The sequence below is a fragment of the Eptesicus fuscus genome, chromosome 20, assembly GCF_027574615.1.
Source record: "Eptesicus fuscus isolate TK198812 chromosome 20, DD_ASM_mEF_20220401, whole genome shotgun sequence".
Taxonomy (NCBI): Eukaryota; Metazoa; Chordata; class Mammalia; order Chiroptera; family Vespertilionidae; genus Eptesicus; species Eptesicus fuscus.
Genome location: NC_072492.1, coordinates 40,458,817 through 40,528,519, shown reverse-complemented (window position 1 = coordinate 40,528,519; position 69,703 = coordinate 40,458,817). Strand labels below are relative to the sequence as shown.

At 56.6% G+C, this 69,703-nt stretch overlaps 1 protein-coding gene and 1 pseudogene across 1 annotated transcript; both read left to right on the top strand.

The window, feature by feature from the left end:
• Nucleotides 1-26,752: 26,752 nt before the first annotated feature.
• On the top strand, nucleotides 26,753-28,110 carry LOC103297170 (phosphatidylinositol 3-kinase regulatory subunit beta-like; annotated as a pseudogene).
• A 21,675-nt stretch (nucleotides 28,111-49,785) lies between these two features.
• NGFR (nerve growth factor receptor) lies at nucleotides 49,786-67,704 on the top strand. Its single transcript, XM_008153730.3, has 6 exons — nucleotides 49,786-49,848; nucleotides 57,478-57,619; nucleotides 61,097-61,456; nucleotides 64,874-65,126; nucleotides 66,410-66,570; nucleotides 67,194-67,704. Exons 1-6 carry the CDS (start codon nucleotides 49,786-49,788, stop codon nucleotides 67,493-67,495), a joined length of 1,281 nt encoding a protein of 426 aa, XP_008151952.2. The 3' UTR covers nucleotides 67,496-67,704.
• Nucleotides 67,705-69,703: the final 1,999 nt, after the last annotated feature.

The following is a 69,703-nucleotide window of genomic DNA, read 5'->3' as shown; positions in this document are numbered from 1 at the left end:
AAAAATATATTTTATTAACTTTTTACAGAGAGGAAGGGAGAGGGATAGAGAGTTAGAAACATCGATGAGAGAGAAACATCGATCAGCTGCCTCCTGCACACCCTCTACGGGGTATGTGCCCGCAACCAAGGTACATGCCCTTGACCGGAACGAACCTGGGACCCTTGAGTCAGCAGGCCGATGCTCTATCCACTGAGCCAAACCGGTTAGGGCCACCTGCTTGTTTTTTAAAATATATATATTTTTAATTGATTTCAGAGAGGAAGGGATAGGGAGAGAGAGAAACATCAATGATGAGAGAGAATCATTGATTGGCTGCCTCCTGCACACCCCCTACTGGGGATCAAGCCTGCAACCCGGGCATGTGCCCTTGACCAGAATTGAACTCGGGACCCTCAGTCCCCAGGCCGACGCTCTATCCACTGAGCCAAACCGGCCGGGGCTATTTGCTTATTTTTAATCCTCGCTAGCCTATCCGTCAGGCGTAGGGAAGAGCTCAGCACAAGGCAGGCAAATGCGGAAGATGCCCCGATTACTGGCCCACTTCCTGGGACGGGCCTTGGGCAGGGAGGTAGAGAAGAGCCAGGTGTCCCATGTCCTGGTCCTTCCGGGCAGCCCCTCAGCCTCCCCACCTCTGAGAACATTAGGCCTTTGAGACATGCCCCCAGCCTGGCCCCGACCCCCCACCCCCAGCCTGACAATGGGGGCTTCAGAGGGGATGGGTGGCAGGACACAGCCCCCTCTGTGCACAGAAGCCCATCACCAAGCTGGTGAGCCTCAGAGGACACATTCCTCACGGGGCAGGGAAGGACGGGGGGAGGGGGCTGTGCGCTGGTCCCTCGGCCTTGCCCTGACCCGAGGAGGGCTGTCACGGGGGGCCGGGACAAAGGTCCCCTCTTCCCGCTCTCCCCCCCGCCCCCCGCCCGGGGAATGGTGCCAACAAGGCTCTGTCCCAGGGCCAAGGAGGAAGGCATGAGGCTGAGATGTAGGGGTCACCTCCAGGTTTTCATAGAGCACCCATTGCATTGTGGGTATAGGTAGAGATCCGGGCAGGCAGCCATCCAGGGGAGAGTCTGCCGGAGCTTGTGAGGGTCCCACAGCCCCAGGGACCCTTGCCTCCTTCCTCAGCCCTCTGGACCATCTCCTGGACACCATCTCCCTTGTTCTCAGTTCTCCTCTCCTTCAGGAGGTCTTCTCGGAGCAATCTGGGAGAGGGGATGGCTTCGCTCCACGCCACTCCGTTTGAATAAAAGAATTCCACACCTTGTCACAACTCTCCCCTCATCAAGGTCAGTGGCCAAATAGCCATGGCTCTTGCTCTGGCAGGATGAAGAGAGGCCTGAACCAGGAGTCCACCTTCCCCTAATAGCTGTCTCCCCTTGAGCTTTAGCTCACTAGCTAACACGAACTGGGCTGTTACTGGGGGCCAGGTCTTGACATGCCTACAAACCCGCATTAACTCCTCTAACAGTCCTGGGCAGCAGGTACCATTCCTAGCCCCAACATATAAAACCAAGGTGTAGAGAGATTAAACAGCTGGCTCAAAGACTCCCAGAGGTGACGTGACGTGCCCAAGGTCACACAGGTAGGAAGTGGCAGAGCCAGGATTGGACCCCGCATTCGACCCCCAACATTCATGCAACTGAAGCAGCAGCCTGGGAATGATGGCCTAATGCCTGTGTCAGGCCACCTGTGCCGGGACCATAGTTCCTGGACTCCTGCACAGGATGTTGCGGATGAAGGCAATGAGGAGGATAGAAAGAGGAGGCTGACACCGAGGAGGAAGGTGTTGATGAAGAGGCAGGTGATTCTAGGCAATTCCCACTGAGGAGACATTACGTTGTTCAGCCATTCATTCCATCATCCATCTAACGGGCTCTACCGAGGGCGGTGGTAAAGACCATGAGCTCTGGAGCCTGACAGACTGAGTCCAAATCCCATCTGCCACGGCTCACTGTGTGACCTTGAGCAAGTGGCTTCACCTCTCTGAGCCTGAGATTCCGCATCAATAAAATAGGGATGGCAAAAGTATCTATCTTGTAGGGTTGTTGTGGATAATACATAGAAAGTGGTTTGTATGGTGCGTAACATGGAATGAACACTCAATAAATGTTAGCTATTGTTCTTCTACTCCTTGCCAGGTGCGGGGCTAAGGTGCCAGAGTTACAGAAATGAATGCGACGGCCTCTCTCCTGGAGGGGACTAGTGGAAAAGATAGACATGGACAGACAAGGTAATAGGTGTGTTGGGAGAGGGACCTGTATAAACAGCCACAGGAACACTTACTGTGCCTGGAGGGTTACGGAAAGCTTCCTGGAGGAGGTGACCTGATCTGGGACTTGAAGGATAAATAGGAGCCTGTCAGGGAGATGGGCAAAGAAGAGGTGAAAGCCATTCCAGCTAGGGAACAGCATATGCAAAGTGCTCTACTGCGAAGGAAGAATCACCAAGGGAGCAGTGTGTGCCCTGCGGCCAGCAGGGACTGGGTGTGGCTCTAGCGTTGGGTGTGGAGTGGGGGACAGTGGCAAGAGGTGAGGCTCTGTACAGGGCCAAGGTTTCTGAGGTCCTGCAGGGCCCTGATGCTCCTCTAAGGACTTTATATTTTGTCTTATAGCCGAGGGGTGGGCGGGGGTGGGGTGGGCAGTGAAGGGTTTTAAATAAAGGCAAGACATGAATTACATACACGACGCTCTCAGTGAAATGGATTCTGAGAATTTAGGTTGGACGTGAGACAGAATTTTTGATGACTGGGGACCCTTGGGATTTCTCAGAGGGGAAATAGGGAGCCTTTTGTTGATGTTGAAGGAGCAAGTGGACAGTTCTTTGGTGGATATGAGCGCTGAGCACTAAAAGTTGGGTGTTTAGTCATAGGACTCAAGACACATTCTTGAACCTCTCTTCGCATGGCCTGTGGGTAATGGAGAGCCTTCCTGCCTTGGGATGTGGGATGTGGGATGTGTGTGCACTAGTACATGTGTGAGTGTGAAGACACATGGAAGAGTGAAGGAAGACCCTGTATACCACAGTGAGGCCATGTGTGGACCTGGGAGTGGGGGACCCTCTCAAGAATCCTCTCCTAAGAAGAAAGCAGAGACAGGGAGGGTGAGCATAAGAGCCCCTTGCTGCTCCAGCCTGGCTGAAACCCTTTGCTACCCAGACAACTTGGAAGCACACATCTGGAGTCTTAGCCAGTACAGTGGAAGGTTCTAGAATAGTGACTCTCAAATTTCAGCCTGATTTGGAATCCCCTGGGGATCTTGTTAAAAATGCAGATTCTGACCAGCAGGCTGGGGCGAGGCCCAAGAATTTGCATTTCTAACCGGCCTTTCTTCCCCCTCCAAGGGGCTGATGTAGGAACCACCCTTTGAGTGACAAGGATCTAGAACAGTGGTTTGCCATCCTGGCTGCCCATTACAGTCGCCTGGGGAGATTTTTAAAAGGAAATAAAGGATGCCAGGGGCTCACCCCAGACCAATGAAATCAGAATGTTAGGAGAGGGCCTGGGCATCCATAGTTTTAAAGCTCCCTAGATGATTACGATTGATTACGATGCATGAAAGAAAAACTGGTCCAGAATGTCCCCATTCAGACTGGGGCAGGGGGCTCAGAACTCACTTCCCAGAGGATAATCTAGAAATAGAATGCAAGTCCCACAGAGGCCTAGCCTATGGCCCTGTGAACAGTATTCCTGGTAACCCCAAAAGGGCAACTGAGGGGTATCCATATCAGGAAGAGGAAGGGGCAGGAAGGGCAGCTGTCTCTCAACTCTGTCCCCACCAGCTCCTTGCAAAGTGGCTTTGTCCAGTGTTTGAGGCACGAGGCTAAATATAGCCTGGGCTGGGGGCTGAATTCAGGCTATTGAGGGGCCAGGCTCTCGGCTGCTCTGCCCAAGGCCCGGGCCACAGAGAGCTGGAGAAGAGGAGGCTCAGAAAGAAGGGCATAGGGTAGGGATCAGGTGTGTGGGCCCTCGCATGGGTTGGGGAAGGCACAACCAAAAAACTTGTATGCATAACCCATGGATATAGACAACAGGGTGGTGAAGGCCTGGGGTGATGGGAGGGGGTGGGCCAGAAGAGGTCAATGGGGGAGAAAGGGGGCATATGTAATACTTTCAACAATAAAGATTTTTTTTAAATGGGGGTGCAATGTGGGGGAAAAAGGAGAGATCGTCCTCACTTTGTGCTATGGATTGAATTGCATCCCCCTTGGAAATTCATATATTGAAGCCCTAACCCATAATGTGACTGTATTTGGAGATATGTATATTTGGCTTATAAGAAGGTCATCAAGGTGAAGTGAGGTCATCGGGGTGGGGTCCTGATCCTATAGGATTAGTGTCTTTATTTTAAAAAGGCACTAGACAGCGCATCCCCTCTCTGCCCCCCTGCACACGTGCACCAAAGGAAAGGCCATCTGCAAACCAGGAAGAGAGGTCTTGCCAGAAACCAAAATGGTTGTTGGAAACCTGAATTTGGACTTCTGGCCCCCAGAACTGTGAGAAATACATTTCTGTTGTTTAAGCCACCCAGTCTGTGCTGTTTTGTTATCGGCAGCCCGAGTCGACTAAGACATCTTGAAAGCATAACCCAGCTGCTCACCCCCTTACTGTGCTTTCATCTCTGTCTCCCAGAATTAACTTCTCTTCCAGCAATTTTCAAAGGAGAGTCCTTCCCTTCCCTAAAGGATGCTCCCTCTGGTCTTCCACTCAATGCGCACGAGGAAGTGCTTGCAATTTAGCCACCATCCCTAGAGCTGCAACTAGATACATGGGAAAGAATGGTGCTCAAACCTCCAGCCCACAAAAACACAATTCTCCTCTCATACCCAGCCACTCAGGCAGGCAGGCACCCCTGTGGCACACCCGGCAGCGCGGGTGCTCAGCCTGCCACGGTACCAGACCCCACCCCGAGGAGTGTGGGCTCTGTGGCTTGTCCCCACCGGCTTGGAGTGTTTAAGCGGTGAGTTTGCACAGCAGCGAGGCCAGAGGCACATTAAGGATTAACTTCCTGGCTGCAGCCAGCCTGGCTCAGCCTTCCTGTTAGAAGATTCTGTGGGCAGCCTCTGCCCAGAGACACGGCTCTGCAAAACCACAGCCCCCTCCCAGGCCTGCCCCCCCCCCCCCCCCCCACCAAAGCCCCCTCTGGCGCCCAGGCAGGAGCTGTTCCTGCACCTCTTGCCAAGGCCCATCCAGATGTCTTCAAGCAGCTGGCCAGAGCCTAGAGGGTCTCAGGTCGGGGGGAGGTCTGCAGAGCTGCCTCAGCCCTTAGCGCTGAGCTTAGCAAAGTCTATTGGCCTGATTATCTTACGGAGAGCACACCCCACCCTATGCAGTTCCCAGTCTGGATTTGGGGGTTTGGGGAGACAGCTCAGGATTTCCAGAGCCCCCAAGTCTAGAGACGACTATCTCTACCACTCTGGGGCCCCAGGCTGATGGGGGAGACACAGCTCCTGCAATCAGGCCTCCCAATCTGACCAGGGAGTGTAGACACCCCAGAGATGGGTGACGTGAAGGCGGAACATCAGGGTTGGGAGAGACAGGCAGGGGATGGCTTGGCTGGGCTGGGACCAGTGCTGTGGAGGTGCCGAGAGATCCCGGCAGAGGAGAGGGGGTGGTGACAGGGTCACTGCTGTCTTTAAGTCACCAGGAGAGCCCCAAAGGCAGGAGTTGTGCTGTCTCGCTCGCAAAGGGCAGGGCCCTCCGCCTTCCGTGAGCCTGCCAGGACCGCTCCCGTCCTCGCTACCCCAAACTGACAGGGGGGCATCCAGGCCATCTTGGGGTCCAGCCTGTCTCCGAGTAGTGACCCCTCCGACTGGGCCCGGGGTGGTGCCTGTATCGCCTCACTCTGCTCCTCTGAAGCATCTGCCTCTCGGCCCCAAGTTCGCAAGAAAAGCAGCCCCGGGGGTGGGGTGGGGGTGGGCAGTCAGCGCGCGGAGGGGAGAGGGAGCCATTAGGGAGCTGAGTTGCTGCAGGACTAGAGGATTCTAATCGATGGGCTCATGTTATATTTATCAGCCACAGTACTTAGGCGCTGCCCTGAGCAGGACTAATGGCCTCCCCATTGGAGACGCCATTACAGGAAGTGTAGGGGGAGGGCCGGGGCCCTGAGAGGAGATGGGGACCTGGCAAGGCCTACCTCTCCTGACGACTGCCTCCCCCCACCCCCCCAGCCCCCTCCACAGGCCCGCTGTCCTGCAGGCTGCAGTCATGGAATGTGCTGCAGACTCCTCACTGAGTGGGGGGAATCACCCAGAATCCTCATCCAGATGCCACCCAGTCACCCCTCTGCCTGCCCTCCTTAGCAGTCTTTTCTTGTACCTTTTCCGCTCTTCTTGACTGAAGCCACGCCCTTTCCACCTTCTCTGGTCTGAATGACAGCCGTGTGAGCCAACCAAGTGGCTCAGCCTTTCCAGAGCCAGCAGTGGTTGCCATGGTGATCTTTCAGGGTGGCGGGTGGAGGGGGGTCTGGATACATCCTGTAACAGCCTTAATTGCTCATTTATTTAGGGCAATTAGTCCCTGGTGACCCTCCGTTCCTTGACCCCAGCAATGACTATTCTCAGCTCACACAACATTCCACCAAGATGGGGTTGGGGCTGGTCCAGAATTAATGGGGTGGGGGGAGGCAGGCTGCTCCCAAAGTCTGAGAAGCTCCCAAAGTCGGGGGATCCATATTTAGAGGTTGAGGATCCATATTTAGAGTTTGGGTGTCCTGTCACTGGCCCCTGCTCCCAGCATGCTCTGGGTGCTCTCTGGCTGTCCATTCATCCCTGCGGGTGAACACACCCCTCCTCTCTCCCAACGTTGGTGGCCTGTGGATGGCTGCACGTCACCAATGGCACCACTGTCCTCATAGCCCGCATCATGGTTGGCTCCTGCATAGCTTGGCCCCCACCCCCTCCCCACAGGCAGCTGGTCCCAGAGCTGAAGGTCTCAGGGGGGCCCTTCCTGCCCTGCCATTGTCCCATCGGGGGACCACAAGGCCCCCTCATCCTGGGCCTCAGATCTGCCCTCCTGCACCCTGCTGCCTAGGACTGCTTAGTCCAGACAACTAGAAGAATCCCATTGCACAGATGGAGGAAACTGAGGCCCAGAGAGAGGAAACCAAGCCAGGGCTCCTAGGGGAGTAAGAGGCAGAGCCAGGAGCCAGTGCCCTGATCCAAGCCCAGTGCTCGGTGACATCTCCTCCAAGCTCCATGGAGACCACCGCTCTGGCCTGCCCCTCCTGTCCCTCTTACCCACCTGCAGTCCACCTGCCCGCAGCGCCTCCTGAAGGCCTCCCATCTCAGCTCCTCAGAAACTCTGGTTCAGACTCGGCTCCTGCTCTTCCAGGCCATAGCCATGTTCCTTGTCCCCTCCATTCCCAGCATTCCCTTTGTGCTCCAGAGTCTCCTCTGATAGTGGGGTGCTGCTGGGACCAGGTGATTCCCTATGACTGTACCTGTGGGGACTTGCAGTTCACCCCTCTTTCCCAAAGACTTCTTTTAAACATATATATATACTAGCTTTCCCGTTGCAGGAAAAATCCTGCAATAGGATTTCCTGCTGCACTCTACCCCACCCCCGCTCTGCCTTTATCACCCGCCTCACCTTCTCCTCCAGCCCACCGCGTTTCCCTTCGCCCCCGGCCCTGCCTCCGCTCCGCCTTTATCACCTGCCTCACCTTCTCCTCCAGCCCACAGAGTTTCCCTTCGCCCCCGGCCCCGCCTCCGCCCCGCCCTCCCCCCCCTCGCTTGCTTGCTTCTTCGAAGCTTTACTCCCTTCTGCAGCTGTTGGCTTCTTTGGACGCTGTCTTGATATGCAAATTAGCCGCCATCTTTGTTGGGGCAATTTGCATACTCGTCCTGATTGGTTGGTGGGTGTGGCTTGGCTGGTGGGCGTGGCTTAGGTGTAGCGAAGGTGCGGTCAATTTGCATATTTGTCTATTATTAGATTAGATATGTACATTTATATATATATTGATTTCAGAGAGGAAGCGAGAGGGAGAGAGAGATAGAAATATCAATGACGAGAGATAATCATTGATTGGCTGCCTCCTGCATGCCCTCCAATGGGGATGGAGCCTGCAACCCGGGCATGTGCCCTGACCGGGAATCGAACCGTGACCTCCTGGTTCACAGGTCGATGCTCAACCACTGAGCCACGCCAGTCGGGCTCCCGAAGGCTTCTTGGTTGAAAGTGGAGTCAAGCTTCTGGGGCCTCTAGGATCAGCCCCCTTAGTTTTCCTTTGGGGTTTGGAACCGTCTTTGTAGGCCACGCTGCACAGAGCCTGGAGATCCTCCTGAGGAAGGGTTGCCCTCTAAGCTGGGAGCTTTTTCTCGGCCCCTTTCCCTGAGTGTACCCATCCGGAACCTTCCTCACCTCCACAAGGGCAGCTGCACCAGCCTCCCTCCTTGTCAGCACTCCTCCCTGGGGAAGTCTTTCATGGGGGAGGGTGGTGTCCAGGGGTTTGGGGACAGGGGGTGGGGGGAGGGTGCCTAGACTCAGCCTTGGTGTCTCCCTGGCTCTGGGACAAAGAGAGCCATGTTGGGGGTGACCTCACCCTTTGGGCATTCTCCTGCTGGACAAAGGTCCTAATTGTTTCCCAGCTTGGAAGCAGGAGGTGGGAGGATGACACTCCGATTCTGGGACCCTCTTTAGAGACCCTGCACTGCTGGCCGCAGCAGCCTCCGCGTGTGGGCGGGTGAGCCAGGCCCTGCAGAGGGAGGCTGGCCCAAGCTGGATGGCAGGGGCAAAGCTTGGAAAATCCCTTAAGTCCTTCCTAGGGCCTAACCTCAGTCTTGGGAGGGACGCTGAAGCCCACTGCTCTGAAGTTAAGAAGCAGATGCTCCTGCTTTTCCTGTTTCCAGGGAGGGCGGGAAAGGGGAGTGCTGTCTTCTCTGCCTCAGGAAAGCGTGATTTCCAAAGTTTGTTCCCAACCGTTAGGGAGCCTTCAGGTGAAATCTTCCTAGAAGTCTGATCAGCAAAGGTGGCAGCTGATTTGGTTGAGGTGGTAGGAATGGGGGTGGGTGGGGTGGTAGGCAGAGACTTCCTCAAACCCCTTTCCCCATCCCTCATCCCCACCCCATGGCAGCGTAGTTTGAAAACCACTGCTTTAAGGCTGTTTTGCTTCGTGCTGTCCCCCAAGCATCCAGGGGCCAGTCCCCTGCAGGTGCTTAAAATCTAGTTGATGAATGAATGAATGAATGAATGAGTGAATGTCTCCACCCCTCACTTATGTGCTATGAGGTTCACTTAGGGGCCTGGGCTGGGCCTTCTCCTACTTCCCCTCTGCTCTAGACACAGTCAGGATCCTGGGATGTCCATCCCCAGTTCAGGGGCTCCCTCTCAATTAATGCCAGAGCCATCCAACGTCCCCTGGTGGGAAGGGCCACAGCAAAGGACATCAGCAGTGTGTGCTGACGTAGCAAGCAGAGTGGGGGCATGTGTGCGGGGGTGGGCTGGACATTGGTTATTGCATGTAATCTCCCCGCAGCCCGGAAGACATAGATTGAGTCCCCGAGGCAGAGCCTGGAGCAGTGCAGAGCAACAAGGACCTCTCCCCCGACTCCCACTTGCTCCTACAGGAGTCGGGGACCCCGGATTCTAGCCTGGGCTCTCCCAGGGAGTGCCGCCCATGGACCCGTGGGCAGGTCACTTCCCTTCTGTGGGCCTTTGTTTCCCCCCTGTAACCGATGGAGCAGGACGCATGAGACATTCAGGCTCCCGCGTCCTGCGCTGTGCTCCCGGGGGGAGGCGGGGGTGAGGGCAGGCGCTGAAGGGGAAGCTACAGAGAAAGGAAGAGACAAGACGCCTGCCCAGGAAAAGGTTCACCAGGAAGTTATGGAAGAGAAGGATGGTGAGACGGAGCCTGGACCATCCTGCCGTGCCCCCTCTCGTGTCCTTGGCCACATCGTCGGGCTCTTGGTTTAGCTTTTCTCCCGGGGCTAGGCAAGGCTTCAGTCCTCTTTGGCTCCCTGCTTCATGGTCTCTTATTGCCTTGCCCATCCATGTTCCATACTCCTGCTTCTCCCTGAAAACGAGCCCCCCCCCCCCCAACACACTCATTTTTTCCTCATCCATCTCTCCCTGTGCTTCCAGGACCCCATCCTCCAGGAAGCCCTCCCTGATCTCCACTTCATGCCACTACCCCCTGGCCTGGGTGTGTAGCCCCCTGAGCTGACTTCAGTCAAGGTCCTCCTCAAGTGTTGTCATCATCCTTTCGCTTAGAAGCTCCTTGAAGATAGGGTCCCTGTCTTTTGATCCCAGAATGACCACCGTCTGGCTCAGAGCAGGGCCTTGTGGGAGGGAGGACACTAGCGACGCAGAGGGAAGCACGCAGTTTGGGACTGGGTGAGGCTGACCTTGTGTGCACTTGGCCCAGCAAACACTCCAGGCCGTCAGATTCTTCCCTGGGCACATGTGCCTCCAGACAGCTGGGTGCAGACACATGCACACACACACACACACCACACACCCGCCAGCCAGCACCCTCTCTCTCACTGCAGCCCCTAAAGGGGTGGGATGGAATGTGGGGGAGGCAGTGGAGGCGACTGCCCTCCAGATGTTGTTGGAAATTCAACACGTCCCCTCCACTCCTCCCTCTCCCACTTCCTGCTCCATTTCCCCTAAATATTTACTGATTTTTATTTACATTCTTTGCCCGAGGTGCCCAGCCCCTGTCAGGTCCCATTTACTTGCTCCTGGTCCCTCCTGCCAGCTCCCCTCCTCCTCTCTCCAATCTGGAGCCAGGAGTTGTGTGTGGTTGGCAGCAACCTCCTCCAGGCCCGTGGGGTGTTGGGGGCAGTGAAGCCAGTGGCCTGGTAGCTCTGGGCAGGGCTGCGGTGGTGGTGGTGATGGGGGGGGGACCTCGGGGACAGGGCAGCTTGCTCACACACTCCCGCCTGCCCCCAATCTGGGAACACTTTAGCCACCCCCCTCGTTTCACAGGGACTTCTGGAAGGGACTGATGGATGCCAGATGCCAGGAACACCATCACCCAGAGAGGACTCAAGAGGGAAGGAGGGAGAGCTGGGGCAGACTTGACAACAAGTGGGTCAGTTCTGCTCCTGGCATGCTGGGTGGCTACTCATGATCTGGACACCCCCACCTGCTCCTCCTCTTTACCCCCAGGTGACCAAGGAGCCTGAAAAAATGATTTCTCCACTCCATTCTCGCCCACTTACACCCTCTACTGCTCTTAGTTGTTCAACCAATCTTTACTGAGCACCTACTATGTGCCAGACACTGTCCCTGGTGCTGATGATATATCAGTAAACCAACGACAAATTATTCTTGTCCTGTGGAGCTTGCTTTCTCATGGGAGAGAATAAGTACCTTTTGGAGTAGGTTAGAAGCTTGTAAGAGCTATGGGGAGGGGGGAAGCAAGGTAGAGTATGGGGAGTGCCAGGGGTGGGGCTGGGGAAGGAGTGTGATTTTATTTCTATTACTATTTGTTTAAATATTTTTATTGATTTCAGGAAGGGAGAGGGAGAGATAGAAACATCAACGATGAGAGAGAATCATGGATTGGCTGCCTCCAGCACACCACCCCCTGACTGGGGATCGAGCCCACAGCCGGGCATGTGCCCTGAGCAGGAATCGAACCGTGGCCTCCTGGTTCACAGGTCAACGCTCAACCGCTGAGCCATGCCAGCCGGTCATGTGATTTTAAATGACATCATGAGGGCAGGTTTCATTGAGAAAGCGGCACTTGAGCAAAGCTTGCAGGAGGTGTGGGGTGAGCTGTGGGACTGTGTAAGGAAATGGTTCCAGGAGGAACAGCCTCAGGAACATGTGTTTGAGGACCGGGGAGGAGGCCAGTGCGGCTGAACGGTGGGAGTCAGGGTGAGTGGAGATGGGAGAGGAGGGCAGGTCTTTGGATTTTCTCAGAGTGAGGTGGGGAGCGTCTGGAAGATTCTGAGCAGAGAACCTTGCCGCAGGGTGAGTCCTGCCTCCCTTGCACTCTTCCCTTCGCCTTGGTCACACCACCTTTCTTTGCCTGCTGCCTCCTACTTCTCAGCTACCCTCCCAGCTGCTTGTGGCTTCTAGGAAGCTCCTCTACTCCAGGGAGCCCTCCAGGATTGCACAGAGGAGCCTGCCTGGTTCTGTTTGGACAGTAGATGTCCTTTGTTTTCTTTCTTCCCTTCCCCTGGGAGAGATGCTATAAAGGGGGGCGGAGGGGGAGATTGTATGCTTCCTGGGTCAACCCAAGGACCAGAGAGGGCGAATCACTTTTCCAGGGTGTCTCCCCAAATGGCCAGCATTCTGCCTCTCCCAAGCCTTTCTCCTGTCACCCTGAGTTTTTCCTGGATGCTGTCTTCCCTTTCCTTCCTCTGCATCCTTTTCCTTCCTTCCAGGTCTCTCCACTTCAAGGAATGACCAAAGCCTCCCATGTCTCTGTTTGGGGGTGGGGCTAGGGAGGTCCACTTCAAAGGTAGAGATAGACAAGCATTGGGCTCCCCAGGCCAATAACTAGACCGCTGGGAGGGAGCAGCAGAGGCGGGGGCTGTGCCGGGATTCAGTACTGGCATCCTCCTCGGCACCCGGTCCCTGGAGGACCGCTTGTTATGTAGCAAACTCTGTTGTCAAAGAGCGAGTAATTGCTGGCCAAGGAGAGAGCGGGAGGTGTCCTCATGCAGTAGGGCATGGGATGGTGGTTCTCCCAACAGCCCTTGGGAGTTAACCCCGGGGCTCGAAGGTCCTGGTCCTGGCTTGGTTAAGGCCTCACACGGTGACTTTCCCTCAGGTGCAGCGCTCCTTTGGGCCTCATTCATTCAAGCAGAAAGTATTTATTGAGAGTTTACTGCGTGCCAGGCACTGTGCTATGGAGCCTGCGGTGTAGTGGGGAGTAAACATCAGCTAAATGGTCCCACGAATGCAGTCAGAATGGCAACCACGGTCAGTGCAAAGCAAAGGTAGAACATGCTGCTCTGAGAGTATCCACGCAGCACCTCACCAGCCAGGGAGCCAGGTGGCTTCCTTAAGCTGCAACCTGAGGAGGTGGAAGAAAAGAACGTATGCAGATGTGGCTGGAGTGCAAAGGGCAAGGGGAACGAGTAGAGTGAGAGGTGGGTAGCGACTGACCATAGGGGGTCTTCTAGGTCATTTTTATTTATTTTTAACTAGAAGCCTGGTGCATGAAAATTCATGCACTGGAGGGGGGGTCCCCTCAGCCTAGCCTGCCCCCTCTCACAGTCCAGGAGCCCTCGGGTGGGAGGCGATCCAGTGATCAGGGTAAGGTGATGCCCCATCACACCTCTACTGCCAGCAGCGCAAGCCTCGGCTGGCCCTGGTTACCTGAGCCTCGGGCGGCCCTGGGAAGCTGGGCAGCCGCCATCCAAGGCTTGCCTGTGCCTCGGGCCAGCCCTGGGCAGCTGGGGGGCTGAGGGGACTGGGGGTTCCAGATGCAGATGCGTGGAGTGGCTAGACCCACCTGGGGGTGGGCCCAGCTGTGCCACGTGCCTGCTGCCCCGGCAGGGCTGAGGGGACTGGGCACTACCATCTTGTGGCTGTGGGCGCTGCCATCTTTGAGAGTGGGGCAGTCAATTAACATGTTCCCTCCTTATTGGCTGTGGATGCTGCCATCTTTGTGGTGGCATGAGGGTCAATTAGCATATTCCCTCTTTATTAGATAGGATTATACTTTTATTGATCTCAGAGAGGGAGAGAGAGAGAGATAGAAACATCAATGATGAGAGAATCGTTGATCAGCTGCCTCCTGCACGCCCCCTACTGGGGATCGAGCCCGAAAACCGGGCATGTGCCCTGACCAGGAATCGAACCTTGACCTCCTGGTGCATAAGTCGATGCTCAACCGCTGAGCCCCTCTGGCTGGGCCAGGTCATTTTAAAACCTTGATCTACGAGCAAAGGCGGACAGCTAAGCGTTTTTGGGTTGTGTTGGGGTGGCGGTGACGTGATCACCTCAGGTTGGCTGCAGACCAGGGGTGATGAGAGAGGCGGTGGGAAACCTGTTGGGAGGGGATGGCAGTGGTCCAGGTGAAAGTTGATGCTGCCTTGAACTAGGACTTGGCAGGGGCTCAGTAAGGGGAGGAGGGTGGTGTCAAGGACGACTCCTGGATTCCCGCCGTAGGGTTTCCCACCTGTAAAGAGGAAAAAAGCAGCTCTCCTTTCTCCCGCAATAAGCTCGTGGAGAGACATTCTCCTCCGGGAAGGCACTGGGGTGAACGGTGAGGAGAGCATACGAGCACTCCCCAATCAGAGAGCTGCTCCTCGGGTCTACCCCAAATCCGCGAGGCTGTCCGAACCCCTGCAGAACCTGGAGAGTAAGAATAGGCACCTGGAACTGCAGTGCGCCCGCTGCCAACAGGGCTAGAGGGGTGCCGGTAAGAAGCAGGGGCCGGGATGAAAGAGGAGACAGGATCCAGGTGGAGGGCCATGTGCCGCGAGCCGGGAGAGAGGCTATAAACACTTGCTGAGCAGTCAGGATCTGGCGGAGGTGAGGGGTGGTCTCTGAAGCTGGTGCTGGCCCAGGAGGCAGGAGAGCCCAGGTGGAGGGGGCTTCAAAGGAGATTCCGTACTCCGTACCCGCAGAGGAGATGCTTTCCAGAAACCTCCACAGTCTCCTGGGCATCGGCCTGCCTCCTGGAGCCCCCGTGTGTGAAGGAGATTGAGCATGCCCAGAGGGTGCAGGTACAGGAGCTGGGCAGACACCCAGGGAGCGTGCTGCCGGGTGGGGAATGATCTGAGAAGTGTTTCTGGAGGAGGAGGAGGGGGAGGGGCTGAGGGAGGGGGTGAAAGGAGAAGGAGGGGAAGGGGAGCATTCAGAAGGGGTTTGGGAACGGCAGGATTTGTCGGTCCTCTCGCTGGCCCAGCTGGGATGTGCTCCTTGAAGCTGACAGCGAGTTGGGTGTTGGGTGATATTTCCCACCCCCACCGCCCCATGCAGCACCTCCTCCAGGGTCCCATCTTGCCGTCAGTGTCTAGGCCCCCAGTCAATGATGGTGGGCTCAGCACTCTGCCCCTCACCACTCGTTCCTCTCCTCCCGCTCCAGTTGCCAGCCCCACTGGCTTCGGAAGATCTGTGCGCTTGGCCCCTGCTCCTCCCCAACTCCAGGGTGACCCCACAGTGAGCACCTACTTGGCCGGTGGTGCAGGGTCTGCTGTGCCTTTGGCTCACTCACTGGCATTTGGGGAAGAACCGGATCATCCTGGTCTTCCCTGAGCACTGCTCCACTCAGAGGGGGCCCCCGGGAAGGGACCACCCTCTGTCTGTTAGGTGTGGAAGTTCAAGGGCAGGAAGGATTTCCTGGGCTGCAAAGGGGAACAGCCGAGAGGCTGGAATTCGAGGAGTCAGTTCACAGGCACCCCGTCCTGTGGAAGGCCCAGGGAGGAGAGCCTGGTGGGGGAGGGTCCCAGTCTCAGAGGACTAGGGACCACAGTGACACACAGGCGAACAAAGGCTGTCAGCGCCACGCAGCCAGACCGAACATCTGCACCGCACGGCGAAAGCAGCCGCTGGCCCAGGGCAGGCCGTCAGTGGATTCCTGTGGAGAGGAGAGAGACTGTGGTTTCCAGCTCAGTTTTCCACTTGGTTTTCCTGAACGTCTAGTTCCCTGTCTACAAAATGGAGTCGTAACCTCTGTACTTCCTATCTTGTCAGACTGTCACGGGGAGCAAATGGAAGGATGATAGCAAGAGTGCTGTGTACACACAGTACCCAGGCCCCGGCCCAGGACAGCGCTGTGGCAGCTGGCCCTCTTCCCAGACGGACTTCAGGCTTTACAGGTCAGTTCACGTCTTCCCATGTATGTTCCATGGGGCTGGTGTGGGCTGTTTATGTACATTTCTTGCAAAAACGATCGTATGTGAAGGAATAAGTTTAGGAAAGCTGTGTCAAACATGCTCACCTGGCTGCACGCCAACCTTGCAGGACTTCTCAGAGCCTTCATTTTGCTCAAGTGGAATGTGAATCTCCAAGGGGTGGGAAGCTTCATTAAAAGAGCGTTTTTCAAACGTATTTGGCCCCCAAACCATTTCTTCAGGGGCATCTCTTGGGGCTGATGTGCCCCAGGGCACACTTTGGGAATTATTGCTGTAGCTATGGAGTCCCTGACGCATTGAAGCAGGGTCAGGGGATCTAACTGGTGTTTAGGAAGACGGTTGGGTGGACGGAGGAGTCAAGACAGAGGCAGAGAAAGCACTTAGGAGGCTGCATCGACAGCTGCAAAAGAGGAGCCGAGCCCCGTGCCAGCCAGGCACCGTGCCGACCACGATCTCTGCCCTCAGTGAGCTTGCAGTCAGGAGGGAGGCTCCTCCAAGGCTCAAGATGCTAAGTGATGCAACTGAACCACATCTCTGAGCCAAGAAGACCCCTGATGACTTACTCAACTGGCAGCCCCCGGCTTTGGTTGGCTTCCTCTCCTTTCTCTTTTCAAGAATCAATAAATAACTTGAGATTAAGTCAGGTGGTGCTTTGTTGCTGTTTCACCCTTACGATCGTTCACCCCCAAAAGTAACATGGGGTCAGCCTGCCACCTCACTGGGACATGGAAACTCAAGTCGGACAGACACTGGGGCGGTGGGGGCTTGCCCGAGGTGGGAATGGCTGGGGACAAAGGAGACATATGTAAAACTTTAGACAAAAAAAAAAAAAAAAGAAACTCAAGTCAGAAACACGGTTCTGAATGGCCATGCCTCATTGAATTTTAATCTATTGTGTTGTCACCCGCCCAGGCCCTTGGCACTGAGGACGGCTTAGATTCACTTAGCGCTGGGGACAAGAAGCAGGAATACAGGCACCCTCCCCTCCCCCGGCCTCTGCCCTGTTCCACGCCCACTCTGTCGCTCTAGTTGGGGTCTTTGCCTTCTTCTCCTGGGGCAGGACAGAGGGCCTGCGGGTTCTGTGTCCCCACACAGCCCCGAGTCCTTGTCAGGTGCCGTCTGCCGGCAGAGCCAAAGGGTAAAAGAGGGCACTGCTTCTCACTCAAAGGTATTTCAGGGGAAAGTTTGCCAGTTTAATTGGAAGGGGAAGTATTCTCCCATAGAGCAGCATGGATGTGTTGCAGAGTAGAATACAAAACTGGCTACACGTTTAGACACAGAACTGGAGAATCCATCGTGGGGCAGCCACGGAAGGAAGAGCTGGAGGAAGCAAAGCAGAGGCCTGTGCTGGGGACCTGTGCTGAGGCGCTGAGAGAGAAAGCAGGTGTGTGCTGGGGGCAGCCAGGAGGGAGGGGCGTGAGGAGATGAAGGACGAGCTGTATTGAATGAGGCCTGCGGGAGGTGGGGGCGAAGGAGATGCATCCCCTGCTCCTTCCGTCTGCTGCCCCCACCTCAGCCCTTCAGAGGCTTCACTGCGATCTGAAGCAGGAGAGGCAGATGTTTCCAGATGAGGCCAGATGCTGAGATACGGGGAGGGGGCTGGCCCCTTAGGGCTTGGAGGGGTAGGGGGATAAAGGAAGGACAGGAAATGAGCGAGGAAGGAGAGTGATCTCTAGCCAGGGCCTTTATAGACAGGGTCTTGGCTGATTCTCACAGCAACTGGGGAGGCAGGCATCGGGCCCATTTTTACAGATGAGTCAACTGAGACTCAGCACTGTCCTCTCGGCTTCTGAGACCGCCCACCTTCCTGCCTCACCTCCTTACCACCTCTTCCACATTCCCCATGGACAACCTCCCGCACCTTCCCTGTGGGCTCCTCTTCCCTCTCCCGGTCGCTCCACAGACTTGTCCTCATTTTCCTTGGCCTTGCTCCTCTGGCCTCTCCTTGCCTCCTCCACCAGGAAGCCCACCCAAGGCTCACTCAGCTCTCTCTTGCTGGACTGTCTGTCCCTTCAATCTGTCAGCTGAGGTGTGTGTTCCACCTGCCCCCTGTCAAAGGGGGAGCCTCTTATGAGCTCAGACTGCTCCTCCTGAGATCACCTAACTACTGCTCACTCCCAGATCTGCGGAGAAGGGCCGGGCTGGGCGCCTGGCATGGGAAAAAGTACAAAGGCAGCCGCCCAGGGCCCAGATGAGGTGTGAGTCTTGGCTGCATCCCCAGCCCTATAAAGAGAGATGTTAACAACCTCTTAGGGAGCTGGCGAGGGGCGATCAAAGGGGTGGGCTGGGGGCTCACTGCCCAGGGAATGGCTCCTTCCAGGTTCAGGGTCAACACTAGCACCTCCTTTCTGCCCCACCGAACGGAGTAGTATTTCATCCTGGGAGGCTGCTGATTAAAGGAGAGTGGTTTATTGCAGCTCCCTACTCCTCCTTCCGGCCCTCTCCCCAGCAGGGGTCTCCCCTGCCCCCGACAGGATCCCCTTGGTCTCTGCCTTCACCACCAGGGTCCTCCTCTCCCCCCCTCCCCCAGGACACCCCGTGGCTGCTCTTTTTTTTCTTCCTGTGGAGAGAGGGTTGGGGTCCTATCGGCTGGGAAACGAGGAGGGGGAAAGGGTGGGAGGTCCAGATTACCTTACAACAACCTGTGCTCCCTTAGCCTAATTGCAAAAATCAAAATCAGTGGGCTCTGCCAGCTGGCTGGTTCAAAACCAGGATCTCGGAGAGGCTGGAAGTGGGGAGCAGGGAAGCAGAGGGGGCTTTGAAGCGCGCTGAGAAAAGCCAGGCAGATGTGGAAAGAACATAGGACCTGCGGGAGGTGCCTGGGTGGGTCAGAGGGTAAACACGTGGGGGTGTGCGCTGAGGCTGGCAGACCCTTGGTGGGACCAGGTACTGTGCCAGGCCCATGACCCTCAGAGATGGTCAAGAACAGCCATTATTTTATAGACGGGGAAACAGAGGCTCAAAGACAAACAGGAATTTGTTCAAGGTCACACAACCGCAAGTCAGTGGCAGAGCCAGGATTAGAACCCAGGTCTAGATTCAGGGTGGGAGGGGAGGGAGTGCAACAATGAGGTGCTCTTTAATTTGCATATGGTGATTATTCTGTTGCACTCCAAACTCTCCCTGCCCCCCCCCCCCAATTCTGATAGCAGGCTGCTCCCCTTGCCCTGCTCCTTCCCTGAGCTCTGACCCTCCTGGACCCCGTTCAGTCTATAGAACCCCTGGACTAGCCCTGGAAGAGGATGCAGAAAGGATACCAAGCACCATCCCACTCATTCCTCGGGAGTCTCCACCCCCCAGGCTTTCCCCTGGCTCCTGTCTCTGGCCAGACCATTGATTTTCACAATTAGCTGAATTGCAAGAGCTTAGAGCCATCAGTGTGTGCCCGCCCTGGTCCCTCATTCTCCCAGGAGCCACCTCCCAGACAGCTGCTTGTCTGCCCTGAACAGCCCACCCCACCCCCCAAGATATAACTCTTGCTTTTCATTCACATAAAATGCCAACTGTCCAGGGCCCTCGACAAGCCTTGGAATCATAACTCAATAGAGGCACATATCAGAGCTGGAAGGGACTTTAAAAGTGTCATCTGTCCTCTACCCATACCCCCACTTAACATGAGGACACCGCGGCCACAGAAGAGAAGTGACTTGTTCAAGGTCGCACACTTCCATTCAGAATCGGAAGTCCCTGGCTCCCATCTGTGTTTTTTGGTCCATGGGGTTCTGCAGGCCCATGTGGTTGTGCCGGTCAGGTCCTTGCTGCTCCTGATCAGGTACAGAGACCATGGCCAACCCCCAGGATTGCCTTCCAGCACGACTCCTTTAATTGGATGGTTTCAACTTGGGACGGAAGCCAGGAGAAAGGAAGCTGGAGAATAGAGAAAGAGGAGGGAGAGGACAGGCTACCCATCTATCAAACCTTTATTGAACATCTCTGACGTGCCAGACCCTGTCAGGGAAGCTGAGTTGAGTAAGCCATGACCCCGGCCTCTCAGGCAAGGGGGGTGGGCCGTCACCCACTAACTGCACTATACTGGGTGTGGAAGTGCTAGGCCAGCAGTTTGAGCAAAGTGCTGTGGGAGCACAGAGGAGGGGCAATTCATCCTTCCTGGGCAGGGCAGGGGAAGTTTCACTGAGGAGGTGACATTGAACTGGTTTTAGAAAGAGGAGTACAGTTGACCAGGCAGAGATGGGAAACGGGCCATTTCTGGCCGAGGCACAGCAGGATGGAAGGCTGAGAGGCATGCGCACCTTGGTACCTGCTGGGCAAGGTGAGCAATCCCAGGTGGCCAACAGCTCGCTGGGTGTTCAGAGGAAAGTGGACAGAGATGGGTGTAGAAAGGCATGCTGGGACCACTGGTGGAGGCCTTTTGATGCTTTATCTTGAACGTGATGGGGAGCCAAGAGGAAGTGAAGGATTAGATTGTATTTGAGGAAGCACACTGCAGCGGCAACATGGAAGAGGAGTTGAGGGGGTCGGGGGGTCTTGGAGGACCACTGGGAGAGACCTAGAGTCATCCAGGTGAGAGTCCCAGGGTCTGGGCCACACCACAGCTATGAAGCTGGGGATTAGGGGTCCAACGAGGGGGCCATGTCACAGACAGACTGGGCCAGATTCCACACCCGCGTGTCTGGTTGGGTGTGGAGGAAGAAGGAGAGCTGGCTCGGGCAGCCAGTGGCTAACGGTACCTTTTTCAGGGAAGAGGAGTGGGCTGGGCTGGTAAGGGATGATGAGTTCAGATTTCAACATGGTGAGTCAGAGGCCCCTATAGGACAACTAGGCAGTTGGGTAAACGAGGCTAAGTTCAGGCCAGAAGCAGAGTCACGGGCTCAGAGAGAAGCTGCTTAAGCACTGAGGTCAGTCAGACCTGGGTTCACATTAGATTTCCATGTTCTTGTTCCCGGACCTTGGGCAAGTCCCTCACCCTCTCCAAATCTAACTAATAATCTCACCTATAAAATGGAGAAAGTGACAGTGAGGGTCAACTATTGCAGGAGACTGCGGTATCCCAGGAACCACTCATCACTGACGGGGCCACTGGCCAGCACTGGAGCTGTCCAGGTGAGAGAGGCCAGGGCCACACCACTGGCCAGCAGTTGTCACATGGCATCCACAGTGCCGGCCGCTTTGTGTCTCCCTCCACCTTCTCTGACTCCCTCTTGCAATCTCTGGTTCCCTTCCTCACCCGCCATTGCTCCACAGGGACTCAGTCCTAACCACCGACCAGTCACAGAGTCCAGCTTTGTGGCTTTAACCTGCCACAAATGACATGAACGCAGAGACCCTCAACGGCTCAGGGAGGTGGCTCTAGGCACTGGCTGGGCTGACAGGGGAGGCCGTTCGCTACCTGGCTGAGCTGGGTCTTTGACAAGCCCCTGTGGGCTGCATCTTCCCCTGGTGGTAGGGGCTGACTTGGCTGGGTTCAGGGCTCATCTGTCATACCACCTGCTAACCCAAGTCTAGCCCTCTGTCCCTGGAGGATGGAGGAAAGGGCGAGGCTACAGGGCACCTAGCAGGTGCTTTCTCAGGTTAAACCAGTCCTGCAGGGTAGGGTGGGGAGGCCTGCCTGGGGGAGGGAGGGGGCTTCCAATGCCCTCACTCCATGCAAATGTATGCAAATGACTTCACTGTCATCCTGTCCATTCCAGCTTCCAAGGTGGGAGGGTCTTCTTAGCAGTTCTGAGGGTGAGGGGAAGAGGAGGCTGTCCCGAGGGAGGAAGGACCCCCGACCTTGCCCCCACCCCTGGCCAGGACCCCCCTTGGGTGGGGGGAGGTGCGAGCCGGCCCAACTAATGGGCTCATGATTCATCGCTGGGCTCTTGTCTGCGCTAATTGGCTCTGCCGGCCGCTTGATTCATGGCAGGGAGCCGGGCTCTGGGGGACCCCCGTGTCCCTCCCCCCGCCTCCCACCCAGGATGGCTTGGTGAGGCTTTTAGATCTAGGATCCGTTCCAAGGGACTGCTGCCCGGCATCCATCACTGCTGACAGACTGGGGCTCCGGGAGGGGCGGGGACGCTGCTCTGAGCTGCCATCTGAGGCTTCCGCCCCCCCCCCCGCCCCCCCCCCGCCCTGCTAGCCACGGAGGGGCATCCAAAGGCAGTGGGACCCTCAGGTCTTAGGGAGCAACACAGAGAGCATCTAGGTAGGTGTGAGTGGTGAGGGGTGGCTTCCTAGAGAAAATGGACAGAGCAATGGGGACAGGAGGAAAGGCTTGGACGAAAGCTTGGAAGCAAATGAGGGTCTGGCTCAAGGGCAACAGAGACCTGAGGCTGGTGAGTGACAGCGGAGCGCTGCAGCATGGCTCTCGGAAGTTTTGTCTTAAGTTTCACAGGACAGGACAAAAGAGACTGAGAAACTGCTGTGTGACCTGTGGGAAGTCACTTAACCAGTCTGAGCTTCCACATCTGAGGCCCTTCAACAGAAGGCTATCACCCCCAGGGGTAGACACTCTTGGGGACCTTCCTCTGACAGTGTCTTGTCCAGGCATCCAAGGCTCCCAGGAGCCTGCCATTCATGACACTCCACAATGTCAAAGAGTGCCTGCCCTTAGCTGCACCCCCAGGTGCAGGGATTGGTGGGGCTCCACTCGGTGGACAGGGACAGTCCCTGCCCCTTCCTTTCTAGAGCATCACACCACACAGAGAGATTCTCGAGCTCTCCACAGCCCCTAAAGTCTGTACACCACACCTGGGCTGAAGCAGTGTATGAGGTCACCCCGCTTCCCGCCAGGCTGGATGGAGGGCAGCTGTCCACCCGGCTGTTGGAAACGGGGCAGAGGCTGGTCAGGACGGGAAGCTGGAAGGGGCCTGGTTGGAGCTCTAGAAATACCTCCTGTGGAATCCATGAATGAACAACTGTCCTGTGGCCTCTGCAGAGGGAAGCCTGGGCTTGTGGCAGGAGATGAATGGAGAAGAGTCCACAACGGGGCACCACCAGCCTCTCTCGGCTGCTCCGGCCAACGCGTCATCTCCACTCCTCCCTCTGAGCCTCGGCCACATCCAGTCGTCAGCAGGGCCTGCTGGCTCTCATTCTAAACCAAACCGGCATCGGGCTCTCCTCTCTGTCTCCACTGCCGCCAGTGGCTGTCGGTCGGACACGGCGCGAGCCTCCCTTCCCCGCCTGCACTCTGGCACCTGTAATCCACTCTCCAGACAGCAGCCGGATCTTTTAAAGACATAAATCCTATCTCGGCACTCCCCTAGCAAAACCTTCTCGGGACTTTCCATCACATTAGGCAGAAAATTCAACCTCCTTGCCTTACTGTACAAGGCCTCTGACTACCTCTCTGATCCCACCTCCAGCCACTCTTGTCCCCACTCACTCTGGCCTTCTTACTCTGACTCAAACTCTACCAAGCCTCAGGGCCTTTGCACCAGCTGTTCCTCGGTCTAGAATGCTTTCCCCCCAGTTCTACACACGGCTGGCTCCTTCTTGGCCTTCAGGTGTCAACTCAAACGTCACCTCCTCCAAGAGGCCCTCCCTGACCACTCCATCTGTTGCAGCCCGCAGGCACTCTCTATAACACCAATCTATTTTATTGTCTTCAAACCACCTGATAATATAAAATTCTCATTTATTTATTTTAAAATCTCCACACACACACACACACACACCTCCCCCGCCGCCCAGAGTCCTGTCTCCTGAGGCTTCCCTGCACTGGCTATTGTTTTTCAGGGGTGTTGGGTCTCTCCCAGAATTCTGAGGGTTGAATCAAGGGCTCAAAAGGCAGGCCTTGGCACCAGCTTTTCTTCATGGAACACTTTTCTTCTTTTTGCTTGAAATGCTTGTTTCTCCATGCCCTTTCCCCGAAGTTGGCACTGATCCTCTCCCATGGCCAGTCCAGCCTCTTCAGAGCTACCTTCTCTGTCCCTCTCCCCTCCTCCCCTAAGCAGGAAATTTAGGGCCAGAGCTATGGTGGTGGTGGTGGGGAGTCATCAAGTCAGAGGGTGGTTCCCCCCACCTCCCTGCCTCAAAGTGGCTTTGTAATGAAACAGGTGGCTTGTGGGCACCTGAAGCTGGTGGGGAGAGGCATCCCAGCAGGGTCCAGGAATCCAGCGCCCTCCATACCACCATACCCTTCCCCTGCACCCAGGGAGGAGCAGCACAAGTAGGCTATGTCAGGAGGGAGGCTCTCCCTCCCAGCTGGGGGTGGCCACACCCTGCAGGGACACTGCCCACTAGGCCCGGAAGTCCTTCTAACCTAGTATCCATCCACACTGCTGCAATATGAGCTCTCAAGTGACCCGAGTGACCTCAGTCCTCCCAGAGGGTTTATTTTCCTTCCGCCCTCCACTACAGAGGAAATTGTGCATCGGGGCAGGAGAGAGGAGGCCAAGTTCATGTCCTCAGTGCTTAGAGGCCAGGGCTGGCAGGGAAAGGCTCTGATCTGTAATTCATAATCAGCCCGACTAGAGAAACAAATCCCCATTTTCCAGATGGAAAAACTGAGGCCCAGAGGTTTGGTTCTGCCTGTCTAAAGCCAGGTTACACCTGCTGTTCCTGTCTGTCTCCTCCCCCTGGGGACCCTACCCCCTACCCCCCGCCCACACACACACATACCAAGAGGATTCCCTGAAATTTCTGAGCATCCTCTGCTTCTTCTTCTCTTCCCCTTAGGAGGGCTGGGCTTCCTGAAGGCATGCGATGACCTTTGACCCTGATGGTGGCCATTGCCAGGTCTGCCCAGTGCCCACACCTGAAAGAGGCTGCTTGCCTTCTGCAGCCTACTCACTGGGCACTTTGTTCCTTCTCTGAACCTCAGTTTCTCCATTTGCACAGGGAGCCCAGGGGTCTCTCCAACTCTGCAGCTCTTTGTTCTGTGCGGTTCATCTAGCTGAGGAGCCGGGGGAGGGGGCCGCACACAGGTGGAGAGTGCCCACAAAGAGGAGAGGAAGGAGCCGGGAGTACCATCCTGAGACCTATCACCTTGGCCTCTCTCTCATCGTCCTCATTGTGTTTCTTTGCTAACGCCCTTCTTCCCCGGGCCAAGGCTGCTAACCAGGGAAAAGAAAACCGGGGAGAAGGCAATGGGAGAACCCCCCTCCCCCCCCTGTATGAGACCTCTCCATCCCTCCTTAGCCATCGCTCCACCCACTGTCAGCTGAGGAACGAGATGCTGCCCACTCTGGGGGGCTACCACTCCCTGGGAGACACTGGCCCTTAGGGTTAGAGTCTAACGGGGGAGGCACCCCTCCCCCCTGCACTCAGGCCCTTTTGAAAACCGAGGTCTCCCTGGACTGAGGCAGCTCTTCCCCGAAGGCTGTGACATCAAGATAGGAAGACTGATGTTGCTCCAAAACCAGGAGAGACTTGGCAGCCGCCCCAGCTCCTGGGGGCTCAGAGAGGGTGAGACAGGGGTCTGAGACCACCCTGGGAGTGAGCCACCACGGCGGTGGGAGGGAGGATAAGCCCGTTCTTGGGGGCACTGAGAAAGGGGCAAGAACCCCAACAGGTTGAATTTCCGAAAAACACACCCAGATCGAGCATATTTTCCCAGCCACCCCGAGTGTGGTTTTAAATGGAAAACACAGCCCATGAGGGCAGAAGCATGTTTAGATGAAGAGAGCCCCTCCCTCCCACACCCGCCTGGAAGCTTTCTTTCTGCTGAGCAAACATGTGATTACATTTACTTCTCAGGCCTGGGAGGCCCATTGTCACCCCGCCCCTCCACCCAGCTGGAGGCACAGACCTAGGTTTCACCACCAGTGGGTTCATCTCCCAAAAGCTGGGGGAGGGGGGTGGCAAGTTGCGGGGCTCAGAGCGGGGAAATCAGGGGTCAAGCCTCTGCTTCGAGGGACTGTGAGCCTCAGTTTTCCCCATCCATGAAATGGAGGTAGCCAGTCTCCAACGTGGTGTCCGTGAACCTCGTGTTTTCATGTTCTGAGTCCCCTCCCACTCGAACAGGGTCAGTCGTGTAACCAACAGAATATCGCAGAAATGACAGAGTGTGACTTTCAAGGTCCGGCCATAAAAAGGCAAGGCTTCCTCCTTGTTGTCTCCTAGATCGCCTGCTTGAGGGGAAGCCAGCCGCCATGTTGTAAGGACGCTCAAGCAGCCCTCCGGAGAGGCCCATGTGCTAAGGCCTCCAGCCACCAGCCGGCACAGCCCAGGTGAGCGTGCCATCTTGCAGCTCTAGGAAAGCCTTCCATGACTGCAGCCCCAAGTGACACCGGACTGTGACCTCTCGAGAGACCTTCAGACAGAACTACTCAGCTCGGCTGCTCCCGGATCCCTAAGCCACAGAAACTACATGAGATAATATACGGTTGAAATTGTCTTAGACCTCTAAGTTTTAGGATAATCTGTATGCAGCCATCTATATAAATATATATAAAAAGGCAGCTACCAGAACGACCAGAGACCAGAACACCACGGCCCCTTGCCCAGGCTGGCCCCGCACCCCAAGGAGCAAGTAGGGGCGCCCATAGGTACCGCAATAGGGTGCGAGTTTGATGGGGGAAAGTCAAATAGAGGGGAAGGTCTTAAGGGTCTGCGGGGATGGGGCGGTCGCCCGGAGTAGGTTTGGAGTGTGCTGGGGAAGGAAGAGGAAGATCCGATTGGAAAAGGCTCAGCACAGTACCTTCCTCATGGCGGACTGAATGGGCGGTTGCTTCATGAGTGCGCTTGGGACCCACATTTTCACGACATGTTCATGGCAGCGGCCGTCCTCCCGAAACTTCACTGATTCCAAGTAGTAAACAGCCATCAACGCCAAAGAACAGAAAAACCCTCTCCAACCAGAGGCTCTGGGCTTGCAACGCGACTGGAGGAAACACCACTGAAGGCGGAGCTAGAAGCACCGGAAGTGTGCGGCCAGGGGATTGTGGGATTGCGGAGGACGCCAGGGCGCCCAGGCCAGAACGTGAGCCTGCTATTGCGCATGTGCATAGTCAGCCCTACAGTCCTCAGTCTCGCAGTATTTGGACGTGACTTCTGGCGGGAAATTATTTCTCTTGAGGTTTGCTGTTCCCTTGCGGCGAGGAGGATGAGAATGAAAGGTTTCCTTTGGTTTGAAGCGGAGGACAAGAGCCGCGAGGACGACCAGCTCTACGCGGAGTACACACGCATCTCCCAGGAACTGCAGGTGAAGCACACACCATCGAAGCCTTCAATGAAACCATCACGGTCTTCCAAGCGCAGGGCCAGACTCCAGAGAAGTGCAGCCAGGAGTACCTGGAGCGCTTCCGGCGTGAGGGCAGTGGAAAAGAGATGCAGAGGATCCTGCTGAACTCAGAACGGCTCACGTCTCACATCGCCCAGATCCACACGCTCGAAGCTGGAGCAGGAGCTGCGGACACAGGCCTTGGACAACCGGGAGATCGATAAGCACATGCACAGCCTGAAGCCAGACCTCATGCAGCTGCGCAAGATCCGAGACCAGTGCCTGGTATGGCTCACCCAGAAAGGCGCCCGGCAGAAGAAAACCAACGAGTGGTTGGGAATAAAAAATGAGCCTGGCCCTAACCGGTTTGGCTCAGTGGATAGAGCGTCGGCCTGCGGACTGAAGGGTGCCAGGTTCGATTCCGGTCAAGGGCATGTACCTTGGTTGCGGACACATCCCCAGTAGGGGGTGTGCAAGAGGCAGCTGATCGATGTTTCTCTCTCATTGATGTTTCTACCTCTTTATCCCTCTCCCTTCCTCTCTGTAAAAAATCAATAAAATATGTTAAAAACAACAACAACAAAAAATGAGCCTGAAGACCAGTGTGCACTGATGGAGGATGAGGATGGCCTCCCCTACCATGAGGAAGGAACCTGGTATGTGGGCAAGATCAACCGCACGCAGGCCGAGGAAATGCTGAATGGCAAGCGGGATGGTACTTTCCTCACCCGTGAGAGCAGCCAGCGGGGCTGCTGTGCCTGCTCTGTGGTGGTGGTGGCGATACCAAGCACTGGGTCATCTACCCCAGGGCCACTGGCTGGGTCATCTACCCCAGGGCCACTGGCTGTGTCATCTACCCCAGGGCCACTGGCTGTGTCATCTACCCCAGGGCCACTGGCTGGGTCATCTACCCCAGGGCCACTGGCTTGGGTTTTGCGGAGCCCTACAGCCCGTACGGGTCTCTGAAGGAGCTGGTGCTGTATGACCAGCACACCTTCCTCGTGCAACACAACGCTGCACTTACCGTCACACCGGCACGTGTGAGCCCCGGCCCCAGCCCCCACCTCCCCCCACAGCCCGCTGACTCATGCAGAACAGGACTCCATCTTTCTGTCTGTCTGTCTCTCTTCTTTGTGAATCTTTCTCTGTCTCAATCTTTCTCTTGCTTTCTCTGAGTCTCTCTCTTCCTCTCACTCTTTCTATCCCCATCTCTTAGTCTCTGTCTCTTTTAGTCTCTGTGCCTCTAAGTCTCTGTTAGAGGAGCATATACCTCCTCCACCCCATGCCCCCTTCCCCATGGGCACTGCCCTCTCCTGGCTCTGGCTGCCCCCACCAGTTCCTACAGTTCCCCCAAGCTCCCCCGCCTGTGCCTGCCATGTTTACAAAGGCCCCTGGGGTGCTCAGACCCAGGCTGGTGCCCTGATTTTTAAGCCATAGACCTGGGCTCAGGGCAGAAAGAAGGCAGGAAGGAACTTCGCTGGGCCACTTCCAAGAACCTCAGCTGTGACATTTGGGGCTGGGCGGGTCCGGGCAGGTCCCATCCCACAGACCCAACTTCTCCTCCAAACCCTAAAGTGAAATCCACACCGGTTACTCCCACCTGGAGCTGCTGCCCAGAAACCCTTCTCTCCCAAAAGCAAAATTATTAAAAATAACCTCAAGAGCTGGGCCCTATGTGACCCCAGGCTTCCCAGGAACCGAGGCTGCTGCAGGTACTGCTGGGCCAGCAGAGATGCACCGTTGCCCACGGCACCTCCACTCGATGCAGCATCAAGGCTTCTCCTTGATCATGTTGGGCTCTGATTTTGTTTCCTTGACTGTAAACCCATTTTCTCCTCTTTTGGGACAAGAACCACGGTTTTCTCTGCTGCCATGGACCCCCCTCCTGCCTGCCCAGCTAGGCTGGCAGGTGGGTTTTGTATGGTACATTGATACTGATGTGGACATAAAACATTGAACTAAAAAAAAAAAAAAAAAAAGGAGAATGGGATAGTGACGAATAAGAAACTTTGGAGACAGTGAAGGGCAGTTTGTCCAGACTGTTGAGAGCTAAGAATTAGAGTTTAATTGGGATAGAAATCCTGCTAACAGCACCTGATGCCTGAAATCTGAGCACTCTACTTTTAGGTTTTCCAGTCTCTAGTTTGGAGACTGCCTATTAAAACAGACCGGGCTGAAGGACACCCCCACCCCACCCCCCTCGCCCCCTGTGCACAAATTTCATGCACTGGGCTCTAGTAGATATATAATAAACATACCCCAGCAGTCCTTTACCCTCTGGCTTGGACCACACCAGCAGCTGCCCTCCTCAACTACCAGCCTTGGGCCCCTCTCCTCTCAATGCTAGAGCCAGCCTCCTTTAGCTTTTCTCACCTGTTAGTGTTTTCCACCCTTCCCTGAGCCTAACAACCATCTGGGACCCTTGTTAAAAGCACTCGGTCCAAGATCTACGTCACCCCGGCGAGTCTTACGACCCAGCAAATCTCGAAAACACTAACCTATGTGGAAGCTTCTTACTCAGCTCCTAGCTCACAGCAGTCATTCAATACCTATTAATTTTTTCAAAAGTCCTGTTCCTACCATTATCTCCTCAGGGACACCCCACACATGCCAGGTAGCAGGTTCTGTGCTAAGCATTAGCCTATTTGATTCTCTCTCCTCTGAGGTGGAAGCTGTGAGGGTGGGATTCGAATCCAGCTCCTCCCCCCTCCAATGCCCACTTTACAGCCCGTCCTTCCCCACGTCCCCACACTGTGCCCCATGTAAAGCCACCATGACCCACTGTGTCCGGGTCCCTCAGGACTGCCTTCCGACCGTCTCTCGCTGTCATTCCAGCTCATCCCACTTTGTTGCAATTCAGGCCAGCTCCCAGTTCTGCCACCTCCCTTGGCATGGCACGGTGAGCTCTCCCTGACTCCCAACCCCTGCCTTCACCAAAGTTCACACCAGCTTCCCCCTCCTTCGTATCCCAACCAAATCCTATGGCTCCCTCTGCCAGGAAGCCTCCTGAGCTGCTCCCCTCACTCTCCCCCTGTTTCTCCGTTCCTGGGTCTAAACTGGGGCTCAGGGTACATCTATCTGGACACCCCCTCACCTCCACCTTCCCCAGTCTAAAGGGCCGGGGACTCTGCACAGGGCTTCCCCTGTTCAGAGCAGTTTGGGCCAATCCCTTGATTTCTCTGAGCTGCAGGTTCCTCATTCCTACACTGGGCACCGAAAACCTGCCTCCCATGGGCTGTGATGAAGGTTAGATAAGACTGTGACTTTGAAAAGCGCCTGACGATGGTGCAGTGCTGTGTAAACGCGAAGGGTTAGTAGATCTGAGCTTTTTCCAACACTGCCCCTGCCCACCCCACCACACACAGGCTCCCACACCCTTGCTGCAGTCCAGGGGCTTCATTCATTCTCCCTCAATGTCCCCAGACTTTTTTTTTTTAAATGAATCTTTATTGTTCAGATTACAATTGTTTCTCCTTTTTCCCCACATATCTCCCCACCACCCAGTTCCTACCCCCCCCTCTTCCCTTACCTCCCCCCCCCTGCTGTCCTTATCCATAGGTGTATGATTTTTGTCCAGTCTCTTCCCATACTCCCCACACAGACACCCCTTTCCCCCTGAGAATTATCAATCCACTCCCATTCTATGCCTGATTCTATTAAGTTCACCAGTTTATTCTGTTCCTCAGATTTTTAATTCACTTGACTTTTAGATTCACTTGTTGATAGATATGTATTTGTTGTTCATAATTTTTATCTTTCTTCTTCTTTTTCCTCTTTTTAAAGAATACCTTTCAGCATTTCATATAATGCTGGTTTGGTGGTGATGAACTCCTTCAGCTTTTTCTTATCTGTGAAGCTCTTTATCTGCCCTTCAATTCTGAATGATAACTTTGCTGGGTAGAGTAGTCTTGGTTGTAGGTTCCTGCTATTCATCACTTTGAATATTTCTTGCCACTCCCGTCTGGCCTGCATGGTTTCTGTTGAGAAATTAGCTGATAATCGTATGGGAGCTCCCTTGTAGGTAACTAACTGTTTTTCTCTTGCTGCTTGTAAGATTCTCTCTTTGTCTTTTGCTCTTGGCATTTTAATTATGATGTGTCTTGGTGTGGTCCTCTTTGGATTCCTTTTGTTTGGGGTTCTGTGCGCTTCCTGGACTTGTAAGTCTATTTCTTTCATCAGGTGGGGGAAGTTTTCGTTCATTATTTCTTCAAATAGGTTTTCAGCATCTTGCTCTCTCTCTTCTTCTGGTACCCCCATAATTCTGATGTTGGTACGCTTGAAGTTGTCCCAGAGGCTTCTTACACTATCTTCAACTTTCTGAATTCTCTTCTCTTCATGCTTCTCTGGAGGAGTGTCCTTGGTCTCTTTGTATTCCAAATCTTTGAGTTGATTCTTGCAATCCTCTAGTCTGCTTTTGGGTCTCTGTATAATATTTTTTATCTCAGTCAGTGTATGTTTAATTTCTAGTTGGTCCTCATGGAATTTATCGGCCTTTTCCATGAAATTCTTGAAAAACCTTATAACCGTGGTTTTGAACTCTATGTCCAGTCGCTTGTTCTCCTCCATTTCTTTGGTTTGTGATCTGTTTCCTTGCCTTCTCATATTCTCTGCTTCCCTAAGTTGGTAGGGTAGTTTTGTGTACTAGGTGTCCTATTGGTTCAACGGGTCAGCCTCCCAGTTACTTGAGGTGGACACTCTTGGTGTACCCTTGTGTACTGTGTGTCCCCCAGCAGGAGCTACAGCAAGGGCTAGTTTTCTCCTCCTTTGCTTGGGCGGTTTTGGAGCAGTCTGACTGGAGCTGCAGTTGGTTAAGCTCCAGAACAGGCCATTTATATGCAAAAGCCGCTGTGTGGAGCCTGGGCGGGTTTGTAGAATGTGCGGGGCGGGGCCTCAGGGCGGGGCGGGGCCTCAGGGCGTCACTAGGCTGGGGCGTGGCCAACGGCGATGGCTGCCGTCAGCCGTCTCTGCCTTTCCATGTTTCCAAGTCCCTGCGCCCCGCGCTCCAGCGCAGTAAACAATGATTGCTGGGCGCACCACTGCAAAAAAGTCACTCTCACTTTCCGACCCGATGGCCGAGAGTCCAGCTTCTCCCCGTAGGTGCCTGGGTCCCCCAGTGTCCCCAGAAACTGGATTTCAGAGTGATCGGGAGCTTGTCTCCCTGCGGGTTGAAGAAAAGCCGCGCACCCAGCCGCCCGCTGCCGGCCCGATTCGCGTGCCTCCGTACCTCAGCTTTTCAGCGATTGTGCTTCTTTCTCTTCTTAGCTGTAAATCTTCCACTCAGCCAGCTTTCCCGTGGTTCTGGGTGGTAGACGTTTTTGTCTTTTAGTTGTATTTTTGAAATTGTTGTGTGAGGCAGCAGATTAGTTGTTTAACTATGCCGCCATCTTGGTTCCTCTCGAAAATACTTCTTGTATGTCCCCAGACTTTGTTAAGTGCTGCTCCACTACCCGGCAGGCTCCTCCCCCTCCTCTCTGCCTGGCTGGCTTCTGTTCACCCTTCTCAGCTCAGCTCGTGTCACTGCCTCCACGAAGCCCTTTCATGGCAGGTATACTGCCTTCCATCCACGCCACAGGTGCCTTTATCATCCTTGTCACTATACTTACGTTGCTTACAGAGCTGCCTCCCCAGCGGGCCATCTTTTCACCGCGTTATGTGTTATATGCATGCAGCAGGCACTCCATATATGCTCTGCATTCCCTGCTACACATGCCAGCCCTACTTAATAGCAGTTTGCTGATTTTCCTTGCTATCCACAAACTTCCTCTTCCAAATACGTCTTTTTTTTTTTTAATTCTCACCGGAGGATATTTTTTCCATTGATTTTTAGAGAGAGTGGAAGGGAGGGGGAGAGAGAGGGAGAGAGGAGACAGAGAGAGAAAACATAGATGTTGTCACATCGATAGGTTGCCTCCCACACTCGCCTGAAAGGGGGATGGGGATCAATTGGATCTGCAACCCAGCTACCTGCCCTGGACCAGGAATCAAACTGTGACCCTCCCATGAGCAGGCTGAGGCTCTAACCACTGAGCAACGCCGGCCAGGGCTCCCAAATAAGTCTTTAGGACTCACTCCCTGTCTCCCTAAAAACAAACAAACAAAAAACCTCCATTAATTACCTGCCCGCTGCAAAAAGAACCAAGATGAGGCGTGACTGTGGTCTGGCGCTCAGCCTCTCTCCTAGGGCCTAAGGCAGACACAAAGGCAGGGGGAGGGGTGCAGGCGGGTAGGAGGCTCTAGCACCCCACCCCCCACCAAGGGGAATTGGCTTTGGCTCCACTGCTGTGGGGATGGGGTGGGGGAGTGGGGGGGGGGGTCAGTGTTTGGTTTTCTGGCATTTCATTTATGCCTTGGAAGTTGGCTTGGACTGTCAGGGGATCAGGGAGGGGAGCCAGGCTGGTGGCAGGGGGTGTCTCCGTGAGCAGTCGCTGCCATCCCATTGGCTTCCTCCCTGCGTCGAAGCCAAGATCAAACATCAAATACGGCCCGGCTGGTGCCTGGGCTAATGGAGCTGGGCAAGCATCTTCCAGATGTGTGCAGCTGTTTGCTCCCACTCCCCCTCCAGAGTCTTGAGCTGGGAGACTCATGTCAGCTGCTCTGTGGGTCTCAGGTCCCCAGGTTTCAGGGCTGGGGAGGCTGGTTTCCCCTTCTCCCACCGTGACCCCAGTTCACCACTGATGGAGACTCGCCTTCCTCCCATCCTCTCCTTCTATACAAGGATTCTTTTCGTGTACCACCAACTGGGAAGTCCTTCTTGCTGCACAGCCTGCATCCTCCCTACTGTAAGAGACTGTCTCCTGGGGCCCGAGGATGGCGGAGGAGGAGGAACTCAGGCAGAGAGGCAGGAAAGAGAAAAGCTTGGGATGATCCGACAGGGGGAAATGTGGGGAGATAATGAAATATGTGAAGCTCAAGTTAATTTGAAAATGGGAGCGCTCCACTTCCAGGCACTCAGCCGTAGGAGAGCATATCAGCCTCTTAGCCGCCCAAGTCCCTCTTCCCAAATGCTATAAGCTTCTAATAAGGAAGCGATACAATTGAATTTATTACAAACTTAATTGTTTACAGAAATTTAACCAGCTGCATACATGGACTGGGAGGAATGGCCTACTGGGAATATGGGAAAGCTGGAGAAAGAGATGAGGGAAAGGGAAGGAAATGGGGAACAAAAGAGAGATGGGAAGAAGAGGAGGGAAAAGGGTAAGAGATACAGGAGGAGGGGACACAACAAAGAAGAGAACAAGGAGGGAAGGTGTCTAGAGAAGGAGTGAGTCAGTCACGTGAGAGAGAATGAATGGATCTGCCCGGCCGGTGTCGCTCAGTGGTTGAGTGTCAACCATGAACCAGGAGGTCACAGTTCCATTCCCGGTCAGGCATATGTCCAGGTTGCGTGCTCAGTACCCAGTAGGGGGCATGCAGGAGGCAGCCAATCAATGATTCTCTCTCATCATTGATATTTCTATCTCTCTCTCCCTCTCCTTTCCTCTCTGAAATATATATATATATATATATATATATATATATATATATATATACACACACACACACACACATATATATATATATATTAAAAGAATGAATGGATCCATTAGCCCCTGGAAGCACCCAGGCTTGAGAGGGAGGGGCTACGATGACACCTTTCTCAGCTCCAAGTAGAGGCAGGTGGAACAATGGGCGGGGCTTGGGGAAGCTTGTGGTGCCAATGTGTGGAATGCTTCTGTCGGGTGGCTTGTTGGACTGATCGGCAGTGGGCTGGCTCCTTTGGCAGAGCCCGCCCCCCCCCCCCGCCCCCCGCTAGGTCTAGAAGCCTGCAGGCCCCTCTGCTCTACATCACATCACATCGTCCTTCTCCTTGGCTGTCGCTGCCTCACCCCAGCACACATGAACATACGGAGATGCACTCACTCACATTCACTCCACAAACAGGAGCCAGGAGCAGGTGTCGGGCACTGGGGAGTCACCAATATGGCACCCGTCGTCAAAGACTTGCAGTCTAAGAGGCAGAGACAGGGACAGATTCGGACATCGTCTGGGACGATAGGACAATAGGAGGAACTGCAGAGCCGGGTGTGTTGTAGGCAGCTAGTGACTGTTTGTTGAAGGAATAAAGTGAACATACTGCTGGATAGCAGAGCGGAGAACGGAGCCCGCTGTCTGTGGGCGCTGGCCAGGGGCACGGAGGGCAGCATTTGGACAAAGCTCAGGCGACTCTGCGCTCCTGGAAGGCGGGCTGTGCCTCAGTCATCCTCGGATTCCACCACCCGGCTCCTGGCACAGAGCCGAGCGCTGTGAGTGTTTGCTAAGTGGAATGATGCATTGTCAGGAGCATTTAGGTTGTCAGTCCAGAAAACTATCTCAACTGGCTTAAGCAAAAAAAGAGAATTTATGGTTCAACATAACTGACGGTTCCTGGAGTAGGATTAGGGTCAAGGACCAGGCAAAGCTAGACACCAGTGCTAAATGTTGACACTGAGCACCCCTCTTTCTTAAAAAAAATTAAAATTTATTTCAGAGAGGAAGGGAGAGAGAGGGAAAGAGAAACATCAATGATGAGAGACAATTATTAATTTATTTTTAAAAAATATATTTTGTTGATTTTTTACAGAGAGGAAGAGAGAGGGATAGAGAGTTAGAAACATCGACCAGCTGCCTCTTGCACACCCCCTACTGGGGATGTGCCCACAACCAAGGTACATGCCCTCGACCGGAATCGAACCTGGGGCCCGTGAGTCCACAAGCCGATGCTCTATCCACTGAGCCAAACCGGTTTCGGCGAGAGACAATTATTGATCGGCTGCCTCCTGCACGCCCAACAATGTGGATTGGGCATGTGGCCTGACCAGGAATCAAACTATGGCCTCCTGGTTCATACGTCTGGAGAAGGAGTGGCTTAACCACTGAGCCACGCCAGCCAGGCGCCACTGGGCACTTCTTGATTCTGCTTTTCCTCTTGTGTCAGCTTTATTCTCAGCCAGGCTCTCCCCAAGGGAAGGGAAGAAGGCTTACAATATTCCAGCTTGGCACCCCGACATGAAGAAAGCTCTTCCCTCCCTATAGTCCTAAAGGAAGCCCAGCGCTAACTCTCATTGGGTGGATTTAGTGATATGTCCGTCCTGGAGCCAATCACATGGCGTAGGGTACTGTATATACTAATTCACTAGGTTTTGGTCACATCATGACCATTCCTGGAGTGGGCAGAGGGATGAGTAAAAGTAAGCTTCTCCCCACAAAAGCATTGGGAAGAGGAAGTTTCACATAAGCTAAAAGGGGCAAAGTGATGCTGGGCAACAGATATCCATCACAAATGAATACATGGATAACTGAACAAATGAACTGGGCCTTGAAGGGTGAATAGGAGTTCACCAGGCAGAGGAAAAGAGAGACAGTCACCTTATATGTATGTGCACACACACAGAGTCTGGTTTCACATTCTGTTTTATATTTGTTCCTGGCTGCCCATCCATGTCTGTCCCCATCTGTCTGTCTGGATCATCCTGGAAACCCCAGAGGGCAGGGACAGTGTCTGCCACACTCCATCTGGGCACTGCCCAGGCCTGTCCATTTAGATATTCAATCAAGGCTGTTTAGGCCCTGCAGCAGCCTTCCCCGGCAAGCAGGGTGCTCTCTCCTCCTGCAGCAGATCTGGGCGAGGCCAGGCCACTGTCCAGTCCTGGAGGGGGTGGGGGGAGCAGTGAGGAACCAGAGAAGGCGATGAGGGGAACCCCCTGCCCACATTCTCTTCTGTTCATGTGGGGATTCCTCCCTGCCTTTTTTTTTTTTAGGCATCAGAAAGTCCTTAACAAGTCATTTGTGAATTGTAAACATAATAACCCAACATTAAAGGAGGGTTTTTAAAAAGCAACCACGTACAATTGCTCCCTTCTGGTCCTTGAGCACATGGCGTATTGCATTTAGATAGAATTGCAATTCCACTTTTTTCTCCTTATTACTCTCCCCATGCTGCCCCTTGCTTCCTAATTATAGCTTTTAATGGCTACATCAAGTTCACAGAGGGGCACGCTTGCTTTGACGTCCCTAATCCTCTACAGGTGGAGTCTAGGCTGCTGTTGGTTCGTTGCTCCTTCATTCATTCACTTCTTGCTCCATGCACTCATTCCCCCACAGGCCTGCAGGAGGCTAGGAGGACCCCAGATAGATAACAGACACAATCACGCCCTTCCCCAAGGGGCTGAGCACCCAGACAGAGAGAGAAGGCAATCACTGACCATGCCACAGTGTCCTGTGACAGGGGGTAGCAGTGTGCCTGAGGTCCAAGTGGTCCACATGGCGGGCTTCCTGGAGGAGGTGATTCCTGTGCCGAGTTGTGAATGGCGAGTAGGAGGGAATGAGGCTGGAGAAACAGACTGGGGGGATGAGCATCCCCGGCTTCGGTTTTTCTCTTTGGCTGAGTTCATGGCCCTCTCTGCTACCATGTCTTCGTTTGCTCGTTTGAGCATTCGTTCCTGCCTGCCCCCCTCAGTGCAGGCACAAAGCTGGGTGCCCTGGAGCCCAACAGGGACGTTCTGTGGGGCCCCAGGGGGGCAGTTGACAGCCCTCTCTCTCAGACTCTGGTGGTATATGCTACCAGTGGGGGAGGGGGGATAAGGAGCCCAGGGAGAGAGGGAGAGGAGAGCAGAGATGCACAGAGACAGAGAGATGGGCAGGAGGGGAGAAGGAGTGAGTGAGAGGGGAGATACTTTTTACTTAGGAAGAATGGCGCCTTCCTGCTCCCTGAGATCCAGAGTTGGGCTGAGATTGAGGGTCATGTCATAAGCCCCCCCAATAAGTTTGCCTCTACACCCCTCTTGCTGGTCCACTGGAGGAGGGGCCCCCAAGGAGGACTGGGATGGGAGAGGGACCTCAAAAGGCAGAGGAAGGAGAGAAAAGCCGCGGGGAAATTACACGTTTCCGAAGCCCAAGCCGCCTGGGCCCTGGTAATGAGAACCAGAGAAGGGGCTAATGGAGATCAGATTGCCTGGGGGCTGGCTCCCAGCAGCCCCCTCCCCAGCTCCCAGAAAAGGGAGGCCCAGGGACAGGATGTCAGTGGGAGAAGGCCACGCTCCCCACCTGGTCCATCCCTTCACCTCGGCTGGAGGAGGAGGGCCAGGTGGACGGATGGGAACAGGAGGCCGGAGAGGCTGCCGGAGGTGATGAGAGAATGAGTCAGCCCCCCCGAGGCCCTGAGTTCCACAGGCAGCCACTCAGTTAGTAGGTCAGCAACCCGCCCCTGCCTGGGACCCTCTGCCTGCGAAAGGCCTGGCGGGTGCCCAGAGGGAAAAGGACCTGGGCTGCCCCAGCCCCAGGGAACTCCCAGCCTGATGGAAGCTCCGGGATGGGGCGGAGGCCACAGCCCTGCTCTAGGGGACCCCAGTCTGGCTCTCACAAAGGCGTTAGTAAGGAAGGTAACACTAGCATTGCTACAAGGATTAGCGCTTCTACTAGTACTGCTAGTAGTAACAGCCATCTCGAGTGGAGCGCTCATTCTGTACCAGACCTCGGGCTAAGATTTCTGTACGTGTTTAACCTTGTTTAACCTCCATGACAACCTCCGGAGGATGAACGGGCTGACGTCACAACCATTGGGACGACGGGTAAGAGTTCAGAGGGCAGAGATCAGCTTCCCAAGTTCATGGCACTGAGGGATCCCACCCAGCACTGGCCTCCCAGGCCTCAGCGCCAGCTCGCCCTGTGACCTGGACCCAAGGGGCCGAGGCCCACTGAGCCAGAGCCACCTCTCTCGGCTCCCCTCCTGCCCATCTCTCTGTCTGTGTGCGTCTCTGCTCTCCTCTCCCTCTCTCATCCTTCCTCTCGAGCTCAGCCCCTCTTTCTCCTTCTCTCTGTGCCTCTGCTTCCGTCTCCTTTCGCCCTTTCTGCCTCTCCCTTCTCGCTTCTCCTCTGACTCAATCTCTGTCCCCTCCTCCCCTGTCCTCCACCCACGTCAAGCCGGGCACTTGGTCCAGAAAGACGATGAGCAGATCCCATGGGAGGTCTGCTCCCTCTTGGCCCCGGTCCCTTCCCCCAAGGGCAGGGAGCCAGGAGCCAGGAGCCAGGGCCTGCCTGCTGGGGGCTGTGGGCACTTGGGTGGGGCACACAGGCCACATGACTTCTCAAAGGATGTCAACAGCTCTGGGAGAGGAGACACGGGAGGATCTTGACACGAGGCAGCTGGGCACGAGGCGGGATGGCGCTGGAGCAGCCCCTGGGTCTCTGGCTAAGGGTCGTGGTACAAGGTGGGGTGTAAATGCCCCTCCCACCCCTTTCCCTCCCTGTCACTCTTTTCCCTTGCCGCCCCTTTCCTTTCTTATCTGTCTCCCGCCTTCCTTCTCCCTCATTTTTCTCCTTTCTCCTTCTCTTTCTTTCTCCGATCCCCTTCCCATTCTCTCCCCCTCCCTGCACTTATCTAGGGCTTGCGTTTTCTCTTTCTCCCTCTCTCCCCCCCCCCCTTCCCATCCCTCCTCCTCCTCCTCTATCGATCAGTCTCCCCAGCTCTAGCCAACACAGAGGCCTGGGATGGTGCTCACGGTCTTGCTTTAAATTTATTGCCCAGTAAAGGAGGAGGCAGATGGAAGTCTCCATCCCCCCACCCCCACCTTCCATGTCTCCTCATTACAAGAAAAGCCAATCCAGTCCATCAAACGCACCGATATGGGGTTATTTATAGGCTACCTCCTTCCAAGAAAGCTGAGTGGTTTCTCTCTCTCTCTCTCTCTCTCTCTCTCTCTCTCTCGCTCTCTCTCGCTCTCTCTCGCTCTCTCTCCCCTCTTTGTGCGTTCCCAGCTCATGAGCGAGGGGGACAGTCAAGTTCAATATTTGAAAAGCTGCACCATGAGGTTCCCATCCCTCCGATTCTAGGGTAGGGGGGCGCAGAAGTGTCTTGATTGGAAACGAATTAATTAGAAGTGAGGCTCTTCAAGTCTCCGAGTTGGGTTATTTATAGCGTTCGGTTAATTTTGATAATTAACCGTGGGGAGGAAAAGCGAGTTCCGGGCAAGGCAGTGCCCGCCAACAGAGACACGCTACCCGCCCTGTCAGCTACCCCTCCCCATGCTGCTCCATTTGGACGATCGAAATAGGCTACTTACTCCCAGCCATGGAGTCCCAGGTTTTCCTAAAAGTAGAACAAAGGATGGAAGGCCAAAGGCATGGGGGCTGCTTGGGTGAATAGCCGTTTCAGAGAAGTGGGGCTGGAACCCAGGTGTCAGGTCTCCCATCCACCTAGCCTGAGGCCAGCACCCCTCCCCCTCTCCTGGCAAAGTCTCTTCCTGGACAAGCAGGTGCCAGGATGCTAGTCTAGGTGGGGTTTGCAGCGCAGCCCATGAACTGGGAGAGTGGGAGAGGCGACACCCGAGGTCCAGGCAGACAGACCCATTCCACTACAGCAGCCGGGGAGAGAGGCCAGCGGACCAGGCTGATGGGAGCCAGGGACAGCCAGACTCGAGTCACTAAATTTGGAAGGAGAGAGGGTGGACCGGAGCCATTCTTGGAGAAGTAGGAGGTTTTGACTTGGAGCCTGCTGCCTGTCCCTGGGGGCAGGATGGGCATTTCAAGAGAGAGAGAGAGAGAGAGAGAGAGATCACCAACAAGAAAAAGGGGGCCTTTGGGGTACCCCAAGATGCATAGCCAGCTCCATCTCAACCCATTTGCTTCCCGCATCCCTAATGCTGCCCCCAAACTGATGGCTCAGCATTTCCATGCTTCCTCCCAGCCCCCGTGCTCAGATGCCCCTCCCCTCCCTGACCTGGTGAGGTCCTCGCCCCTGGTCAAGTCGCCCCTGGTCAAGGCCCAGCGCTGTGACCTCCCCTGGGAGCCTTGCTGAGTTGGCGGTTCCCGCTCCTCCCGTTCCCCTAACATTGTCCGGTGGAACCCGCAGTGGTGGTAGGAGAAGGGGTGGTAAAGATGGGACTGGAAAGACAGGGGGCGGGCTTGGGGTGCTCTGAAGGGTCCCGGTGCCTCTCTGCAGACCCCTCTGATCAGAGCTGCTTGCTTCCTGGCCTGGGAGCTGGTGGTGGGTTGGGCTCTGGGCTGCCCCCCAACACCAGGATGACTCACTAGGAAGAGTGAATCTTCTTCCGGGGGTTAGGGGCCAACTCTGCTCCTGAGGGAGGGCGGCCGGGACCACCCAGCACAGGTACAGGCCTTTCCCTCCGGGCCCAGTCTGTTCTCCCGCAGGGCGCAGCGTGTACCGCACAGGGGAACTTCAAAAACCGTCCTCTCTCCCACTCTGCTCCAGGGCTTGCCCAGGGCTGGGGCCAGACCGGAAACGGGATGGGTGAGCAAGGGCTGTGGGCTCCTGTGGTTCCTGCAGCCGGTGCCAGCTCCCCCGCCCTGCCCGCCCTCCCTCCTCCCCCTGCGGATGTTCTCAGGTGTCTCAACCAAATCCCTTCCCCTGCCACTCCTCCTCTGGAATCCTGATCTCTGGCAGAAGGAGGGGAGGAGAGAGGGTAGAGTCCTCCTGCTGGCTTCTTCCTGCTCCCCAATCATCTTTGTGTTTGTTCTTCAATAGATTTTTATTGATTTCAGAGAGGAAGGGAGAGGGAGAGAGAGAGAGAAACATAATGATGAGAGAGAATCATGGGTCGGCTGCCTCCTGCACGCCCCACACTGGGGATCGAGCCCACAGCCTGGGCATGAACCTTGACTGGGAGTGGAACCTTGACCTCCTGGCTCATGGTAAGTCGACGCTCAGCTACTGAGCCACGCTGGCCAGGCCCATCTCCCCATCTTTGTAACAAAACGCACGGTGTCCCTGTCTCACCCCTTCCCACAGCCTTCACCCGCTGCCCTGCACACAGCCCTCCCAGCCACCGTCCGGCTCTGTGGTCCTCCTGCTGAAAGCCTGTGAGGCCACTGCTGGCTGCCCCGCTCACCACCTCGTTGCTCAGAGGGGCCCCGGGACGCTCCAGTGTTTGCTTCTGGTCGTTTTGGAAGTCACATGCCCATTTCTCACTTACCCCAGCCCTTCCTGAGGACACTGACCTGTTCCCACCCCAGACTGGGGGCTCCCCAGTAATGAGGGTCTATGGAGTGGGACTCTTCCTGCTCCCCAGTCCACTCCCAGCCCAGATCCAGGGTGCAGACCTGCTCACCGACCCCCCTGCCCCTGTGTGGGTTCTGTCTCCAGTGCCCAGCGGCCTCGGGGCTCCTGCTGCCCCCAGTGGACAGGCCCTGTGGGCATTCAGCAGTGCCAGGCAGGCCCCTGACCCCAGGCCACCCAGGGCCAGCCCTCCGACAGACATCTCCGAGTGTTTCCTCCCCACGTTTCAGCCCCGGGGCCTTCGGGGAGCGACGATTCCGTCTCCAGCTTCCTCTGAACGAAGAGCACATTTTTAATTAAAGTAGAAAAAGAGCTAAAATCTGTTCGCATTTAATCATCTTGACGACCTTTTTGCTTAAGAGTTTCCAGCTGGGGGAGGGGGGGTGTTGAGTGGGGGGAGGCAAAGGCATTTCTCGAGCCCGGGCCTGGGTCGGGCAGAGGAGGGAGAGCCTCTTACAGGGATGAATAATGGAACAGGAGCGGAGGTGGCTGGGGCTCTGAGTGCCGACTCAGCGCTTTCCTCTCCCCACTGGCTCCTTCAGGAGGTGACCCCGCCTGCCTGCACCTGCCCCCCACTCCCAGGGCAACCTGTGTCTGGGCCAGGCTGGGCTGGACGAGAACCTGGCTGGCCTCAGGCTTCCCCGCAAACAGGGGCAGGGGCAGTCTTAAAGGATAGTTTCATGTGTCACAGGTGGACACCGCCCGGAGGGGCCCGGCGAGTGGCCCCAGATTACACAGGGAGCTGGGGAGACGCTGAAGAGAGAACCCCATCCCCAGCCTCCCGCCCAGGGCCTTCTTCACCACCCCCTGTGGGAACTGATCTGAAATACTCTTCTTTGCAACAGACCCCCTAGTGACTTAGAACAAGCCATATACTTCTCTGGGCCTCAGTTTCCCCAACTGTGGATGGCCTCTGGGGTGGCTTCCGCTTCTGAAATCCAAGTCCTCGCCTTCCTGCCTGGATTGTGAATCTCTCTGGTTTGATGGGGGAACCCCTGGGACTAGGAGACCCCCCCGAGGTCATGGCCTGTCTTCCCCCTCCCCACCCCTTGGGGAGTGCGGGGAAAGACAGTGGCTTTGAAGTTCCTCTCCAGGTCCCAGGCGCATCTCTGTGCTCCCCTGGAAGAGGAGCCGGCAGCCTGGAGACTGTGTCTCCCTCTTTAGAGTAGGGGGACTTCCAGGCAAGAGCTGTCTGCCCCTCAGACTGGAGTTTCCCCCAGGGCAGGGCTATGTCTTCTCTCTGAAGGGGGCATCCAGTCAGCAAGGGGAGTGGATGTGACTGGGAGCCGCTGCAGGAAGAGTGGGCCGCCCAGGCCTCTGTTCTTCAATGTCCAGCCCCGCCTCAGGCTTCTGGCCCAACGGGTCCGGCCTCGGGATAGTGGGACAGGGAAGGGACCCTCCTCCTCCAGCTCCTCCCCCTATCTGAGCCCTCTTGGGGGTCTTCTCTTGACTGGAAGACGTAACAGACTGTACGACCATGCCCTGGACCCTCCCCTGCTGGAAGCCAACCCAGACAATTGCACTTGACCCCACTTCCCAGACCAGCCAGAGTGGAGATAAGCTCGGGCCTGGGATGTCTCTTCCCTTTGCGATTCCCGTGGGAACTGTGCTGGGTCCGACAACTGTCACAGCTCCGGCTCTTATCTGCAGCAGGAAGGCCGAGGCCCGGGTCTCCAGTGCTGACATGTCATCTCACCCCTCATCCGGTCCCCAGCCTGCAGGCCAGAAGCCACCAGCAGCACCAGCGCAGCGAACAGAACAAGAGTCATTGACAACTTTCCAGCTCCCTTGACTTACAGAGCACATTCATTCAATACCTTCCTTCTGCTCGAACTAAGTGACACTGGCATCTTATGCCCATTTTATTTATTTTTTATTGATTTCAGAGAGGAAGGGAGAGGGAGAGAGAGAAACAGCAATGATGAGAGAGAATCATTGATTGGATGCTTCCTGCATGCTCCACACTGGGGATGGAGCCCAAAACCCAGGCATGTGCCCTGACCAGGAATCGAACTGTGACCTGGTTCAACCACTGAGTCATGCTGGCTGTAGTGCCCATTTTACAAAGAAGGAAACTGAGGTAGGGGAAGGGACAGGCCTGAGGGCACATAGCAAATAAATGGTAGCCCGCCCGCCCTCCCGCCCCCCGGGTCTTCTGATGGCTCACCCTCTTATCTTCCACCTGCTGACTTTACAGGGCTCCGGCCTTGACATAACCCTCCTCAGTTTCTCTTTAATATGGCCTTCACTATCCTGGATGCAGGATAGAAAGTGAGGGAAAAGACTGAACCCCTCAGAACGGCCGGCAGCTCCGCAATCCTGTAGGGCTGGGAAGGATCCAAGCTGAGCGTCAGGAGGGATTTCCTGAAGGGAAAGCTGCGTGAGGGGATGTGTGCCATGGAGAGGAGGGCAGAGGCTGGCTCAGAGGGCTGGGAGGGGTGGCCCCTTGAGTCAGCAAGGAGATGGCTGCCCTGAATTAGCTGGTACCCTTACTCTCTTTCCATGTGCCCTTAGCACAGGCCTGGAACTCGCTCCCCATTCAAGCTCTTGGGTATAGCATGGCCTTCTCTGGACACCCCTTCTCCAAGACACAAAATCTGGGGGAAATTAAGCCCCTACGGTCTACATGAACGCATTGATCGGATCCTGTGGCTCCTTGGCAAGAGATATGGGTACAGAATGGGGCACAGGTGGGAGGGAGGTTGGCCTTTGAAGGAAAAGACTGCACATGAGATGCTGGAAGACCGGCCAATTCTACTGTTATGTCAAAGGAAGAGAGAAGACAACTCTCGGGGGACTGTAACCCCCAGAAGGGCTTGGAGGTGGGAAGGCTGACGAATGTGGGGCAGACGGGCCCCCTGCAGGACAGGGTGGAGGTAGGAGGGAGCCCTGGCCTTAGGCTGGAGCAGACGGTGGGGGAGGGCACAGTGCAACTGGCCCACTTTGATGCTCCAGTTAATCTAACTGGGCTCCAAAATTGACTAATTCCTCCCACCCCTCTCACTACTCATGCAGCTCCAGAATCAAACCGCACTGACCCCAAACCAGTCCCTGGGCCCCACCCTGCCCCCCTCACTGGTCAAGCCCCCCCCCCTCCCGCCCGCCCCCTGCGGCCCAGAAGGAGTCAGCTCCGATGTAATCACTGCATCACGCTTCAAAGCCACCGAGCCAGCTCCTAATGGGGGGCAGCAGGTTTCACTTACCTTGCCTGGCCGCCTGCCCAGGGCAGATGGGATGCAGCTGGGGGAGGCCCAGCCCCTCCCCTCCCCTTCCTCCCCTTCGGAAATTGTTGTCTCCTTGTTCATCTCCCTTCACCCTTTCTCTGGTTGGACATTGAGACTGGTGGTAGGGGACGTGATTCTCCCAAAGCAGGAAAAGTGAGCACTCGCTCGCAGAGCTTCGAAATCACACCTTTGCCTCTGCCCATCCTGCCTAGGCCCCCCAAGCACACAGTCTGCAGTGCATGTCCGGAGGGGCACCTGGGGGGTGACATCGATGGGCGGAGTGCTGCCCCTCTGACATGCCGGTCTACCTCCCCAACTCATCGGGGTGAAGGCTGGGGGTGGAGGGTGCCTGGAATGGAGAGGAGGAGTGAACAGACATGGGGGTTAATGCCGAAACGTGTGGCTGTGGAGGGCCTTGTGCGATCTGGTGGCCAGTTATGGTACCACTGCTTCCTTCTGGGGGTTCTTGGGCAAGTGGCTTTACTTCTTTAAGCCTCAGTCTTTTCATCTGTAAAATGGTGATCCCGGCACCTCCTTCTTGGAAGTGGGGGTTAAAGGAGATACTTGTATGAATCTCCCAGCCCATAGGACGTCTCAATAAATGTGAGTTTTCATTTCTGCTGTCCCATTTCTGCTCGGAAGTGGGTTGGGCTGCAGGCTGGTTCCCTAGGGATGGACAAGGGAGGTGTGAGCCATGCAGTGAGGGGTCCCAGTGAGATGGGATAACAGGGAGTGTGTGCAAGGAGCTGGCCTTCTTGGAAGTGCGTGACAGAGGGGTGGGGAGATGAACAGGGAGGGTCGAACCCATCTCAACTCCTGACAATGCAATGCGACTCACCACTCCCATTCCCAGCTCCACGTGGAACTGCAATGATTTTCTCCACCCCTTTTCCTTAGGGTCACTGCCAGGTTCAGGAAACCTTGGCGTATGGGCGGTGGGGGTCGGGGCCCTCTATATGTGCAACTCTGTTGTGGGATATGGTTCTGGGGGGCCCTCCCATGAAAACAGCTGCCTCCTTGATGCTGCCTGTCTGATCCCATTTGGCGGTCAGCTCCCGAGCCCACTCCCATGGCCATCCTACAGTGGCGGCTGCAAGTGCTAAGGATTAGGGGCAAGGGGGCTGGGTCAGGGAGAAATTTTTTTTTAAATATTAAAAAAATATATATTTTAAATTGATTTCAGAGAGAGGATGGGTGAAGGAGAGAGAGATAGAAACATCAATGATGAGAGAGAATCATTGATCGGCTGCCTCCTGCATGCCCCCTACTGGGGATCGAGCCTGCAACACAGGCATGTGCCCTGACGGGAATGGAACCGTGACCTCCTGGTTCATGGGTTGATACTCAACTACGGAGCCACACTGGCCGGGCTGGGGAGAAATTTTTGAAGGACACTCATGGTTGAGGCCCGGGGTCATGACTCTTAGGGAATTAAGATCAGGCAGTCGCTCCATAGGGCCTCTGATATTGCTCCAAGGAAAAGGGACGGATCCATTAGGAGCAGGAATCCCCGCTGCTTGTGATGGTGCAGATGCAGGAAGGCAGGCGGTGGTGGTGGCCATGACCTGGCAGCTGTGATGATGATGGGGATGGTGGGGACGATGGTGTGGCAGTCAGGGTAGCGGTGGGGAAGACTGTGGGGGTGATGGCAGGGTAGCTGTGGTATTCCCGGTGTCGATGCTGGCGTCATGATGACGGTGGTCACGGTGGTGCTGGTTTTGGTGGCTGTGATGGTGACAGTGGTGGTGGTTGTGGTCATGGTCGTGGTCCCAGCAACGGAGCCTCCTGATCGCAGCTGTGCTCTCTGCAGAATGGTCAAGCCAAGGTGTCACATCCTAAAATAATCCTTCACATCAAATACCTAAGCACACCAGAACATCAGCTCCTCGCGAGCAGCTGCTATGGCCACCGCTGTGTCCCCAGTGCCTAGAACAGCGTGTGCCCTACTTGCCTGCTCAATAAACATGCGTTGAATGCGTCAAAGGGGATGGAGTCTCTCTTTGTGATGAACATTGTCACCTCATTTGTTATGCACCATGCCCATTTGTGATAGGATCTTTTTAAAAATTCCCATGTTATAGATGAGGAAGCGGAGGCCGAGAGAGATGACTTAACCTGCCTGAAACCACACGGGAGTAAGCCATGCGGGGGTGGGGGGAGCTGTGTGGGCATTTATAGCCAGGTTGGTCTGGCTCTCCGTTCAGTGCTCTTCCCTCCAGGTACTCTGCGGAGCCACTCTCCCCGCCAGCACTCAGCATTTCATCGTGGTCTTGCGTGTGGGCTTACTCATAGAAACACTGCTAATAATAGTAACAATTGCTGCTTGTAATTGTTCGAGTAAGGCTTAAATGATCAAGACCATGGAAATTATTAATAACCCAGGCTCAGCCATGGTAGTGCGGGTCATATTAAATTGTGTCGAGATGGATAACCTTGGCAATAATAGTAACTGGGATCATAAATTAATAACAGGAGTATTTAAATTAATGCCACACCATGTATACCCTTGGTAGTAAGCAGCTCAGTGCTGCTGTTAGTACTAATGTTGCCCCTTCCTGCCTTCCATGAACTCAGCTGAAAGGGAAGGATGGGCCTTAAAAGCCGAGGGAACAGGAAACAGCTCAGAGGCGGGTCCCTGTCCCAGGGGAGGGAACCCTCAGGGACTTCTGAAGGTGGGCTGGCTTCCTGGCCTCTTCCGCCAGCCCTCCAGGTGCTGGCTCCTCCGCAGTCAGTCGTGCACAATGTCTACCTGTCCTTCCTGGGTCTGCCCCCGGGCTTACCTGGTTGCCCAGGAAAGAAATTCACGGGGCAGCCCTGACCGGTTTGGCTCAGTGGCTAGAGCATCGGCCTTCGGACTCAGGGGTCCCAGGTTCGATTCTGATCAAGGGCATGTACCTTGGTTGCGGGCACATCCCCAGTAAGGAGTGTGCAGGAGGCAGCTGATCAATGTTTCTCTCTCATTGATGTTTCTAACTCTCTATCCTTCTCCCTTCCTCTCTGTAAAAAATCAATAAAATATATTTTAAAAAAGAAATTCACAGGGCTAAAATTTCTCTGCATGAATGAATGAATGACCTGCAGCTGATCTAGGAAATCACCTACCAACTGCCAGCATGTCCTCTTCACAAGTGCACTGATCTCTCCTTCCGGTAACATGGGAGATTAGCACTATTTTTTTCAAAGCCAAAACTGAGGTACACACACACACACACACACACACACACTTACACCCATACACAAACACACATGCTCAAGATCAGGGCGCTGGGATGGACTTTGTAGACATGCCCCCCACATGTGCTACTGGGTCTTCATATCTGGGGACCAGGAAAGGGTGGGGATAGGCAAAGGCGAGCATCAAGGTGGGGGTGGGGGGCTTCCCATCAGAGGACTGCTGGCACATTCCCTGGTTGCTGAGCCTATGATTTGGACCTGTCAAGACTTCTGGGACACGGTGAGTGAGGGATGATAACACAGCACATGGATGTGTACTTGGATGTGAGTCCCTCCGACCACTTTTCCATTTATTCTCTTCTACAGGCCTTTACTGAGCACGTACTGTGCACCAGGCATTCCAATAAGAAGCCATAGCCATAAGCCAATGGAAACAGTTGGCCTAGTTCAGGTATGTTGCTGAGATACACCTGTGTGTTTGTGTATGGGTGTGTGTGTGTGTGTGTGTGCATGAATGTGTGTGTGTGTGCATTTGTGCAAGAGACTATGCACAGGGGGCTTGTGTGGCAGTGACTATACATGCACACATGATGTGTGAATGTGTAGGTGAGCATGCGTGTTTGTTATGATCACATGTGTGTGCTTGAGTGTGGAGGTGCACACACATATGTAGGACGTGCAGGCCTACATGAGTGCATGAGGATGGTGTGGGCATATGTGGTACATAAGTAGATGTATGTGAGCTTGAGACTGTGCCTTCCTGTGTTATGTGTGCACACGTGTGATCCCTTCAAACCCATCCTTTGAGAATGATTTCGGGATGGACTCCCCCTTGAATGACCCCCCTCTGGGTCATTCAAGTAGCCACCTGCTACTCTTCCCCCCCCCCCCCCCAGGCCTTTGCACTGGGAAGGGGCAGAGGTAGGGTATGGCCCGGAAGAGGAAGGGCAGGGCGGGCAGTGGGCATCTTGCTGATAAAGGCTGGGCAGAGAGCAGCACACCAGGAAGAAGCTGGAGCCAGATGCTGGGGATGGAGGGCAGAGGAAGATGGGTAAGAGAGTGAGTCCCGCGGGTGGGCGCAGCCCGAGGGGAATGGGAGCCGCCCCGGTCCAAGGCCCACAGTATCCGGGACAGACGTGCCCTAGGGCGGGCCTGGCACTCTGGGTACCGGGGCGAGGTGAGGGAGAGGCTCTGAGGGCTAGGGCGATGAGAAACGGCAGCGGGGCGCGCGGCCGCAGCTCGCCGCACACCCTCTCTTCCCCTTCTCTCCCCTCCCGGAGGCAGCCGAGCAGGCGGGCAAGGTTCCGGGGGTGGGCGGGCTGGGCGGGGAGGAGGCGGGGCCGCCGCACTGGCTTCTCCCAGCCCCTCCCGCCCGCAGCCAGAGGGAGCGGAGCCTCCGCCAGCTCCGGGGGGCGGGTGCCGGAGCGCAGCGCAGCCCTCTCTGTCCGCAGAGCGGACTAACTGGAAGTCGGCGTTGCCGCGGGAGGCGGACGATGGGGGCAGGTGCCGCCGGCTGCGCCATGGACCGGCCGCGCCTGCTGCTGCTGCTGCTGGGGGTGAGTGCTAGCCGGAGGGGAGCCCGCTCTCTTGCCCTGGACCGGAACCCTAGGGGCTCAGGTTTCCCCGAGGGAAAACAGAACCAAGCGCTGGGCTCCCAGATGCTGGGGATGGATGGCGGGAGGGGAGCTCCGATGCCAGGGCCCGCGGAGGCGCGTCTAGGTTCTCAGGGCGCAGAGGAGACCCTGAGATCCAGGGTGGAGATGCGGCCAGAGGTGCGCACGGATGCGGGCACTCCGGTACCTGGGTGTGTGGTGCGGGGGAGCTGGGAGGGTCTCAGAGGAGGGGTCCTGCGGTGCTCGGAGCCTGGGTTCTTTGGAAGAGGGCGCTTGAATGCCAGGACCTCAAGGCGACTCTCCCCGCACCCCTCCCAGCATCTTGATTTCTGGGGGGTTGTGGGACAGAACCCAGGATAGAGAAGGACGAGGAATGCCACGGGAACTAGAGGTGTGAGGGGGCAAGCGGGGCTGGAGATGAGGGGCTGGAACAATGGGGAGGAGGTTGGAACGACCGAGGGGACCCGACAGCGGACAATGAGGACTGGCCAGACAATGGGGGGAGGGGCGTGGGAGGCATAGCTTCGGGGAGTGGGGGTCGTCGGTCGAAGAGGGAAAAGTGGGTTGGGTAGGGCAAAAAGGCACGGCGGCGAGGGAGGTAGGGAGATGGAAGCAAAATGAAAGAGGACGGAGAAGGGAGAGCGGCCCCTAAGGTGGTCGGGACCCCGCGGGTCTGCCGAGGGGCCGCGGGCGGAGAAGGGGAGCCGAGGAAGGGACGTCGTCCGCTCCTGTCGTCCGCTCTTTCTCGCGGCCTCGCCCAGTCGGGGAGCTGCGCGGGGGACCGGAGGCGGGGAAGGGAGCGCCCACTTCGCCGGGGCGAACCCTTTCCCTAACCCACGGGCCGCTCCGCAGCGCTGAGTCTCGCGGTGTGAAGAAGCGCAGCGGACGGGAGGGGACGGCGTGGGCGTCGTCCGACCGGGTCTGGCGGCCGCCCCGTCTCGGGTGCAAAGCGCCGGGACGCGCCAGGAGGGGAACGTCCCGGCAGCGCGCAGCCCAGGGTCGCGCCGGCGGAGGCGGCCCCCAGGGGGCGCTGCGGTACGAGGGTTGCGCCCTCCGCAGCTGCGGGCGCCACTGGGGCTGCGCCCCCGCCCCCTCCCCATTAAGTTAAGTGACCTGAGCGCCGCGCCCGCGGTTCCCTCCGCTCCAGCACCCAGGCGAGTTGGGATTCCGCCCAGGCCCGGCCCGGCCCAACTTTCGGGTGAAGCCGCTGAGCACTGAATGAGACAGAGGTGCCCCGGACGCCCCGGCTTCTGTCTGGGCGACGGACCGCGGGTCCTCTTGAGCATCGAAGTCCGCCCCGTAGTTCTGACAAGATACTCAGGATGGGAGACCGGGTGTGCGGCCCTGAGCCGAGTGCCCCGGGAGGCTTGGCAATGGAGGAGGTGTCCTCACGCTCCCGGACATCTTCACCCCTCATCTGAGCATCGCGCGCCCAGGTCCCCCTTTTACGGATACGGAGACGGGGGCTCTGAGAGTTCAAACAACTTGGCTAGGACCCCACACGCAAGCTGTGCCAGCGCCCTGGCTTGACCGCCCCTCACCTGGTTCCCAGCCCCGCACTGCCCGTACCTTTGAATCGAAAGGGGCAGCCCGGCGCCCCAGCTCGGGAGAGAGCGGCGTTTCTCGGCGGCGGGGCGCGCTTGACCCCACCCCGAGTCCGGCCAGCGGTGGGCTGTGAGGCTGGGTGGACAGAGACCTTCTCCGGGCGCTGGCCCCCTTCCCGCGGCTTCTCGGTGGATACCTGTGGCTTCGTCCGAGGATTCGGGCGTCCCTGCGGGGACCGCTGCTGACAAACGCCGCGGGCGCTTCTCCCCCGGGAAGGGGGCGGGGCGGGGCGGTGGGACTGGGGTGGGCAGTGGTATCGTGGCTCCCGGAGGGGCGCGCGGGCGGGTGGGCGCCGGACCGGGGCCGGAGGAGGTGTCCCCCGAGTGGAGGAGAGGCGGAGGCAGGAGGAGAGCTGGGCGTGGAGGGCCTGGGAGCTGGCGCACGTGGACCCGCGCAGAGTCCGCCGCCAGCAGCCCCTGCGGCTCTCGCCTCCGCCTCGCCGCGGCTCTGCGGGCCGGCTCTGCGCCCCGCGCGCTCCGCGTTCCTCCAGGGCCGGAGCGAGCGCGCTGAAACCGGAGCGCGTCCCGGCGGGTCCGCGGGCGGGCGCGCCGGTAATGGAGGCACTTTGTCATTCAGACGTCTGTAACCGGAGCCGCCGCTGGCTAATGCGCCTAATAGGGATGCAGTGAGGGCAGCAAATAGGAGGGCGCGAGCGGCCGGGCGGGGGAGGAGAGCGGGGGTTCCCACCCGGCTGTACCATCCCGGTCCCATCACCTGCACAGATTCTCCCCTGGGCGGGAATAATAAAATTGGTTGAATGCCTACTGTGTGACACGCATTGCCTGGGCAATTCCTCTGGCATTGTTTAACCCTCCTAAGGTCCCATCAGCGTAAATCTAGTTATTCCCGTTTTACAGTTGATGGAGCCGAACCTCCCAGACTTCCAGGCACGAAACCGGGCTCCCGCAGTTAGGAAGTGGCGGAGGCTCTGGAACCGAGGAGGAGGCGTGGCTTGGAGCTCACTCTGTCCTCCCTATGCCAGCCCCTCCCCCTGCTGGATCCCGGAGGGCGTGAGTGGCCCCGAATCACGACTAGCCCTGGAGGTTACGTCGGTGTCCTGTGCCCACACGTTTGGAACTGAGCCCCTGGGCCCCACGCAGCACACCCCTCTCAGAGTCTCCACGCAGCATCCTCCTCAGTAAGGAGCTCTTGTCCCCTACCCAAACTCAGCGCCTATCTAAAGGGGAGAGGAGCATGTGCCAGTGCCCCCCCCCCGCGGGTTGCAGCGACCTCAAAAGACCCTCCCCATATCTGAAAACGCTTCAACCCCATCGCGTGGCTGATGGCTCCGCTCCCCTAAAGAACCCTTTGCTGAAGCTGTTGTGAACGGTTAGGATTCAACACACTGAAGCCTTCATAGTCCATTCTTTCAACTATTTTTGGTGTGTTTTCTATTTTGTCTAATTAAAAAGCATTTTTAGATTCTTTTTAAAATATGTATTTCTTTATTGATTTCAGAGAGGAAGGGAGAGGGATAGAGAGACAGAAACATCAATGATGAGAGAGAATCATTGATCGGCTGCCTCCTGCACGCCCCCTACTGGGGATCGAGCCCACAACCCCGGCATGTGCCCTTGGCCGGAATGGAACCTGGGACCCTTCAGTCTGCAGGCCGACACTCTATCCACTGAGCCAAACCGGCTAGGGCCATTTTTTAGATTCTTAAATCAGTTTATCTAAGAGTACTTCCACCTTAGTTTCTTGAAAGCCTTGAAATGGCAAAATAAATAAATAAATAAATAAATAAATAAAAAGGTTGCAAACATTTTTTTTTTAATGGGATGAAATCATTCAGACGGGAAATGAATAAATGTAATAATGTAAATTTCAGGCAACTGCATCTATCATTTTGGTAAATTGGTCATTTTGGAACAATTAGCCTGGATCCTAGTCATCCCTCCCGGCTTCCCAAGATTGCCCTGGCTTGAACCAATAGAAGGTGTGGCCTGGGCCAAGCATCAGGCCACGTAGCAGGGGGAACCTCTGTGGGCCTCAGTTTCCCCATCTGTCAGAGAGGGGATGAAGGCAATCCCTCAAGTCTTTCCCCCTCAGCATCTTGGCTTCCAGAGTCGCTGTTTGGGTGACATTTCCTTTCCCCCATGGGACTGTGGTTCCCCACAGAAATCAGGGACCATGTCTCCTCGGAAACTCTAATTTCAACGCTCAGTACATAGTTGTTGAATTACTTAACTTTAAGGAGAGCAATTACCCATCCTCCTTTGGTCCCCATGCCGTCCTCAGACTCCCTGGTAGCGAAGACTTGCTTCATATCTACCCTGCCCCCGACTCTTACATGGTTTCCTCTTTTAGGGGGTGGCTAACGCTCCCCTCCCACTACCGCCCACCCAGGCTCAGCAGCTTGCTCTCCCCAAGACAAGATGCTTCTTTGATACCTAACAGTTAATTAACTCCTACTGTACACCAGACAGATTTGCATAAATGATTTCATTTCATTTTCACAGCAACCCTGAGCAGCAGATACTAGCGCCCAGTGTGACTGGGGGGTGGGGGAGAGGGAAGCTCTGAGGCTCAGAGAGATTGAGAATTTACTCAAAATAACGTACTATTAGGAAGCAGATCTAGGATGTTTTGAAATAGGGAACAGAAAACAAGCACAGGAAATACATGGTCACTAATTACATGGACTCGATTCCAAATGCAAGACTTGGGAGAGGAGAAAGGACCACCAGCTGCAGCAGGAAGAGCAGGCTCGGAGGAAGAGGGGCTTGTACAAGGCTGCCCCTTCGACGACTATTATGCAATATACAGATTGCGTATCATAGGCACATACACTTAAAACCTATATGATCTTACCCAGCCGGCATGGCTCAGTGGTTGAATGCCGACCTATGAACCAGGAGGTCACAGTTCCAATCCTGGTACGGGCTCGATCCCCAGTCAGGGGTGTGCAGGGGGCAGCCAATCAATGATTCTCTCTAATCATTCATGGTTCTATCTCTCTCTCTCCTTCTCCCTTCCTCTCTGAAATCAATAAAAAAATTTTTTTAAAGAAACCTATATGATCTTATTATCGACTGCTGCCCCAATAAATATAATTAAAAATAAATAAAATCACTTGCTAATGAGGAAATAGAGAAAAGAAAGAAAGACCTCGGGAAAGAGAGTTCCCCAAGCGTATGAACACCTTACTCATTCATGTCATGCTTACAGCAACCCTACGAGGCAGGTCCGGTCATAATGACCTAATGCAGAAGATACCGAGGCACAGAGAAATTCACGACTGGCCCCAGGTCGCCTAGCGCTGAGTGATGAGCCAGGACACGGAGCCACAGAGGCCGCTGAGGACGAAGGCAGAGTAGCTAGCTCACACTTTCTACTCCGAGAATTGCCCCTCCTGGTTCAGAGCCTCCTTACACTCATTTCAGACACCTGCCTACCAAGGCTAGTGCCATAGTCCCTAAAGACCCCATGAGACCTAGGAGGTTAGAATGGTGCGGGAGGGGCCACGCAGGTCACACTCTGGTAGCAGCCAGAGTTGCCCACTGATATCTCGGCAGGAAGGGAGGAGACAGAAAAAGTATTTTATTTTATTTTTTTAAACATATTTTATTGATATTTTTACAGAGAGGAAGGGAGAGGCATAGAGAGTTAGAAACATCGAGGAGAGAGAAACATCGATCAGCTGCCTCCTGCACACCCCCTACTGGGGATGTGCCCGCAACTAAGGTACATGCCCTTGACCGGAATCGAGCCTGGGACCCTTCAGTCCGCAGGCTGACGCTCTATCCACTGAGCCAACCCGGTAGGGCAGAAAGGGTATTTTAAAACGCTGACAGGAGAACTGACAGAGACAATCGTGTGGTAGTAATTTGGGATAAAGAACACAAGGGCTTCCCTGCACAGCAGCCCGGAATGATCACTGGTGTGAATACCGAGTCCCTGAGTCATGGGGAAACCATGAAGATACGTTCCAGTCTGGGGAAGGTGCAGCCATTCCGGGGGAAATGAAAACCATGAGGTGATTAGATCAGCAAGGCCTTGGCTGTCGGGGAAACTCGGCCGTCCAGAAGTCATTCCGCCGAGTTCTAGTTAAGTGAGGTCCCTGTTCAGTGCCAGGTTCCCTGTCAGGCTCTGGTGACAGCGGCCGGGCCCTCAGGGAGTTGACAGTCCAGTGGGGGATCCTGGGAAGTGTCAGAGCTGACACCAATAGTCCACAGGGAGAACGCGTAACGGGGCAGCCCCGCCTGATCGGGGAGGAGGGAGTGGGGACACTGGCCCACTTCCTTGAGGAAGTAATATTTAAACGGAGCCGCCTGAAAGGATGAAAAGAAATCCAAACAGACTCTTCTATAATCTCACGCGCCTCCTGGGGAAAGCCTGTATCTGGGACTCCCCCTACCCCCAAGACTTCTGGTCTGCAGATGTTCCCAGCACTGTGTCCCTGCCACCTGGGAGGAGATGGTGGCAACACCCGAGGTCCCCCTCCTGTGCCGCCAGCACCCTCCCTGCTGGTCTCTTGAGGACCAAAGGTTGCCTCCTAGACCGATCCCATCTGTCCACCCCCCTGCCTCCACCTAACCCTGGTGAGATCTCAGGATATCTTAAAGGACTGGAGCAAGGGGAGTGTTTTTTGGTGTGTGTGTGTGTGTGTGTGTGTGTGTGTGTTTTAACAGAGAGAAAGGGAGAGGGATAGAGAGTTAGAAACATCAATGAGAGAGAAACATTGATCAGCTGCCTCCTGCACACCCCCTACTGGGGATGTGCCCGCAACCAAGGTACATGCCTTGACCGGAATTGAACCTGGGACTGAGGGACCCTTCAGTCCGAAGGCTGACGCTCTATCCACTAAGCCAAACCGGTTAGGGCAAGGAGGGGAGTGTTCTTGGCCATGACCTGGTCAGTGAGGAAGCAGAGGGATGTCCAAAAGGACCTTTAAGGCTCCCATCTGCTCCCACGACCTGAGAGCCGATACTTCCTGTCGATATCAAGTGGGAGCTGCGTGGTCTGGGGCCAGGGAAACGGGCTTGGGAGTTTTATTAGACACGAAGTATTTTTTTTTTTTTTTAAGGAACAGAAATATAAAGCAAGCTGCCAGCAGCCCCTCCCTCTAGGGACTCTGGTGCTAAATTGTTCCATCCATGAGCAAAGATGCCTTGGCGGCAGGAATCCGACTCCCCTTTCCCCTGGTTCCAGAGCTGTTCCCACTGGCTGCACGGGGGGCAGGGAGTGGGGAGGGCTGGTGACTGGAAATCAAACCCTCGTGGAGCTGGGCTGCCGGGTGATGACAGCCGCCACTTTCTCATCATTGATAACAGGCGACCCTTTCTCACATCTTGGCGCCACACTCTAGCCTGGCCCCGAGCTGCAGCCATCTCTACCCATGTGGAGGGATGGAGACTCAGAGGGGGAGCGCCGGGCAGGTCCGAGCTCTCAAGGCAGAATCAGGATTTGAACCCCAGACCCCATCCCTCGGCCTTCTGCTCTTGGGCACAGATACCTCCTGCCGGATATATAATATGCGGAATGGTAGAATGAAGGACCTGGGGTTGGGAGGGCCCCCGCTAGCCTTTGTTAGAAAAAGGCTCCCCTCTGGGCAGATGCAGGTGTGCAGCTTAGTAAGTGGCATTTGGACTAAATTTCAGCTGCCAGTTGCCCCCTTGGCTGGATGCCCTGTGCGAGCTGCAACCTGAAGGCCCTCCCCTGGGCCTCAAGCCTCCTTCTCCTTGAGGTCCCAAGAGCTGCTGTAACCCCGAAATGAACTGTGCCAAGGGTCAGACTGGGAGGTTCTGACCTCAACCCCCCCCCCCCCCCAGCAGCCTGCAGGGGTGCAGTGCCCCCCACTGCCTTGCTTCCGGCCAGCTTTGATGTGCCTAATACCTCCCTGGTGAGCTCATCCGGGCCCAGGTGGTTCCAATAGAAGGCTTTGGGGAGGGGTGTTTGATTCCTCAGAAGGTACCCCCTCTCCTTTCTCTTGCCAGTCTGACCTTCTGCTCTCCCCCGACCCAGGTGTCCTTCGGAGGTGCCCAGGAGGCATGCCTCACGGGCCTGTACACCCACAGCGGCGAGTGCTGCAAAGCCTGCAACCTCGGAGAGGGCGTGGCCCAGCCCTGTGGAGCCAACCAGACCGTGTGTGAGCCCTGCCTGGACAGTGAGTACAGGGTGGCAGGTGGGGAGAGGGGACAGGAATGGGAGGGAGGGGCCGGGGGCTGGGGAGGAGAGGCCGTACAAGTCCTCTGCCTCCTGGCAGGGTCTCCTGCCCACAACTGCATGGGCATCAGACATGGGTCTGATGCAGGATAGGAGGCAGAAAGGGGAAGCTGCGAATGGACGAGAGAGGTATGCAGAGGAAGGAGGGGACCTGCTGGGGGACCCCAAGGGGGAGCCCCTTCCCAGCCCCCAAGCAGAGAAGCCTGGTAGAGGAGTGTGGCCAGGTGGGAGGAGTAGCTGACACTAAGACGAGCTAAAAATATCATCTGCACTGCAAAATCAATGGCTGCCACTTACCCTCGGTGTTTTTGGGGGGAGGGGAGGAGGATCAAATACTGGCTGCCCTGTAGACTGACCTTGGGGGATCCTGGGAGGGCGTGGCTACCCCTCCTCCCAGGCCAGCTGTTCTCCAGCTCTGACTGAGGACGAAGAGCTTTCCCCAGGCAGCAGGGGTGGGGTGGAGTACTATAGGGGTGTGCTTCTTGTGGGGAGAGGGGCACTGTGGCCATTCCTACCTGAGATTTCCTTGGGAAGCGGGGAGAATCCTGTCTTCCTACTGGGTGAGGGAGGCCGCGGGGTGGAATCTGTATGCTGTGGAGTCAGAGGTTTCAGCCCTGCTGGATCCCCCAGCCTCAGTTGCTGCCTTCAGGTGATGGGCTCAGTGCTCTGTTGCTGACCCTGCCCAGAAAGCTTTGCTCCCTTCTCCCTGGCACGCACGGCCCATCCCGAGGGCCTGTGGTGATCATACTCAGATGATTCTATAATCAGGCTGGGAACCAGGGACAGGAACTGGGAACTCTGAATCCACCTGCCAGCCTCGTCTTACCTCTGGATGCCTCCCCACCACCTCTACCAACACCTGCGTGCCCAGCAGGCCTGGCTCAGTGGGTGAGCGTAGATCTGTGAACCAGGAAGTCACTGTTCGATTCCCAGGTCAGGGCACATGCCTGGGTTGTGGGCTCGATCCCCAGTGTGGGGCGTGCAGGAGGCAGCCAATCAATGATTCTTACCATTGATGTTTCTATCTCTCCCTCTCCCTTCCTTTCTGAAATCAATAAAAATAGATTTCAAAACAAAACAAAACACACAAAAAACACACCTGCACACCTCTCCATCCTTCAGACAACCACAACTCCCTGGTGTTCCCCAACATACTCTTTTCCTCTCTCTGTGCTATGAGTCCTATAACTCCATCCCCCAGCAGAGGGATGCCTGGGACTGGGTGGGGAGACTGGACATCCTGTAGTGTGTTTGTCATCTGGCCCCCGGCCCTGGCCCTAGCCTAACAGGGTTTCCATCCCAGGGAAGGGCTGGCCAACGATGGCCTACCCCGGAAGCTCCCAAGATCGCCTCTCTCATTTCCTAGACTCCAGCCCAGGGCCTCTCCTCCCTGGACCCTAAGTCTCCCAGGATGGGCCCCCACGCATCTTCCGTGGAAGCAAAGGGCGGGGTCGAGGAGCCTGGGGAGGGAGGTTCTGGGGATCAGGAGGGGAGCGAGCTCAGAGGTGGTGGCAGGAATCCTCCCTCCCATTTCCTCCTGCCCCCCTCCTCCCTCCTCCTCCCCCCTCTCTCCAGCAGCTGCGTTAACAGGCTGCCTTTACAAGCCCACTTTATGGAATGGAGACCCCAGTGGACTTTCTATCCTCGAAACGTTTCCACAAGGAAACCCATTAAGCTCCTGCCTTCATTCTCTGCCAAAAAAGACCACATTTTTCCCACCCCTTAAAACCCTTTCCCAGGAGTTTTCTGCTCACTTGCTGTATTTTCCCATGAGCAAGGCCCCCCCCTTTCCCTTCAGGGTGACTATACCCCCCCCTGCCCCCCACCACATGCCAACCAGATAGGAGCCTCTTGTTTATTTAAACTGGAAGTAAGTCCTGCCTCGGCTGATGGTGTTTGGAAGTCCTTTCTGCTGTCTGACTTTATCCCTGCTACTGAAGCTCACCATGCTCATCACTGCCCGCCCCGGGGGCCCAGCCTTTATGGATCCCCGCGGAGGGTCAAGCGCTTTACTGTGGAATCCCACTTATTCCTCACCACAACCCTGTGAGTGGAGACATGGTTCCCTGTTTTACAGAGAAAGAAAAAAGCTCAGAGAGGTTAAGTGAAGCACCCGGAGTCACACAGCTAAAAAAGTGATGAGAGCAGTTTTGAATCCAGATCTGCCTGATTCCTAGGAAGAGAAATACAGGGGTCCCTCTGCCAGAACTGACTCTGTTGTTCTCGTCTCCCCCCAGTTTTTTCCCCTTTCACTTCTGTCTGGCTTTCTTCTTTGCTTCTTTACCCTCCCCCACCGCCCCATCCCCACTCCCCACCCACCAAGTGCTCCATGTTGCCTCTTGGTGCCTTTAGAGAGGGTTGTGATCAGACCCCACAACAGGCCTTGATGTCCCTTCAGTGGGGTCTGACACTTTCTCTACTTCTGCTTCCACATCTGAGCAGACCTGCCCTGGTTCTCAGGTTGCTAACCCCCTGCTCTCCCTCCCCTGGGAGCAAGGAGGCACCCTCCGGGGTTCAGATTGGCACGAGTTCCCCAGCCTGGAAGGGGTGAAGAAAATCTGCCCTGGGCCTCCTCTTCTCTGCACAAGAAGGAGAGGACCTGGCACCCCTGGCACCCCTCCCCCCATTATTCAGAGAGCATGCGTCAGGCGTGAGCCTGGACATCTCCCCTCTAAGCCCTTGGAAAGGGCAGAGGACGATATATGCAAGTCCTTCTTTCTTTCTAGCTCCAATCCCTCCTGCTGTACCTGAACTTGCTTGCCAGGATTCCCATCCCTGCCCTCGAGAGCCAAGCCTTTCAGCAGCGTGGGGGAGCGCCATGGGTGGGACCTTAAGCTGTCCAACCCTAGTGACTCCCATTCGGGCCACACCTGAGCCCCCCCGCCCCCCCCCCCACACACACCTGTGGAAGGGCAGCTGAGGCAGGAGGCTCCACGGCGGTGGCCCCCTGCCTGGGCCGGGTTCACAATCCAGCTCTGGCCTGCGGGGAGGGCTGGGTGGGAACCACCTATAGATTATTCCTTAATCTTGCTGGGAAACTCTCTAAGAGAATTTGCCAAGTAATTTACCTGTACCAAGTAATTTACCTGTACAATTTACCTGTAATTTACCTTGGGGTTACCCTGCCAAGCCCCAGGGCCATGGCTTCCCCGCCTGGAGCTGGGGCTCCTGGCCCCCTTCCTCCTTCCCAATAGGCTGCCACAAGCTTTCCCAGACTTGGGATCAGGGCCCCGAGGGGAGAGAGAGGGTGGGAATCCATGAGGGGGCGAGGCTGAACCAGGGAGTCAGCGCCCTGGCAGAGGCCCTGGCGGAGGGGGGGCGGGAGGGAGGACCTGGAGCCCTGGCGTTCCAGCTGCCCCAAAGGCAGGCGACTAACCTCTGGGCCCGCGAGAGCTCCCCCACACCCCTCTGCCCGCAGGCGTGACGTTCTCGGACGTGGTGAGCGCCACGGAGCCCTGTAAGCCGTGCACCGAGTGCGTGGGGCTGCAGAGCATGTCGGCGCCCTGCGTGGAGGCGGACGACGCCGTATGCCGCTGCGCCTACGGCTACTACCAGGACGAGAGCACGGGCCGCTGCGAGGCGTGCCGCGTGTGCGAGGCGGGCTGGGGCCTCGTGTTCTCCTGCCAGGACAAGCAGAACACCGTGTGCGAGGAGTGCCCCGACGGCACCTACTCCGACGAGGCCAACCACGTGGACCCGTGCCTGCCGTGCACCGTGTGCGAGGACACGGAGCGCCAGCTGCGCGAGTGCACGCGCTGGGCCGACGCCGAGTGCGAGGGTGAGCGCGCCGCGGGCCCCCTCCACCACCCCCTGTCCCCGCCACGGCCGCCGCAGGCTGGGGAAGGGCGCCCCCTGGGGGCCGGGGAGGGCCAGGCAAGGCTTGAGCAGGGGCCACCTGCTGAGACCTGATGGAGGGGTGGCTCCCGATCCTTCTCACCCAAGACCCCTCTCCCTCTCCCTCCTTTGAGCTGAGCGTTTGGAAAGCCATCCTCCTCCTCCCAGGCCACAGCCGCTGCCTGTGGTTGGCAGCGGGCATTGGGCAGGTGGCCGATAAGCAGCTGGGAAGTGGCCACTGTGACCAGAGCTCAGAGCCGGCTTCCTGGACCGGAAAAGGGGCGTGAGGACCCAGGAGCTGGGCCCCTTCGCAGGGAGGCCTGGTCTAGGTGCATGGTGGCTGTGGCTCTGGGACCTAAGACGGTATCTACCCGCCACTTGCTACCTGAGGGATATTCGTTAGAGAGGTCACTCCGTCTTGGACCCCAGTCTCCTCACTGGGAGGTGTTGTGGGTCAGAGAAGGTGGCCTGTCTGCTTCAACCTGTGGGATCAGCGGGGCGGGGTATGTGTGTCTACAGCCATTTTTTGTTTAGTCCAGGATGAAGTTGGACCCGGGGACACTAAGGAAGCTGTGGGGGTGGGACTTCAGGGTGGAGGGGGAGTGGCAGGAGCCCCAGGATGAGAGGCCTCAGCCCCCCGCCCCCAGGGGAGGGTGGGAGTTGGGTGTGCCCCCCTGAGCCAGGCCCAGGCCCGAAGGAGGTGGGTGGTTCCTGGATGGGAGGAGGAAGCACCGTGGCAGACAGAGCAGCCGGTTTGGGTCTCTGGTTGGTGACATGTCTCGGGGAGACGGGCGGGCGTTTCCACTGCAGGGAGAGGCCGGCAATATGCTTTACTTCCTCTCCATCGCCCTGCGGCTGGGGGCCCACTTTGCTACTCCCCTGGCCCTCAGGATACCCTCAGTCCCAGCAGGCAGTGCAGCGCCGCCTTAGGGAACCCCAGGTGTGATGGGAGAGACAGCCTTGGCCTCGTCTGATGAGGGAGTCAAGGCCCCGGCACTCATTTCCTGGGAGAGCCCTCATTCTGGTGGTGGCAGCACAGCCTCTGCCTTCAGTGGGTCCCCAGTCAGATGGGGGAGGTAGGTCCCCCTTGTGGGGAGCCTGCAGTCTGACATTGGCTCCCACACAACCTTCGCCCCCCACCCCTCCCCCCGTGACCTCTGGCTCAGGCGGAGGGGCTGTTCAGTTGGGCTGAGCCAGGTGTGTGTGTGAAGCTTCCTGTACTGGGCTGGGAGTGGGAGGAGGATGGGGGTACAGAGCTTGGTGGTTCCGGTGGCGATTGCCCTGGGCCAGGAGACAGGCAAGTGGCGCCAGGCGCGGGGCAGGGAGGGAGTTTCAGCTGCTGGCAACAGGCAGGCGCCAGCACAGCTCCCTGGGCAAGTCCAGACCGGCTGGTGGGGGGGCTTAGTCAGGGGCGCGGTTAAAGCAAAGAAAGGGGGTGGCTGGGGGAGGGGTGGGCTCTGCCTCTTTGGGGGCATTCATAGATCCCTCCCAGATCGCACCCCGCTTTCCCAGCCGCCCTGAAGGAGGAGGGTACCCCTGAGAGCTGTGTTTACCCTCTGCCCCTCTAGCCTCTGAAGGGTTAAGTGTGGGCCCTGGGGCAGAGGGACCCTTCAGGAAACGGAATTTGATTCACTCGGTTGCCCCTTCCCCTCCAGCGCATTGTACTTTCTCGAGTATACACTTCAGGTGTCAACGGGGTGACTCACCCTCCCTCGGGGCAGAAGCCCCCCCTCATTGCCTCGGCGAAAGTTGGGTTTAGGAGGGATAACCTGGTCCCTCTTTCCACCCCCAAGTCTGGCAGCTCCCATTCCGGAAACGGCTGTCAGGACCTGCCAAGGGCTTAGGGGCCGGAATGCCAGTGGACATGGCCACATCTGGATCTCATCCCCAGCCCCCACCAGGGGTATTGGAGAATGTGGGGAGATGCCCGGGACAGCTCTGTCTTCAGCCTGCTCTGTCCCTCGCCACCCGCTCGCAGCCCTTCCCCACGGCGCTGGTCTCGGTGATGGCCCGCCTCACCACACCTTCGGCTTATGAGCTGGGGTTCTCCCAGGGCCCAGGGCCCCAGCAGGGCAAGAGGAGCCCCTCCCCGCCCCCCATCAAGTGCCCTATTTGGGGGTCTGAAAGACAGGGCTACGTCTCCTCCCCTTTCTGCCCCACCCCCTCCCAGGACTGAGATGGGGGCATGGGGCAGCAGAAGGCAGCCCCTCCCCAATGCCAGCCAAATGGATTCCAGATGCCCATCTGGGGGCCTCGCCCCTCAGAAGGTGCTGAAAACAAGCCTCTTTGAAGCACCCTAGTCTGGAGCCAGGAGGCCCAGAGACCCTTGGGCAGCTCTGACTCCAACTTGGGTGGGCAAACTGGGAGCTGGGGAGGCTGAGCTGAAGGGCAAGGCGGCTTCCCCATCACCCCATCGGTATGTCCCATCCGCTCCCCTCCCTGCCCGAGGAGTGGGAAGTGAAGACGGATCGGGTAAGCAGCGTTGCCCAGACAGGCACCCCCAGGCAGACCAGAGCCCACACCCCCAGGAACTGCCCCCAGCTGGGTGACAGAGTGGAAAACCCCACCCACTGGTGCCAGGAGGTGCCTGGGTCCCCTGCCAGAGAGGCTGGCAATCCCCAGCTGGCATGAGAAGGCCTAGGTGGGTGGCGAGGCACGGCCTCCTCCCCCCGAGGTGCTGGGCAATCCCTGCTTCCCAGGCCCTCTCTCCAGCCTGCCTCCTGCCCAGGGAGGCTTCGGGCCACTTGATACTCTCCCCTGGGTGGCAAGATCAGAGGGTGCGCGGGCCACGCAGGGCAGGAAACGGCTAGCCGCTGTCCAAGGACTGGCTGGCTGGAAGCAAGCTTGCATGGCACCCCCGCCCTGCCCAAGCCTAGGGCTAAGACAACAGAGACTGGGAAGGAGGCTGAGTGCCAGCTCTGCGGAGGGGGTTGGGGGGGGGCAGTACCCGAGTACCCTCATCCTTCCTTAGGACAGGGGTGACTGGGGCCATTGGGGCAACCTCGGGCCAGAGCGGTTACAACATTTCCCAGCGTGACCCCAGCTAGAGGCTTCCCGGGGCTGACGCGCTCTTCTTTGTGTGCCAGGCTCTGGGCCCCCAGGGGAGGCAGAATCGATTTCTAGAACCTCAGCTACTTCCGGATGGGAGGGAGCTTAGAGACCATCTCTCTTAATACCCCCATTCTATGGACGGGGAAATGGAGGGGACCTCGGTCTCCTGACTCCCAGGCTCTTGCTCTCCACCTTTATGGGTAAGAGCTGGACACATGAGCGCCTGGAGTGGGCTGGGGACTCAGGACTCAGACCACAAAGGGAAGGGCTGAGGGGAATGGGCGCTCAATCCTGTCGCCGTCCCTCCCAGAGATCCCTGGCCGCTGGACCACACGGGCCACGCCCCCAGAGGGCTCGGACAGCACGGCGCCCAGCACCCAGGAGCCCGAGGGACCTCCAGACCAAGACCTCGTGGCCAGCACAGTGGCCGATGTGGTGACTACAGTGATGGGCAGCTCCCAGCCGGTGGTGACCCGAGGCTCCAATGACAACCTCATCCCCGTCTACTGCTCCATCCTGGCCGCTGTGGTTGTGGGCCTCGTGGCCTACATCGCCTTCAAGAGGTGAGGGGGAGGGGCGGAGAAAGAGACCTTCGCTCTCGAGGTGGGCTTTACTGTGACCTTGACCTGAAAACGCGCACACTCTTTTAACTCAACCCCAAAGCCAGCTCATCCTCACTCACCGTCAGCGGCTCCACGCCCGGGCATGGCAGTCAGCAGGCAGGGAGGGGGCTGTCCCTGTCCTTCCTGGGGGTCAGCACCGCCCACTCCCCCGCTCTCCCCTCTCTGACTCAGCCCGAGCTGAGCGGCACACAGAAGCCTTGCTCTACCAACTGCCTCGGTCCTCGTTCCCTGAACCCCACTGACCCACGCAGGTACCTACACGTGCATGCGTCTCTTCCTTCCCAGCTCACACTTGGGAGGCTGTGGCATCCACATCCAGAAATCCAGGGCTCCCAGAAAGCATTTTAAATGTTTAAGTGCATTTTTCTTTCCTAAAAAGAAACAACACATCAAAGGAATATAGGCCTGTTTGGGAAAATGCAAACAAGAGTAATGTCTCGTAGAGCCAAAAGCAAAAGCTCCCTTTTATCTCCCCAAATCCTACCCCTCTCATCATCGGAATCTGTCTGAGTCCTTTCCAACCATTTTCTGTGCAGTTATAAACACGTGCACATAAAACGTTTTAGTTGCACGAAATGCGCAGGTATGAGTGTGTGTGTGTGTGTGTGTGTGTGTGTGTATATATATATATATATATATATATATATATATCAGCATCACTGGGATCACACTTACTAGTATATATTCTACAACTTACTTTTTCACCCACCTCCCTCAGGCGAGCTTTCCTTGGGACACACAGATTGTCTGATCACTTCTAACCACTCACTCAGTAATGTGGGTGGGCCATCATTTATTTAACCAGTTGCCTGTTGATGGCCATTGGTCTGTTTGCCGCTTTTTCTCGGTGCTCATAACAGCAGAGGAAGTCCCAGTCCTACACGTGCCCTGCACACATGTGCGCGTGTCTTACAAGAGGAGGTTGGGAAAGGGGAACTCTGGGAAGTCATTTATTTATGCGCCATTCATTCCAGGAACAGGTACTGAACCCGCGCAGCGTGCACCACGCCCTGGGCGCCCCTCTGCCCTCACGATGCTCCCCGTGTGGGCCGGGCCGCTGTGCAGAGAAAGGGGAACCTTAGGCACCGTGGCGGGGTGATCGTAGGGTGCCCATCGCGCCCCTGGCTCGCACATCAGATGCCTTAGCCGCGTGGCCAGTGCGCCCCCCGCCCCCCCCCCCGCCCCTGCCCCCCGCTGAGGCTGGGCCTGTCCTCTGGCTCCAGGTGGAACAGCTGCAAGCAGAACAAGCAAGGAGCCAACAGCCGGCCCGTGAACCAGACACCCCCACCCGAGGGAGAAAAACTGCACAGCGACAGCGGCATCTCTGTGGACAGCCAGAGCCTGCATGACCAGCAGCCCCACACGCAGACGGCCGCGGGCCAGGGTGAGCAGCCAGGCCGGGCAGGGGACTGAGGCAGGGCCATTGGGGGTGATGAAGATGAGACTCTAGGGTGGAAGGATGGGAGAGTCGGGATGAGGGAAGGGGTGGGGGAGGGCCTTTTCCCAGAGCGACTTGAGAAACGGAGGCTTTGACAAATTGGAGCATCCAGACTCATCAAGCTAATTGTCCCCCCTAGGGCTAATTACTCCCCCAAGTGGCTGCAATTAGCCTCCTGCCCTGGACTTCTGGGGAACAAGTAGTTAATTATGTCCCCTAATTAGTGGCCCATAGCCCAGCTCCAGGACACTTGCTACAGCTGAGTCTGGGACTGAGAAGTCTTGTCTCCTCCTCTGCCTTGATGAATTGCTGGGGGACGGGAGGGGTTAGGGGGTGGAGATAGTGCTGGACTCCGGGTGAGGAGGCACATGAGTCAGCATCGCCCCCAGACCTCCACAGCTTGCACCCCCCAACCCCCCACCGATCCAGGACCTCATCTTGGCCATCCCTCTGCCTGTAGGCCCTGGGGGAGGAGAAAAGCCCTTCTCGGGTCTTTCCCGGGCGCCCAGGCCAACTGTGGGGGAAGGGGGCCTGGCGGGTAGTGTCTGACTCCCCCTGGTTCTTGGCAGCCCTCAAGGGGGACGGAGGCCTCTACAGCAGCCTGCCCCCGGCCAAGCGGGAGGAGGTGGAGAAGCTGCTCAATGGCTCTGCGGGGGACACCTGGCGGCACCTGGCAGACGAGCTGGGCTACCAGCCTGAGCACATAGACTCCTTCACCCACGAGGCCTGCCCTGTCCGCGCCCTGCTCGCCAGCTGGGCTGCCCAGGACAGCGCCACCCTCGACGCCCTCCTGGCTGCCCTGCGCCGCATCCAGCGAGCCGACATCGTGGAGAGCCTGTGCAGCGAGTCTACCGCCACGTCCCCCGTGTGAGCTGACCCGGGAGCCCCTGCCCTGGCCCACATTCCGATGACTGATGCTCCAGCCAACCCCGGGGGCCAGCATCAGAGCTGAGCTCCTCTGGGCAGGGCTGTGGAGCCCGGGCCCCTAAACCACAGCCCCGCCATTGACCCCTTGTGGCCCCATCGCTTCTGACCACACTCCCTCTGCAGCGCCAGCAGTGCCCCTGCTGCCCGCCCACCCTGCCCCTGCCCCTCACCATCTGCAGCCTTCCCCTCCTCCCCACACTTCTAGGCGGGCCAGCTCCTCCCACCAGAGCAGGTGTCAGAGCTGGGGGAGGGGGGGGGCTGACACCAGGGATGGTGTTGGGGTGATGACAAGGCCCCCAGAGACTCAGAGAGAGACTGAGGAACCAGAGCCATGGACTCTACACTGTGAACTTGGGGAAAGAGGGAGCATCCTAAACCCTCCCTCAGCCCCATCACATCCCCCCTCTGGCCAAAGATGAAGAGGATCGAAGGCTTGTCCGAGCGGGAAGGGGGTACTGAAATCTAGTCCACCCTCCTTGCTTTGGACTGGCCCAAAGAGAGGCAGTGACTGGCCCAAAGCCACCCAGCAATGGGTTGGCCAAGTGTGGGCTGGCTTCCTCCTCTCTGAATGGGGTGGGGGGGTGCAAGCCTCAGCTTTGCTTCAAGGCTGGGAGAGGGGGGCCAGGTGACCCTCTGGGGAGTGTTGTACAGCCAAATCCGGTCCACCCTCCACCATCTCCAGGCCTGTTCAACCCAGAGGGAGACAGGGTGCCTTACCCAAGGCTTGGTCCATGGGTCCATCCTAACCCGAGTCAGCTTGGGGTTTGTGGAAAGGGGTGCCACTTCCCCCTTCCTGCCCCCCTCAGGCATGTCAGTGTGGCATCTGGGGTGTGGCCCAGTCTGTAGGTGCCTTCCATCCCGGCACAGACCCAGAGCCAACCCGGGCACTACTCGGGGTTAGGGGCTAAGGACCCCCCACATACCACACACACATACACATACACACACACACACACACACACACACACACACAGCGGATGAGAACTCTTTTCTCCACGAGTTCTTTCTCTGGGGCTGGACCGGATCCTGCCCGGGGCAGCTGCCAGAGAAGCATCACAGGGAATTGAACTCTGCTCGGCCGTCTTCCCTCGCCCCCGGGTTTGGCGGGCCAAGGACGGCTGAGGCTCGAGCTGGCGCCTGCCTTCCACGGGCCTGCACATGGAGGAATGCTGACCCCCCCCCCCCCCCCCCCGCAAGCCCTGGGTTTGGCTGGGCCCCGAAGGTTGCGACGAAGAAAATTGGACCAGTCTGGGAATGCAGCAAGAAGGAACGGAGTTAAACTGTGGGCCCTGGACGGTCTGTCCGAAGTCTCGAGGACTCGACAAAGGACAGCTTTTTCCCTCGCTTGGTGCCAGGAAGGGGCCTGGAGGTCCCTCCTGGCCTGTTCTGTTTTGCTTGATGTTGGAATGAATGGCTCCCCCCCTCTATTTAGCATGAAGGAGCCCAGAGCAGGGGGGTGCACTCACAGCCACCCCCTCCCCCGCCCAGGGTTCTCCCAACGCCCTGCCAGGGACTGGGAACATTGTATGTAGATGGCGTTCCTTGGACCTCGGTCTGTGGTGGGAGGAGGAGACTCACCCGCTGGCCCCTCACCTGTGCACCTGGGGGCGGGGCCGAGTCTGAGTGTATTTATTTTCCTCCCCGGCAGCTGGGAGGGTTGGAGGGAGGCAGGTATGGTTTAGCATGTGTTTGGTTCTGGGGCCCCCCTCCTACCTCCCTTTGGGCGGAGATGGAACCCTTTGGGCCCCCCAGCCGGGGGCTGTGAGCTCCAGACTCCCGACACCTTCCCCTTGCATCCTGTGTAACCATTTCTTGGGCCCTCCTGAAACTTACACATAAAACATAAACGATGAACATTAAATAGCAAAGAAAGAAAATCGGTGCAGTGACTTTCTGGAAATGCGTGTGTTTTGAGTTGGCAGAGGCTGGATGTGTCCCCAAGGACCCAGGTGTCCTTTCCGACTCCGTTCCCGTCCTGTTTCTCTGCCCTGTCTCCCTCCTGTACGCACACCCCACGGGGAAGGTTTAACAGAAATCCAGCAAGTTCACATGCATAGTAGCCAGGGAGTTCACCTCCGTGGGGCAGGGAAGGAGTGGGAGCCCTCTGTCCCCAGGTCTGGGAGAGGGAAAGTGAACGTGGCTATGCAGGAAG

Excerpts from the sequence above, each read along its gene's own strand:
- NGFR (XM_008153730.3), top strand. The coding sequence starts at position 49,786 with ATGGGGGCAGGTGCCGCCGGCTGCGCCATGGACCGGCCGCGCCTGCTG. Across the intron at positions 49,849-57,477 it reads TGCTGCTGCTGCTGCTGGGG|GTGTCCTTCGGAGGTGCCCA; the intron begins GTGAGTGCTAGC and ends CCCCCGACCCAG. Across the intron at positions 61,457-64,873 it reads GGCCGACGCCGAGTGCGAGG|AGATCCCTGGCCGCTGGACC; the intron begins GTGAGCGCGCCG and ends CGTCCCTCCCAG.